Below are 72089 nucleotides of genomic sequence, written 5' to 3'. Positions count from 1 at the left end.
GCGGACTAGCTTTTTCTATATATAAGTAGACAGTATGATAGTTGCTGAGAACGAGGCTACAGTATTGCCTTGATACTGTCAGTTGGACAAGCTGTTATAGTTGCATGCTTGGAAAGAAAGCTCGACAAGGTATGAAACAAAGGCAACGGATAAAAGAGAAAGCCAAAGAATAAAAGGGAAAAGGCGGGAAAAAGTGCTCCGTGCTGGCTTTTATTGTCTTTTTTCAACGTCTTGTCGCGCTTTTTCCCAAGTACAGCGAGCACGTCACACCACCGAAACAGCCACCATCTCCTTTAACGAGCGGCTGAGAGTACGTCTTTCGGAACACAAACACTCGGGAGCCTGCAGCCGTGAAAAATGACGCAACCGCCAGAGCCAGTGCAGCAGGCGGAAGTGTAGCCCTCAGGCAGCAACGGATACGCGAAGATCTCGCGACAAGAGTTTCAGCGCGGAGGTGGGAACACGACGAGGAGTGACAAATAATGCTGGGAGAACATGTCACACGGTTTAGCGAGGCTTGGGGCGCAATTCTCCTCTCTCTCCTTTCTTGCGAGGATGATTCCTAGTTGTCTGCAGGTTAGTGCAGCTGTGGCGGAAGAGAAACGGCCAGCAACGAGGAAAACACCCCATAGCCATTCTGTCGGCGTTAGTCAACCACGCGGAGTCATGCAGTTGCCGACTATTACTTCTCAACATGGTTAGTGGTGACAAGAAGATGGGCAGCTCTGCTAATTCCTTCCGTTTCTTGTATTTTTACTGTTACATGGTTAAGTGACGGAGACGTAGTTCACTTTGTTGGTTCATTATTCTTTTTTTCCGTTACTCTGAACAGGACCAGCGCCTTGATCGATGTTATTTTGTCGTAGTCAGGGCATCTCGTCATACTGAGCTTCACCATCGTCTTCACAAAATCTGTGTTCATTACCGCCACCACTGGAATATGAACCCGTTTTATAGCATCAATGTGCATTTGGTAGTCGGGGCCTCTTGGAACATCGCTATAGTGCTACAATAGTGCTGGATAAAAGCTGCAAGTGATTGTACTTCACGCAATCTTTGAGAGCAGTGGCGTCTGAGCATGTATTTCAGAGGCCAGAACAAGCAATACCGCTTTGCACGACGATTATAATAATGTGAGTTGCATCAGAAGTAGCGGACGACAATAGGGCATTCTGTTGACATGCAATTATTTGGTGTCATGGTCGTGAAAACAGTGTCGACGTGCCACAAAACACGTGTAGATGACACTAACGATGATGAGCCTCGAACACAGCGCATACCCACAAAATCAACGTCGAAAGCAAGGGCGGCGTCACTGCCAACAACAACCTTTTTACAATAATTTCACGTAGTTTTTATGTAGTAGCACGCAGGATTCGCCGGCGCCATGTGCCGTCAATGCGCCAAGTGCATTGCAAAGCTACTGAAAAAAAAAATACGTTCGCTGATATCTCGTACGAGGCACTGCGTCATTTCAGTAGAGACACCAGTTGTTTAAGAAGCTCTCCCCTCAGATTATTCGTCTAATCACTTTCATTTATGCTTTATAATGAAACATATTTTTTTCATACCCCACACTGCTTTCTAATATTTGCCTGATTCTATGGTATTCCCCCACAGCGAGTAGGTGCCAATAGCTTTAGCATCATTGACCATAATAATCATCAGCCAGGGTCTTCAACAGGGCTCATGAAGCCTGAAAATCAAAAGGACTTTAACAGAGTATCACCGTCATCCCATGCTGCTTAGCATTGAATAACACAAGCAGTGAATTTCAATGCTGGTGTAAGAAAACATAGTTAAAGGCCATCACGAGTACCAGTTTGCCGACACGTCGAGCAGGTAGATGCTTGGACGTTGTCGTACTGATTGAGTGACCCAGGAAAGTATGACTGTCTTGCAGAATTGTTCATATATATTTTCATCTTTTCATGCTGACAGAAGAGGCACACATCACATAGGATAGCGAGTGGAGAAATTGTACCTGGGAAAGGGGATCTATATATATATATATATATATATATATATAGTAAACACTCAGTTGTACGAACGTCGGTTTATCGAATATTTCACTTAAACGAATTTCGGAACAGTCAATATTTCAGTTTAACGAACTCGCTCAGAGGACCAAGGCTTGCACTGTACTGCACTGCAGGCGCAACCGATGCCCGCGCTCATCAAACCGCCGCTCCAGCGGCAATGTAACGTCACTAGCGCTACAGCGCCCCTGGGGCAAAGCGGCGGCGCGGAAAATCAACGGCAACGAGGCATGGCCTCCGATGTCGCCCGCACAAAACGAGCAAGCATGCAATCTCGGAGGCCATGAATAAAGTAACATCGTTGGCGCTTACAACACCGTCAGAGCAAAGCGGCGATCTGTCCCACCACAAACCACGTGGTGCGTGTTTTTTTCCGACTGGCTAGTCGTGGCATGGTCGTCGTCTCTTTCTTTCCAGTCTCGTCGGTTCCGCGTGTGCACACAAACGACACACGTAGTGTGTTTTTCATTGATATGTACAAATTCCATTTCACACATTTCTAACACTATGGACGCCATGTCTTTTGCTGCATGAATTGTACTTCAAACTTTTGACTCTGCATGCCATGCCTTATGTTGGTTTATTGAATATTCAGTTTAGTGAACTTTCAGTTAAGTGAACTATTTCCTTCAGTCCCTTGAAGTTCACTCAAGTGAGAGTTCACTGTATATATATATATATATATATATATATATATATATATATATATGTTTGTATGTGCGTGTGTGAGTGTGTGCGTGTGTAAAGTAGGTCTGCGGATCTGGCGTTTAATAAATTGTAAGGCGTTCAGGCTCACGTGCAAACACAAAAACAAGCATTTAATTTCGACGTTTCGGCCTACGTCCGGCTTGCACAAACAGTGCATTCTCAAGTACCCAGATCTCAATTTATACATGTTCTCTTGAAGAAAAAAAAAGTAAAGAAAGAGCGTAGGTAGGCTACGACTACAAACATGCGTAAATACAGTGCCATCATGAATACAAACACGCGTACATTTACTCAATTAAAGATAGGAAGAAAAAGAAAAGCTGGGGTAGTCTATCAACATAAACACGTGTATAATAAATGGTGTCATGAATACGACGTCATGAATACTAACAGGGGCACATTAACCCAAGTAAACAAAAGCGTAAGTAGCCTGTGAATACAAACAGCGTACATTGAATATGTACAGCGTACTAACAGCGTACGGGGGGGACTTGAGAAATATAAGATGGAAAAACGCAACCAATGGAATGCAGGGGAGAGGGGTCACATGTTAGAATACAGCATGCGAGGAGTGGCAGCTACCAGAAGAGTGTTTCTCCTGTTGTTTGTTTCAAGGTACTGCAACTTGTGCGAGAGCACGAAGACGGTCAATATACCTCCAATTTGTTACATGTACATAAACTACGTAGCTTGTAGCGAGGGCATCCAGCACGTTTCGCAAGGTTGGATTCTGCATAGTTGAATGTGCGTCTAGCTTTCTATAAGACATACCCACGCAAGTTAAAAGCATTTAGTGCATTATTGCCTGCAGCGTCTGCATCTATTTGTGGATAAACCTTCCTTTGTTAGATTCGCTACACAAAGGCAGTAAATATACAACCCTTTAGAGGTGTTCTCCTCTTAAACACAGTGTTGATTGTAAAGCGTGCTTTCCCTGATAATTGCGCTTGATGACGTAAAACATCTGAGTTTTGTAAGTGTATAATGGAATATTATGAAAGGACATAGGCCAGCTTATGTTGGGCTCCGTCCTCCCATTACACAGTATGCTAAGTGGGCTAATGAAGTAAAAATTATTGAGAAGAGTAAGTGTAATTATAGTTTTGTGGTGCTTCAACTCAGCGTTTTTCCTGCTGTGACACCCTGGAAAGCGAGCTCTTTCCGGAAGCCGCAATAAAGGTAAGCGCTGTTTTTCCAAGGAAGGTAGTAGATGAAGCCATAGATTACAAAAAAGAGTTTAGACGCCAGCGTTACATTAGGAATAAGAGACTGCCGAAGAGTGAAATTAAACGCTAATAAAGGGAAACCCCTGTGTTTGCAAGGCAATGGATTCAGAGAGTAAAAGAATTAGCAGATTTCAGCAGTACTTCTGCCTCTCAATATATTTTTGGGGAGAGTAGTTCTAGCCTGCAAGTTCTCAAACACCTCCAACTTGACAATGCCGACTTTGACATTTTTTATCACTACCTCTGTTTAACATGATCTCTGTCTTTTTCTTATCGCTCATAGGATGACTGATAAGTGTTGGAGTTAACTTTGCAGAGGCGCGTATTTTTCCTGCTTTGCTTAATTCTTTCATCGACGCTTGCTTTGTACAACCATTGAAAAGGTATGAAATAATGTGAAACTTCCCTATAACCCGTCGTGCTTAGCTGATCAGTAAATACTATTACGGCATCAAAGAAACGGTTGTTTATTTATGACATGTAAGAAACGGCGTTAATTTATAGGCTTCAAGGCAAGCCTCAGACGGGGTAAAACGTCCTTCTTCTCTTCTTGGTTCCCTCCGCTCACACTTCTTCCACTCAGGCGGCTACATTTACTGTAATATTTCTCCCCTCCTAGACGAAGCCCGCCGGGTGATTCACTAAAGTTTTCGAAGTGAACGGCTTCAGAAGAGCGACATGTACAACTTAAATCTTTTTAGAGCGTCGTCCAGTTGCAGTGATACTCGCCCATTGATAGTTTACTTTACTGAGCTGGTCAACAACATACGGGATAATGTAGTTGGCGAGAAGGCTCTGACACAGGTCAAGTTTGCGCACCGGACACCATGCCAGACTAGATCTCGTGGAGAAAATGTACCATCGCCATGGTGTCTGTCGTACCGTACTTTTGACTGGTCTTGCGAAGCCAGAGTAGACATTTCGGCCAAGCGTCGAGTTTCTTCAGCGAGGCATAGTCTCGGCGATGGAGAGAATGTCGGGTGGGGAAAAGGGGGAGGAATAAAACATGGTGTCGAGTGTGTGATGCGGCGGACAAGCGTAGATGAGCAAAAACGGGCTTCGTTGGTGTTTCGCAGTGTTAAAGGCGTATCTAATAAAGGGCAAAATATCAACCCAGACTTTATGGTCCGATGTGACGTACATGGACAAGATCACCTGTGTGCGGTTGGTACGCTTGGTCAGCCCATTTGTTTGCGGGTGATATGGTGTCGAGTGGCAAAAACTTGAAATGCACAATTGAAGAAGCTCTTCTACGACATCTGCAGTAAACTGGCGGCCGGGGTCGCTGTCGATGACTCGAGGAGGGCCGTGATGGAGAATGATCGAGTGCAGCAGGAATAGGAGAACGTCACTGGCGGTGGCAGATGGTAAAGCAGCCGTCTTGCAGGACCGGGTCAGATTGTCGGCACATACGATGACCCAACCATTCCATTTCGGTGTGTAGGAAAAGAAACCCGTGAAATCAATTCCAACTTGATCGAAAGGAGAGATAGGAGGCGTCTGTGGTCGTAGGAGTCCGGCTGGCGTCGCAGTTAGATGCTTGGAGCCAGACGCTGAGCTCAACTGGCCACATACATTTCAGTCGGCCGACGAATTCGGGGCAGTAAAACCACTCTTGGCACTATTAAATTTGCACGCTTCTCCAAGATTTTCGGAGGTAGGATCATCGTGCATATCCGGCAAAATAGTCGAGCGCAGCTTCTCCGGAACTACAAGAAGGAAGCGGTGATAAGTGGTTGCGAAATTCCTTTTGTATAGGTGGCCACCACGAACACAAGAGCCCCAGAATGCTGTGGAGTCACACGCAACGTTGAAACGCGGCTCTTGGGATAAAGAAGCAACCAGGTGGTCATAGTTACCCGCATGATAGAATGTTGTGTTTAGCGGCATTCGAGAAAGGCAGCCTGCATCAGCGTGTAGGCGACCACTCTTGTATTAAGCTGTGAAGTTGTACTTCTGGAGACGTAGGGCCCAGCACGCGAGACGAACAGAGGGACCACGAAGGCTGACAAGCTATCACAACGAATGATGATTTGTGATGGTTGTGAATGGACACCTATACACATACGAGCGTAAGCGTTGCAAAGCAAAAATGACCGTTGGGCACTCTTGCTCCGCAATGGTGTAATGGCGTTCAGGCTTACTTTACATGCGGATCGCATTGCCCTGACATGCTCCTTCCGGCCGCATCGCTGAACGAGGACTCCACCGACACCCACGCCACTAGCATCGGTGTGGATCTCTGTCAGGGTGGCTGGGTCGAAATGCTGAAGGATGAGGCCTGTCGTCAGGAGGAACTTCACTTGACGAACAGAAGCGTCGCACTTATGGGTCCAACAAAAAGTGGCATCCTTATGCAGAAAACAAGTGAAGGGATAAGCGACATCAGCAAAAGCAGGTATAAGTCGGCGGAAATAAGAGCAGAGGCTTAGGAAGCTTTACAACAGACCGAGGAGGCTTAAACGCTGCAACAGCTGCTGCCTTTTGTGGGTCAGGCCTAATATACCATCCACCTCTACAAGATGACCAGGCACCAGTATCTGTTGCTCACCGAAGTGAAATTTCATAGAACTGAGTACTAGGCCGCCTTGTTCGATGAAGTCTAAAACAATTTCGAAGCTCCAGTTGTGCTCTTCAAACGCGCTTCCAAAGACGACAACGTCATCTAGGTAATACATACAAATATACCATTTGGGGCATTGATGAATGGTATTCATAAATGTTTTGAAAGTCGAATGTGCGCTGCAGAAGCCAAACGGCATGACGTTGAGCTTCAAAACGCCGTCCGGGGTTATAAAGGCAATTTTCTCTTTGTCCGCCGGGTGCATCCAATGCAAATCCGATGCGTCATCTAACCTAGGAAAAGGGTAAACGTCTTTCTTGGTAATAGAATGCATATGGTGGTAGTCCACAAAGAATTTCCAAGTACCTTCTATCCTTTTCACAAGTATAACTGGAGCAGCCCACGGACTGGATGACTCCTATATTACTCCTTTCTGCAGCATTTCGCGAACTTGTTTGTCGATAATCATGCGCTCTCACGGATACACTGGGTAGGATTTCTGTTGAACAGGCTGCGCCACCGCTGTTTAATTCGGAGCTTGGTTAGACACGCAGGAATGGATGGCGCGTTATCCTTCTTGGCAAAGTCGAAGATACCTAAGTGCTTAGTCATAACGTTCACTAATGTACAACACTTGTCGGGTCTCATCGACTTGCCGGTGATAGGAAGGATGTTTGAGTCTTCCGAACAAACGCAAACTCATTGATGTGGAACGTTTGCGGGCGCATAAACTGCATAAATAGCAAAAAGACAGTAATTAGAAATACATTCAGGTAGCTAGAGCATTTATTCAGACCTTACAGTGGAATTTAGAAGGGAAAAAAATTTCAATCGACCGCACATTACCAGGTATTTTGTCAGCGGAAACTTAGCAAAGTGATTTGCTGGAGAGATGAAGCGTTTCGCTTCCCTGTGTAACCGTGAACCCTGAATGATGTATGACGGAACCACCCAAGAGATAAGGAGTAGCCGGCGCCTTAAATTGCGCGCCAACATCTCCTTATATCATATCAATAAAAAAAAAGCGTTTCGCCATATGGGTCGACAGAGTTTAATGCTACCTCCTAAAGGTAGCATTCACACATGCCACCCCCTTCCTTTTCTTTTTTATGCGAAGCATATTACTAGAGCTCAACCCAGCTCCTCAGGCGCGGCGGTGTCGCCTTCAATACCACGTGACACCGTGACGTCACGACAGAGGAGAAACGGGGGCCCAACTCGCGCCGTCAAGGCTGACCACGTGACACCGTGACGTCACGACAGAGGAGAAACGGGGCTCCAACTCGCGCCGTCGCGGCGGTATATAAGCAGCTGCGCTTGTTTCTAGGTGGCTTTGGCTCAACTCTTGCAAGATGGGTTGGGTGGGAATCGAACCAGGGTCTCCGGAGTGTGAGACGGAGACGCTACCACTGAGCCACGAGTTTTTTTTTTTTTTTTTTTTCTTTATTGCCGACTTCGACGTTCTAAATCATGGTTTACAAAGAATAAAACGTGTGAGCCACACTTTGGTCAACATGGTACTAAAATCTTTTCAACATCGCTAATTCATCAAATACAGAGATCCATTGCGGTGGATCAGGCTGCGTTTTGAAACCATCTCTCACACACACGACACTCTCAATGAAATTTTCCCGAGTCGGTCGAGCAGCAATGTCTCCGTTTTGGAATTGCAGTCTAAGGAAGGAAGGAAAAAGTGGAGAAGGAAAGGCAGGGAGGTTAACCAGTTTAGCGTAACCGGCTTGCTACCCTACACATGGGAGAGGGATGGGGCGATGAAAGATGGGGAAGCGAGAGAGAGAGAGAGAGAGCACATAGCACAGCACACACACATCGTCCGTTAGAGTCCATCAATCTGGCATTGTACGTTATATCACTGTCACAGCCGCTTGTCCAATCCCGTCTCTTTCAAAAACCGAAGTAGTCCCTTCGTCGCCTTCACCTGCGATGTCTTCTGTCGGCGGCATGTGAAAATCGTGTCGAGGGACAATGGTCTAGTGTCAAGGTGCGCGAGAACGGATGCCAGGGACTGTCGCTGAACATTATATTCAGGACAGTCGCACAGAATGTGTTTCAGCGTCTCCTCGCAAAGACAGGCATTGCAGAGAGCGTTGTCGGCCATTCCAATGCGGAATGAGTAAGATTTCGTGAAAGCCACCCCTAACCATAAGCGATAAAGCAGAGTCGCCTCGCTTCGGCGGAGTCCAGTTGGCATATAGAGATGCATCAAAGAGGGCAGGTGGTATTGACGGTTGCTCTGGTTGGTCTGGCTGTTTGGTGTGCACCATAAAGAGAGCGTGATCTCCTGTGCAAGCACTCGAAGTCTGCTAGCTGCGTCGGATCGTGAAAGCGGTATGGCCTCTTCTTGTGCGTCTTCAAGAGCTGCCCGAGTGGCGGAATTGCAGTCTAGTTTTCCACATTGCGTGGAGGCTCAGGACCATAATAAGGTCATACGGGACATCCTCGGTGTTATCAAACGGTAAGAAGCGTATTCCATATGGGTCTAGGGGTAAGTGTTTTTTCAATGTTCTCTGCAGAACATCCCAGTGAAAGATGGCGTCCCAGCAGTCTAGGAATGCATGTTCTATTGTTTCCGGTTTTTTGCATAATAAGCAGTCAGTTGTCCAGGGGATGAATATACCCTTTTCATGAAGCCAGGTCTTAACGGGAAGTGTGTTTGTGTGTAAGTTGAAGAAGAAAGTTTTAGCTGACGGCCGTATTGGCATTTTTTTCACTCTCTTTAGGACATCTTGTCCTGGGCCTCCACGGTGTGGAAGACGGTACAAAGGTGCAGGGAACATCGTGTCCACGAGATCTCTGTATAGTTTTTTTCTTTGTAACGGTTGACAAGTATTGCTGTGAAAAACGTACATTCAACATCCTATATGACCATACCACTTCACGCAGGTAACCAGTCACAGCTCCTGGCATGTTGTGAGCGGTCGAAACAATGAATCCTGGAATTTGTCTACACAGCCGTACCTGTATCACCGTTCGGAGAAACGGATCGTTTTGATCCCGTAAAAACACAAAACGTGACACGACTTGTCTCAGAAACAAATGAGTTAGACCAAGCCCACCTTTCTTGACAGGGAGGAACAAGTTCGTTCGACTCATCCTCTCCCAGGTAGACGCCCAAATAAATGTAGCGAAAACTCGGTGAATTTTTTGTACGCTTACCCTCGCAGCACACAACACATTCATAACGTACCATATCTTAGATACTAAAAAGAGGTTGCAGACAGTGGCTCTAGAAAACATTGACAATTGCTTTCCTCTCCACCCGTCAGCCTTTTCCTTTGCTTTCGAAGCTTGGTCGAGCCAGTACGATTCAGGTTCACGGTAACTTCCGAGAGGCACACCCAAATACTGCGTTGGTAACGACGACCACTTCAATCGATAAAGGGTCTCCGGCATGTCTTTCCAACTACCATGCCAGAAGCCGTAACTCTTATCCCAGTTTATCTGGGCTCCAGTTGAATCGCAGAACTTTTCAACGACAGTCGTGGCCTCCTTAATGCTCGCTTTGTTTGTGCAGAAAATCGCGATATCGTCGGCATATGCCAAGATTTTTACGTGTGCTGCCTGCAGCCGATAGCCTGCTATGCGCTCGTTATTTCTGATCGCCAAACAGAGTGGTTCGAGATAAGCAGCAAATAGAAGGGGCGACAGCGGGCATCCTTGCCGCACAGACGAGCGCACGCGAAAGCTATCGGTGAGCTCCCCATTAACAATAATGCGCGTTGAGCATTCTCTGTACGCCATCATGACGCCTTCCGTTATGACGTTGCCAACATTCGCTTGTTCCAGTATGCAGACCAAAGCCTTGTGCGAGACAAGGTCGAAAGCCTTTGCCAAATCGATCTACGACACTTCAAACCGGTACAAAAGCGCCTCTAGTGAATGCGGTGTTGCCTTAGAAACGAGCTTCGTTGCCGCGCCGAACGCTGCGTTGCTCGACGCTCACCGCGTCCAATGCGGGGCGCGTAGTCGCTGCGCCGTAGCCCATTGCCTTACACCTCTTGGCGGGTCGACGGGAACGCTGTCGCGTTCCACTCTTGAAGGCGAAGCAGAGTAACGCATGAGTTGTTTCTTCGTATAGCCGAACCAAATATAGCCAAGCAACAGCAGTTCACCAGGCTAAACAGTGGTTCAACAACTAAAATAAAGGCTAGTATGCTTCGCATCCTGGGCTTAACCTTAGCTAAGCCACAGCCATTTTCTTTTGTCAGGTTACCTGCATGGTGTCTATATCCATGCAAAGTTCACAATCTTTTAGTCAGCCTTTCCTCACAAACGGTTCGCCAGCAACGTCACCGCAAGCCATGTTTTAGGGCGCAGCTCTTTAGGCATTCGTTCCAGGGTGAAACGTAGGCTTCCCACGGCGTAACCACGGGAACGCGCTCGCGCCGCTGCTCGCGCGTTCGCCGTCGTCTTCTACCACAGCTGCCTCTAATGCCGCTCATCGTGCCAGCGTTCCCATACTGCCCCTCCTTCAGCAAAGGCGCTGACGGCACTAGCGCACTGCCAGTCGGTGCAGTGATTTCTCTCTCCAGTTCTTTGCCTCAATATACCATGAATTGAAAACACGTATCGAGCTGCGCTCAAATTTCTCATTAGGGGGTACCGTAATCGTCAGACATTCTTTTTTTTCCTGAGCAGCGTCAGGTCACTTGTGAAGCACCGCTCAGTCGGAGACCCAGTAACACAGATATAGCGTATATGAGCATTTCTCAGAACCCTCAAGTGGAAATCAGACTTGCATTCTCCAGTGGGTTCCATTTCTGCCCTTCAATCTACCTGGCCGACATTGCGTCAAAAGTGCATCTTAAATGCAGCGCCACATGGTATCGATCAAGGGTTTCGTCTTTTTTTTTCTTTTTTTTTGGATGACGGGTGCGTAAGTGAGGTACCAGTAGTTTCACGCGTAGCGACATTGGAGATTTCTCACAAAGCGTTTCCCTTGAGAGTGATATAAAGGTTACCAAAAGGTGCATCAAAAAGGCTGGCGATTCCATACGACAACGATTCGATACGAAGTTTCGACAGGAGGACCTATCTTCGTCAAAGGTGGCCTCGTCATCCTCGGCAGCTTAGCTTTAACGGATCAGTGGAGTGACATCATGTGTGGTCATTGACGGTGGCGGATGGCTGTAAAGTAAAAGACTGAAAAGAAGATGAGCGCTATCGTTTCACGTCTCTGGGCGTGGTTTCTAAGAAGAGGGGACTAGAGCGGGGGAGTCGGAAGGCGGCAGAAAAAAAACAGGAAAGATAAGGATATAGGATGGTGCGGTGTTGGAGGAGCGAGAGGTTAGGGAGGTGGCGTGCGTATATGGTTTTAGAAGCGCCGGTCATCTTGTCAGTATGCGGGTAACAGAAAGACAAGAGTTCAAAGAATGACTTAAGTAGCGTAGCGCAGCAATGTGTCGTGTTATCTTGAAAGTGTTAACATGGCGACAAGGAGTCTGGGGACACTGTCCCCTCCACCCGGTACCTTGTGCGCGACGCAAAACGGTACGCTTGCTCTCCGTTTTTCTCCCTTGCGCTCGTGAGATCGAGCCGCCATCGTCAGCTCACCCTCGCACGCTTTCAGTCGCACACACGGCATACCGAGCACGGTGACAATGTTATCGCCGTCAGACGTTTTACAGAACGTCACGGCGACGCCGATGGCAACGGCAGAAATGCGCCTGGAGTGTCTATGTAGGCGCTATCACAATAAAGAAGGGGGGAGCGCGGGGAGCGACATGTCCAACTGCCTTTGGTTTTTGTGAATGTGTCCTTGCCGTGCGTGTTCCCTTCCCCAACATCTACGTAAACACTTGTTTGTTTCTTGAGCGTACTTGCCTGTGCCTGCCTTAAGCCTACGCGAGTGCTTGGGTGTTTCTCTGCGTAGCCAAGTGTCCGTGCATGGGTGCCTGCGGTGTGAAAAAGCGATAACAGGTGCAGTAAGTAAAAAAAAAGTCTACGATTTAACGATTTGCACACTTCGAGGTTACCGATATGTAGCAACGCCCGAGGATCCTGTAAAAAGCAGAATAAAATTAGAACTTAAGAAATTAACAAAACAAAACCAAGATACCTAGCACTCAGCCAACCATAAAAAAAAAGAAACCGCTTGCTTGATTTTAGCGAAATCCACCTCACGAGATTTTGTGTGACTCTTAACGCCTCAATTCCTGTCTTAATATTCGTGCCTGCAGCCTTCCACTGAATCTCGACAGTTGCAAAATAAAGAGAAATGGACAGTATCTTAGTCTATTTTTCACGAAAACAGCAACGTTTTCGGCGCGCCGAACAGTTTTCTGGCTGGGACATAGGCCTTCTGTTCCCTTCCTTTTTAAAGTTGCTCCACTTTGTTGTTTCATTTAGCTGTTCCCCTCATTCCACGGCAACGCCCCGAGCCAGCTGCAATCGATGAACCCACATTTATTCGACTGCTGGACAGTCGCTCCTTCCTTCTATTTTCCGTCCTGTCTTATTGCGAATGTTTCTGTCACGTACGCACTTTCTCTACTTCGTGGTTTTTTTTTTTTTTTTTTTTTTTTTGTCGTATTCGCCGCTTCGTTGTCACCGATTCGTTCCGCTGTCCGCGTCCTCCATTGGTTCCCGTCAATATCGCCTCCAGGTTTCGAGTCGGCGTTCCGCTGCATTGCTCTTTCCCCCTCGTTTCCTCGCAATTGAAAGAGCGCTTCTTTTGCTTTTCGCCTCCCCTTTATCTAGCGGTCAGCGTCTCCTTACTTCACTTTCGATTTTCCCCTCACCTAACGGACCTGGCGTGTCCGGAAATTGTCGTGCCACGAGCGCCTAGGCCACACCTTAGCGTAAAGTTATAGGAGGGCCATGCAGCTGCCACTGTTCTATCCACTCTTCACAGTTCACCGTTCGTTTCCCTTTATTTGGTGCTTGGTCTCCCAACGCTGATTGCTGGCGCCGGCTTTTGCTTTGCTTTAGTTGCACTTTGCTACACTCGTCTCTCACATGGCCGAGCGTTCCAGTGGACGAAGTCCTCGGCTGCTTTACTTGATTCGCGAATGTGGTTTGCTTGAGGGCACGACGACGGCACGTGATCCGATTTGTTGCCTGGCTGATGTTCTGTCGTTGACTTCGCAGCGTTGCACGTAACATCAAATTGAGCGCTGCTTTGGTGATATAGGCGTACAAGGACTTCTTGTGAGTGATCAGTAATAGCGAGCCACGCTCGGTTGCGTACGTGCTTACACGACATCGATTTATTTCCTGTTTGGCTGCAGACGTTTCAACTTGCACTTACACTTGCTTGCCTGTGCGAAAATTATCCGCGCTTGAAACTGTACATCCGTTCAAAATTCACTCAGGTTATACCATCGGCGCGCTTCGAATTTTCCATAGAAAATTTCAATGAGCCGGTTCACGTGCTCCAGACGCTTCAACAATATCAATATCTAGCCAAATAAGCTTCCCATATAGTTATCTATTTTGTTTGCGTCCAAGGTGCAGAATTATTTTTACTCTACCGACATACATCAGCAGCACATACACTGTGTAAATACCCATTGACCCAAAATTACGTGAAAGAGGTTAATTTAGGTTCAACACATACCCAGTTTCACATTGTTTCCATTGAACAGTGGAACATGCGCTGTGCCACCTATCCAGTGACCCATGTAGTTTCGACGGTTGGTTTCGAACCCTTTACCTCATCACAACAGCCCGACACGCTATCTATTAGACCAGTGACCCAAGTTATCGAGAAAATGGTTAGAAACATAGGTACACAGACAGACTGATAGACTAGGAGTAAGACACTGGAAAGGGCATCAAGTGCCCGAGGAATGGCAATCGCGTTAGAAAAAAGGTGGTTTGGAATGTACTACAATTCATGAATTGCTGACGGACTCGAGCAATGTCATCTGACGCAACGAACCCTGACCACGTTTGCTGCTATCATTGTGAGGTAATGTTGCTTTGCTTACTTGACACAAGTTCACTCAACCAAGCTGTTTCTGGTTTTGCTCCCTGTCATTCCTTTGCGACATTTGGAGCACCTGCTGTTTATGCCATGTATATTTTGTGCGTGCCTCAGGACGTGACAGGCACGGTTCCTGTATATTTCACTGCCAGTATAAAGCACACGCCTCCTATATTTTGTTTTGGCTATAGATAAATAATCGAGTGCGTGAAAACGTTTTGTGTGTTTCACATATATAACACCGTATCGCAAACGTTGCACAATCATTTTTTTCGCCCCTAGAATATATTGATCACACAATTTCACCGCGAGCTAAAGGAAAATACTACGAAATATTATTTAAAAGAGAAGCAGACGAGTTCTTCCAGCATACCTCACACTCAATAAAACATTAAAAGACGTTGCAAAAGCATTGCCGGCACTGCTGTGATAATTCGGCATACATTATTTACCCTTGCTCCGACGTAGCGCCTTCAGTGCTATCTATCGGTGGCCCCAAATATAAGCTGCTTGTTTTCCTGGAGGAGGACGTTTCGTCAGCAATGTAGGATAAAGCGCCGATGACCCCTTGCCTGAGCCGCGAAGTCCGTGAGCTTATAATAATAAACAATTGCGCGAAACAAAAAAGTATCCAACGGATATCGAAGTTCCAAGAAGCGGAGGCCCTAAATTTCCCGCGATTGGTCTTACTTGCCCTTCGGTTTCTGGAGATCCTGCGTGGCAATGTCGAGGGCAAGGTCAGTATAGGAAAGAAAGTGAAGCTTCAGTGAAAAAAAAAGTAATTGCGACATTTATTGGCGGAGAGACGCCGGAGTCTATTCTTACTCATTCAGCCTCTGTAGTGGCACGGAAGGTATATGGGCACTCATTTGGAGCAAAACAAATTACGGCGAGTATGAGCGCCTTTTGTTCCACGTTGAGAAGAAATCCGCTAGATGCATCTTCCAAGGGAGTGGCTAAACGTGATACTGCAGCGAACTAAAACCGAGTGCGGGACGAGTGCACTTGCGCGGCGCCACCTTTGTACACAGAAGGCGCGTTTGCACGCAGGAGTACTGTGCGGGGTAGGCTTAGAAGAGGCTGTCTCTGTCTACCGCCAATATTCTGTGTCCAGTTGTCTGCGCTCTGAATTGCCGGTCTCATCGTTGTCGAAGACAGCGGCCGTCTCTCACAAGCTAAACGACGGGACCTCAGAAATAGAATGTACGTGGTCAGCTCAGCCCAAGTGCTTTCCTTCGCCTATACAATCAGACCGCTGGAGGAGACGACCGGCAGGAAGCTAGGCCGGCAATCGCGAGCGGAATTCTGTGCGCGTGATTAGGGGAGGTCTCCTGGAAATGACCGGCTCTTGTCGCCATTAAGAGGACTGAGGATGACGTCGGTCGGAGGAGGAGGAAGGCTTACATGCGGAGAGCGAGGAAGCGAGTTCGTGCGCCCGGCCAGAAAACGGCACTGGGGCAGAAATCGACGTAATGAGGAGAGGAATGAAAGGGGACACAGCAACAGAGACGTGCGCTTCGAGAGCACTGGTGGGAAAGAAACAGAAGACGACGAGGAAGTACGGAAAATTGAGATCGCGCGAGCGTACGGACACTACTTTCGAAGTGAAATTGGAAATGCCGTAGCCTATCTGACGGTCCTGAAACCCCGTTACTTTTGATAGGGTAGACGTCTTAACGCCGGTGCCGTGTAAGCGAGAAAGATTTTATGGCCTCGCAATTGAAAGCAGCCTTACTTGAAGAGGATAAATAAAAGGAACGACGGGGCCCTTGCAACAACGTCGAAAGAGCTTCTATTGAGAAAGGCCATAGCGAGGAGAAACTACTGGAAACAAAGTGAATGAAGTTCGGTGTCTGAGTTCATTAAAAAAAGGATTAGATAGATTTGGCCTGACGTTTATACTGACCGTTCCGCTCAGACCAGCGTATGCACGACGACGGGGCTTACAGACAGCGTCCCAGAAGGAGCGAATAATTTCTGTGCGCACAGCGTTCACGCCAGCAGGGGAAGCTGCCCTGGCTGGGGCAGAGCCGATTGAGCGCAGCGGATGGTCCATCTATTTGGCCTTCGCCGCCTTCGCAGCCAAACGCACTGTGTGTCTCTGGAAACCTAATCGTCAACGCGGGCACCGCGCATGCGCATCCATACCGTGACAGCACGACAACGCCAACGGTGCAAACGAGCCTCGAGCGTCCATATAATTGCTATCGCAATAGTACTTCCGCCAGTGTTTCGGCGAGGAAGATGGCTCTGCACGAGAAGGAGAGAAAGAGAATAAACCTGATGCAAAAAATCAGACGAGCGTTGGATGCTCCTCCGCTCTGCTGACGGTGGTCCCCTCAGTCTAGGAGTACAGCGTCCTTAAATTATAAAGTTTTACATGCCAAAACCACGACTCGATTTCGAAGCATGCCGTAGTGGGGGGCTTCGGAATAATTTAGGGTACCTTGAATTTCTTAACGTGCACCTAAAGCTGAGTGCACGGGTGTTTTCGCGTTTCGCCCCCATCGAAACGCGGCAGCCGTGTTCGGGATTCGATTCCGCGACCTCGGGCTTAGATTCCAGCGGCCTTAGCTGTCCTCCTCTTTCGGTTGAACAGGTTGAGCTGGTCCGTCGAATAAGAGGTAGACAGCGCTGCCTTTCATTGCCGTGTGGTGGGGTGCGTTGTGGGTGTGAGGTGTGGTGTGCTCGTGCAAGCCCATACCAAGTTATAAAGCGCTGCGCATTGATCGCAGTGTGGGCATTTATAGGAATACAGCGCTGGGTGTATGACGTGGTAGAGACTCAAGCGTGGATATGTGTTTGCTTAGAGTTTCCGCCATATTACTGCTTTCTCTCGCGTCATAGCATCATAAGGTGGTGGTAGTGTTATTCGTGAAAGTCTAAAGCCCGTAGGGAGGTAGGGCAAGATGATTACAGCTACTACTATGAAGCTGCATTTGCGATTATAACAAGCAAGTCACTGCTTCACAGGATGTTTGTTTCTCAGCAGTGTTATGCCCAATTCTGTATCCAAGGAGGAGGCAACGTAGAGAGTTTTACTTTTCTTTTTTAAGGGACCACCTGTAAAAGTGATAACCACATCACGTTTGCCGCGTACAATGTTCAGCTTCTCGCTGCGTTCTAACATTCCTCCACTGGTATCTAAGTTTTCATTGCGATAACGATTAAATGGACACTCCAGGCAAATTTTCGCCGTCACTGTAATCTTCCGTATATATTTACATATGTGTATGTGACATGTGTTGGCTTCTTATGTCTATCTGTGGCCTATTTGAAGGATATTTGCGATACTAATAAACCGCCAAAGTTGCTCAAACCATGTCTTACGTTCTAGAATGAATTATTCCTCAGAGTTTTTTAGACTGGCAGCGCCCCCGTAAACATCAATTATAATCATTTCATTCACAGCGCATGCTTCTTATCTTAAGTCTTCTGAGACTATGAAAATCTTAAAAGCAATATTATAGGCCCGGCACGGCGTCTTAAAGCTGTTCAAGGGCTAGAAATTTTGGCGCATCCAAGTGCGTCACATCTGCATACGATCGCAACCCTGTATAGTTTGGACACCGTCCAAGGAGTTCAAGCGCAACGCTAGACCTCACTACTGCTGCCAGTGCTTTGCCCTTCGGGCGAAACTGTTAATACTTTTCTTGTTGAAGACCTCGCTTGAACAATGGAACAGCGGTTGCTTTACGTCTTCGAGATCAAGTCCATTCTGCATGTAACATAAGCTTCGTCTACGTGAAATCGACGCGCGCTGGTCGAGGGAGAAGTTGAGCTGACTCATCCCGACCAGACTACGTTTGCATGCATCCTTGTCACGCGAAGTGGGCAAGTCAAACTAGCCCTTTACGACGAGTTGACAGAACTCATCGTGATGCTCGGTCGGATCGAACCTGCTAGCGCTTATGTGAAACCAACGACTCGTTCTCGACCGACAAGTCGACTCCATCCCACTTTTTCGGGTGCACGTAAAGGTAGCTATGGACGATTCGAAAGTCCGCAGTACGGGAGATCTAACTTCCAGGTGCTTCAGTAACAGTTGTTTTTTCTGTCATTTGTTTTTAGTTCGCTTTTCTTGCGGTTTAACTAATGCACAGTAGCCTCGCTCTCGACGTGCTGCATATGCTGCGAGTTTTGAACTCTTTAACAAGGGCATGTTCTAGTACGTCAAACGTAGGCCCCTGCCTGCGAAGTATGTGAAGCTTGGTGACGACAAAAAATTTAAATCATTATTAAAACAAACTAACAAACCAGAAGAAGCCCCGAAGGAAGGAACGCTAAAACATATTGCCGGCGCACTTTGCGCGAGCCCTTTGCAAAATAAATCTTACAGAGGGTGCGTTACAGCCCCCATATTTGAAGTGCAGCCTTCAAACAGTACCGGCGGTCAATGACCGCACTTTCACCTTATTCTCAATAATGAAGCGAAGACTGCCTACTCGCTGCGCGCACATTTTTGACAGAACACTCAGATAACCTGTGGGCACTTGTGGCATTTACGCCCTATGTGCGTCGGCACCCCAGATGCATAAAATGTCTCTGTGACTGGTCTTTCGTTCAGCGCCATAATTCCCGATCATTCAACACAGCAGCTCATTTGCCCTTCACGTTCACGTCATCAGCCAGGCTGTCACAACCTGAAAGCATGACTTCTGTCAAGAGGGTCATTCGGTGCGATGGTGACCGGCAAGCTCATAAACCATCCCCTGCACAAGTGAGATGTCTCACACGCATTCCAGTGGTTTCGGGTGTTTTCCTTACTTCCATTACGGAACTGGCATATACCATCAGTGTAGAGTACTTGCGGATTCCATGGAAATTGCGAGCAAAGAATTTTAAATTACTGGTATGTATACGAAAACTGCTTCGATAACGTTGCTAAACTACACTATACGCACAGATTAAGCGTGACGCGTGAGACAAGATGGTTACATTTCAATAATTAATGCTTTCAATGAGAAATGCGCATATCCGCACCAATATATCAGCGAAAGGCGACTGCAGTCGTTCTTATTAGGCACTCGGTGCCCTTCGTTTTTTTTTTAATGCTGTCGATGAATGAGCTCTGCGGAGCAGTTTGATCGTACTCATGAAGGTGACTTGAGGCTGGAGGGAAATACGACAGCACCTCGACAAAAGAGACAACGGGTTATGCGGCTTCACTGGCAACGTTAAAAACACAGCTAAAAAGTCTGTCGGGTTAGCAAGTGAACGGGCAACCAAATATGAAACTTCAAAATACTTATATCTGCTGTATAATAATTTTCTTGTTTGTAACATTCAAGTTGAGTTCAAACGTGTTTCATGCAATCTCTTTTATCGATAATGTCAATATACATAAACCAACGGTAATAATAAAGGTTCAGTACTTAAGGTAAATTTCTACAATTCACTTCTAAATTTAGGCATAGGTTATTTTTACCAGGAGCGGGGGACACCACGAAACATCTAGTGCATCTAGTACTTGAAGTCTGAAGTGTTCATTTCGTTTTAAACGTTAATTGAGACCAAACACAAAAAAAAGACAGATCAATTGTTCCTCGGGCGCATTGAAAATGGATCAAGTTTTAGCAATTATCTATGAATAGTACATTTCCTAAAGATAAGAAACATAAGTCAAACGTTTGAAAAAGATAATTAGATTTGCTATTGTTTATCTGCAAGACGCCAAAGATCTGCAAATACTGAAGCCTTATCACTGTATCACTTAATTTGGGAAATAAATCACGAGACGTAATGATAAATCAGTAGCTGCAGCAACACTGCAGTAGACGTATTGAATACGCAACTACTATCATGAGTACTATTTTGACCACTAACACATGGTATTCAAAAGAAATCCGAGTACTTCCGTACGGCGTTCCTTATGCATAACCCACTGTGTAGTTTTGTGACGTTACATCGCGCTCAGTGATTAAGAATTATCTCTATGGAAAGGGCTAAGTTTCGGTTGTTCTCTTTAACCTTCAGATCGATTCCCAAAGAAATGGGAAGTTCCGTGTGCAAGAGCAATGAGTCCATATATTCCATTTTCTTTTGAAGGGGCTAAGCTGTCCTTTCTTTCTGTTTATTGAACAATTAAATCATTGGACTACGCCCTAAGCTAGCAAAAAAAAAAGAAAGGACGGCCACATAAGATGATGCCCGATCAACGTTCAGCGATCAACGATCAACGATCAGCTTGTGACCTGTTGCTCTTTCCCGCTGGTGTATGATACCGAGTATTCGGCTATCGTTTTAGCCAACTACATCCAGTTTAGGCGTCTCTGCACAAAATTACTGGTTGCAGTAATTGTGATGGTAAACATATTATGCCTAATTACAGGCAGGTCAATATTGGAAAGTGGCGTTACGCGCCCAACCAACACCTAGTACTTAGCAAGGAATGAAGTTCCCAAGAAGTCGTTTCGAAAACACGAGGAGCATGAAAAGTTCGATAAGGAGCCTTTGATGATTTGTCATTCAAAAGTCCATTCTTTGAATAACCTGGAGACCAAATTCGTAACGCGTGTTCTCCATCTATTATTGAAACTAAGCCGCAAAATCCAGCCTACATTTAATTAACATGAAAGGAGAGAGCGGTCCTTCATTAACAACTGCAACGGAACAACTACAGTACGTAACAGCGTTACGATGCTATAGAAGGCTACCTACCTGGCTTTTCCCGCGCCGAGGAATCAATGGCTTACAGTCTTTTACTACGTAACTTCATTGAGCAAAATACCGCATAATTGCTCTCTGCTCAAAACACGGACGTGAATGCACTTTCCAAGACTGCGAATTGTGCGTTTCAATATAATGCTTGCGCATGGACGTTCCCCTTCTGCAGGCTTTTGGACTTCTCACTTTCATCTAACGTGTTAATTGGAAAGGCACAAAAAGCAAGGTAATAATACCGCTGGCGTATCGTTACCTTGCTTGGTGCGTCATAGCCCATAGAAAATTATGTTACGGACTGTAATCTGCGATCATATCGGTATTCATATATACACGATGTGCGCGTAACTTGCGCCAAAATTTAAAAGTATTGAAGTACCACGTAGATGGACAGAACTAAAGTAAAGCTGTTTGCTGTCGCTTGGAACAAGTTAGACAATGTTTTTTTTTTTGGTTCATTGCATAATAAGGTATTATTATTAATTAAGTTCTCAAATATAATAACAATAAAAGAAGAATTGTCAAGCAGGAAATTGTAGGCCATCACGCAAAATTCCCCATCCATCTTTCTACTACTCTATACGTGCTACATAAATGTTTTTTCAATGCCCGAAATAAATCCGCAAAAGGACGTGAAAAGTGCCGCACGAATAGGCGCGTGGATATTTTTCGTGTTTTGTAGGCTTTCATGTTTTATAGCGCTCTGACAGCGAGTGTCCGCGGTCATCGTGTGTGACGTGTTCACGTTTGCTCTGTGCTCGCGTTGTCACCACGCTTGTTAATGTAGTTAGCAAGCGAATGTTTGAAGGAGTTCATACAACCGATAAAACTACGAGCATTACTTGGTACAGTTGTCTAATAACCTGCTATCGCCATCAATGCTTCACCTTTCGGGCGAAACTGTGGCTATCTTTGAAGTGCGCCAGCCTCAGTGACCAATAACGGTACTCCTATGCACTCGCGTGCGCACGCAGTGTCTGCACTCTTGCTCATTTCCCTTTTCTACTCACTCTTTTTTTCTTCGGAAAGGGGGAAGTGTGGGGAGCGCTGATATCCCACCAATTTATCGCCTCAACCCGATGAGCAAACATCGCTAACATGATGCTTAAGCAGTGACGGGGGTAAACTGGTCTGATGGCGCCGTGCGTGCGGATTAATAGGTCGACGTTAACTTACGATCACGTGAGAGTCTGTCGCGGGCCAGTGCAGCAAGAGCGTGTGCAGCGCCGAGGTGTTGAATTGCCGTCCGTGTCTTTGAGCGGTTGCCCTAACGATGTTCTCGGTTCGTATTTATTCGTTAAATACTGCTTCGCTGTTACTACAGGCATATTATTCCGGGTGTTTGAGGCTGACGACGTACTGCTCCGGGACTCCGAAAAGAAGTGAGGGCGCTTCAAGGGTAACAAACCGGAGTCTCGTCTGGTTAATTTCCATAACATTCCTTGTTTTCTCTTTCTTTTCCTGAGACAATTTCACTTGTTGTAATGAGCGATGTGTCAAGAGCAAAAGTTTTCAATAGAATCGAACACAAATATCCTAAGTAAAAGACAACTGAATATCGAATACGATGTCGCATCTGTTTTGATTTCTGAAGCAAGTTGAAATATAAGATATGTAAAGTGTACGTATGATGAAAAAGAAATCTAGGCTTATGCACAATCGAGTGGAAAAGTCAAGAGACCCCGGCATATGCAAAAAAAAAAAAAAATCTTGCGCAGCCGTGCAACAAGAAATTGTAATAATGCGGGGTTCTGGTCAAACAGGCGCACCCCTTGATTTGAGCCTCTACGCCTCGGCTGAGAAAAAACATTTCGTGGCAACTCCTGTCCTTAAGCGTTCGCACTTGACTGTACATTGACGCAAGCATATCGTACCGCACAGAATTACACGCCTGGATAACTGAAGAGATTTTAAATCATAAACAACTACTTTCAATTATCGGGGGCACCATAGAAATGATAGCGATGACACTTGGGAACAGCACATCACCGTGTGGTAGTGCAGCGTTGTTGTTGTACGAGAAGATACTGCAGCACCTGACATTGTTTTAAAGCGATGCAAGCATGTTCGGACAAGCCAAATAATAAACAGGAAGAAACTTGTATATAGGTTGCCGAAAACATGGGCCACACCTAATGAATGACTGTATATGATTGAGCAGGAGGTACTTGCCCAGAGCGTTCACTGCGGAAAATGATTGAAACATTCCTCACATTCAGTATTCTGACTATCTGGAGCGCCAATAAGTGCTTTGTCTATTATGTATTCGAAAAAAAAAACGAGTATTCCGCAACTTCAAGTAGTGAATGCTGGAATCGAATACGAACCAAATAGCACGGACTATTCGAAGCTCATTCGAAAATTTCAACATTCGCACATCCTTGCGAGTAATATATTTCCCCTGAAGCTTGCGGGAAAATGCAATGACTTTTCAAATAATATCTTAAAGAAAACGTGCCCCTAAAATATGTAGCTTAATATTTAGCGGAAGACCAGCACGTTTTGTTAGAAAGCTTCAGCAGTACTTTTTTTTAATTTGGTGTTAGTGTGAAGATGTTTACTAGTTGGACGTTCCTCAAAAAAAAAAGAACCATTTTCAATTCTGTAAATAAAGCATATACTTTAAAGTACTTAAATGCCAATTGGCAGCTGGGGACGGAGAAGAGAAGCCATACGATTTTAGTCGCATGCGTGGTTGGGAGGAGAAGTAATGTCGGCCGCACTCATGTGCCAGTCAAGCATGCAGGCAGTGCCAGATGTGCAACATGTTGCTGTTGCTGTAGAACGGAGGCTTGTCGTACATCAGTGCACACATGCGTGCATTGGTGTTCTGGCCAAATGCTTCTTCCTACGATTCCACGTGCTCCATAAATATTGAACGGAATATTCTTCTCCATTTCAGCAGCTAACAGTTGTCTAAGCACTCTTCCTGCTTTTCAGAGTGCAACTGTGCTTTGTCCGAACCAAATTCTGAATTAACGCATCAGGGTACCCATTGAACATATTACCCTTCGAGCCAGGTTGTTTTCAATAGCCGGTAATATCTCCTAACTCAGACATCCATGCTTATATCACTCAAAACATTTATAAATCCTTTTTATTTGGGACCCAATCACAATGAGCGAAAAATTGCGATCACTGTAACCACCAAACATAGAGATGCGTCCTAGAGCGCAATTTATCTGCAGCTAATTGCGCAATGCGTAGCGATTCCGTTTCAGTTTACCTTGAACAGGCTGCTTTATAGCGGATGTCTCGGTAAAACACACGCTGACAGGAAGAGAAAAGTGTGGTAATTATTTATAGCAAACACAAAATCCGTTATTATTATCACGCCTATACTCTATCAAGGCGGTTGCAAGAGCTAGGGATTGCAATATCAAACCAAAGTAGAAAGACAGGAAACGTGCTTAACGCTACCAGCTATATGAATTTCGTGAGATGTACAGTAGCACATTCGTGCACATTGTGTTAATTGTACACAACGTCTTCGTAAAAGAAAGATAAAGAAAAGCTTCTTTCTGCTCCATCCACTATCCAATTGCTCCTCTGTTTTTACAATCGCGTTCACCGTCGTAGCAGCTAACGTAATCGAACTGCAACACGCCGCCGAATGTGATATCTCTTCTTGACCCATCTCGAAGCACTCGTTCTGTTCATCAGGGTCACGCAGTCACACACAGTACAAACTCCGTACAACAATACAATCACTCTTTTTCTTTCTAATTTGGTCGCGCAGCAAGAAGCGGCCTTCATTGCCACTCGTTCTATCATGTTGTACGGAATGGCAATGAAACACCCGGCAAAAAGTTTTCAACGGAAAAATATAGACAGTGACAAGAACACGAGGCAGTGCTTCCTCTTCAACCCACTCCATGCTTTCTTTCGCCCTTTCCGCGCACGAAACTTCCTGTTCTTTTTTACATCCGGTCTACATCTTGCTTTCGGTCAGTCGTTTTCAATAACCTTTTCGCTACATTTACATTGTCGATGTTTTCACTCGGAACAAAACTCGGTGAAAAGCCTCATCGATTTGGCGCCCCATCCCCTCCTGCTACCTCCACCCAACTGCGGAGTTGGGATGGAAGCGGAAGACTACGGACAAGAGTTGTGACATGAAGCAAAGTGAGCCCTCAAAAGAAGAAAAAAATTGCGGCATTCTTTTTATGAGGTATTAATTTTTCTTCTTAGGCCAAGGCATTTTGACGTCGGCAACTACGCCTTTGAGACGAAAACAAACGTATATAGATGCTGCACTGTGAGTTCGTTTTTTTTTTATTTGAGCCTATGAGCAGAACCTGCTGGCAGGCTTGTCTCCGGTCAAACATTTCCGTTTTCTTTTACACACACACACTCTCTCTCTCTCTCTCTGTCATGCGAAGTTCTAGTGTAGAGGCCTCAATGATTCTTTTTATTCGCCAAACAAGACAAGAAACGTAGTGCTCGAGGGGTGAACTCCTTCTGCGATAACTGATTGGCTCACAGGAAGGTTTTCTATGGCAGGGTTCCACTCTGGCCTTTCTGTATTCTGCTGAAAGCCCAAGGCGTATTGCCATATGTCATACGGTGAAGCCCCGTGGACGGTTCTGATAAAATTTACGACGCCTGTAAGCTCTATTTGTTTTGCCCCAACATAAGGTTATACTCGACGCGCAGCTGTTTCTTAGTTCAGAGGATCAGACGAGAACCATACTTCCCTTGCCAAGAACTGGTCACAGTGTTTTCTTTGGAAATGGGGGATCGCTCCGAGAGGACTGAAAATGAAGAGGGGAACGATGATTATTATTATTGACAGTAACGATTGTTAATATTTTTAGCTCGAGAGCACTTAGGTGCTCAAGACTGAGTTTCGCCTTGTCCTCCTATCCCGTCCGTCAGTCTATTCTGTTAAGCTGACAAAGACCGTTGCTGGCATCGGCTACACAGAACCATAATTATTCCGTCACTTTACTTCCCCATCCCCTCTCTCCTCAGCGTATACGGTAGCAAACGGTATCTTCCCATTTGGTTAGCCTCCCTGCCTTTCCCCTTTCTTCTGTCTCTCTCTCTCATCGTCAGGACATTTCGTCATCCCCAGCTTCGCCATCGTCACAGCGTGAAGAAGAATAAAAGTTCTCCACAACCACCTTCACCGATGTCAATGAAGCAGTGTGCATTTCGAAGTCGAACGCTCTAGCCACTCAACTATCACGGAATGTTTCTTTCTTTTCTGTTCTTTTTTTTTTGCTCCAGACAAACTGAGCGCAGCGGCATCTGTGCATATATTTCGGAAAGCATAAAAAGCAATATTGTAGTGGACGAGCAATACATTTTTGAAGTGCATAAAAATTGTTCTTATAAAATGGCATAACGTTCGCGTGCAGTTGGTCATCGTCACGCCCGTGAAAACAGCGCCGTCACCACATGACAACAATTTGGCACACATTCATAACAAAGGATGCGCCGAGAATAACGTTGTTAGAGGAATACAACGTTCAAAGCATGGACAACGTCAACGCCAAAAGCGACGTTCAAGTGATGACGCCACGAAGTTAATACAGCAACTCACATTATTCAAAGGTGCCAAGTGCCCTATATGGTATGACTGCGAATGTATAGAGAAATTGTGATCTATCACATTTCGTAGGTGGCAATGCGTCATTTCGCTTGTGACGTCGGTCTTCATGCCGCCTTCGTCGTTCCATCAATGTCATTCTTTCTTCGGCTTTTCATTGTAATAACGCTGTCGTCATTCAGTTGCGATAATGCCGCTGCTATCATTGCTATCGTCGTCATTTCGTCGACGTCATACAGTCGTCACCATCCATTTGTTGTCTTACCATTGTCGAAACGCCATCATGGTCATTCCTTCGCCTTCATTGCACTTTGTCATCGTTGTAGTATCGTCATAACTTCATAATCGCCCTCTGAATGTAAGCATGCTATCATTGTCATACCTCCTTCGCTGTTCTATCGACCTCATTTCATTGTTATCACTGCGTCATCGTCATACAGCGTCGTCACACCGCCATGGTCATGGCCGACCTCGGCGAGCCAGTGCCATAGCAATGTGTGCCTATCTCGGAGACAGTGTATTGTACATCGCATAGCCGAAGCAATAGAAGTCTCAGAATAAAAACTACATATTCGAGTGCGATGAAATCTATGCTACGCTGAAAAAAGTTGTTGATAGCAACCGTGTTGACTGCCAAAAGCTCAAAGCGAAGCACGAGAGTTACGCTTCCTTCCGGATCACAGTGAACGAGACCGTCTTCGAAAAAAGATGAAGCCTTGCCTTTACAGGCCTTTCCACGGCAGGCAGGCATGCTGCATCCAGGGATGCTAGCAACAAAATATGGCAATTTTTTTTCTAACTTCATTAATGAAGTCCTCCGTTTTTTACCCCAAGCCTTCGCGGTCTACGCACGAAATCCTCCCATCTTACGAGAAAGTGCTAGCCTCTTCATACCATGTGATATGCTTAACTGAAACTTGTCTTTGGAACGACTTACATTTCTTGAATTACTTTCCACCGAAATACACAACTCATTGATATGACTGCGTGTATGATGCGCGTGTTAAATACGACGGTGGCGTTCTAATTGCCGTCCGGAACAATCTAAGCTTTATAAGGCTTGCGGATCTTGAGATTGTACTAGTGACTATGTGGGAAACACGAAAGTCACGCGACACTTCTTTCTCACTTCTCAATGACATCTTGTTCTGAACATAATATTTGGGATTCTTAATGTTTAATAATAACTACTTATGTAATTAGGCGAAATACAAAAAATAGTCTGACTTGCTCCTAGTGACCGCAAACATTGCCTCGGTTCTGCGCAGCTACGTGGTACATGAGAATTTTTAAAGTTTGCCAGAAGTAACTTGGACAGCAACATGGGACACATGTCACTGTTACTGTTAATTCTATACTACACACGCGTGTGTAGTATAGAATGCATATTCAATTCAATATTCACCCAATATCTCAACAGTGTTATAAATTGCATTATTGTAAATTTGCAACAGCAATATTATATTGCTCAGCTGAAGTTAGGTTCGGGAGGGAGGGGGGAGGGGGGGTGCTTTTGAAACACTGTTGCGAAGATATTGTGTAAACGATTCCTCAACCACATGTCAACGGTAAATCAATAGGGGTGTTCTGTAAGGCCTGCGGATCGACATTCATCGTGAGATGGGTTGTGCCGAACTTTTGTGTGTGTTTGTGTTCAAAACAACCACATTGCTTTGTTTCTGTCATTCAATAGAATAGCTTCCAAGCACCTACCTGCCCGACGTGACCGTGGCCGTCATGTCGAAAATCAACGTAGCACATAGAATACCAGAATGTCAAGTATTCACGTCCATCTTGTTTTTCCGTAACCAGCAGATTTTTACGGGATAACAAATGAAGGCACCAGCTGTTCCATCGATGTGTGGTTAACAGCAGTTATTTTTTAACAACTTTGGTGAGACTGCACCGACTAAACCCATCACTTCAACTCAGACCTCCAGCCGGTGTGCACCGGCGTGAAGCGTCTCTTCTGTGTCGGTTATGGCTTGGAGTGGCCTTCACGAATGCCTACTCAGCACTAATTGGAATGGCTGATAGTCCTGCATGTGATGTTTGCGCATGCGAGGAGAACATTGACCACATATTGTGCCATTGTCCCCAATTTCAAGCACAAAGACAGTATTTGTCCGACACATTGAGGAAACTAGACGATCGTCCTCTGAGTGAACAGACAATATTAGAGCACCGTCCCAACCGATCATCGGCTCAGAAGGCAGTGAAGGCACTTTTGTGTTTTCTCAGAACTTCTGGTTTGCTCGAGCGACTTTAACTGAAGTGCTGTCCGTACACGTACCTACACCTTCTCTCTCCCTTCTTTCTCTTCCCCTTCTCCCTTCCCCCAGTGTAGGGTAGCCAACCAGACTATTGACTGGTTAACATCCCTGCCTTCCTGTATTCTTCTCTCTCTCTTTTTGGTGAGACAGTCACTTATATTATGCCGTCTTCAACCATACAAGCAACCTGAAATTAACCTTACTGAGATTTTCATAATTATAATTGCACCGTGAGCTATTTAGCTTTGACAACCGAAACCGTGTAACGCAAGCAAACTTCAATCGAAACCAAGAAGTGCGCGCAGTGTGATTTCTGGCTGTTTGTACGCCAGTGCCCTGTCATTAGGCTAGCTGTGGTGACTTACCGTGTGCATTACATCCTGCCAAACGGGTCAGTAAAAAAAAGAAAAAGGGATTTCTTTTTATGAAACCTTTCTTGTGGCTTACTTTTCAAACGAGGGTGTCTGGCACGGGTGCCTCAGCGTTACCAAATCCAACCTTCTTTTAAGATACCTTTATCCATGTATTAGCACGAGTGAAATAGAAATGATAAATGCTGCTGGTGAAAGCAAGTCTGAAACTCAAAGGGATGAAGCATGCGAAACGTACCTTTATGACGAGAGCTATGTAAGCATGCTGCTGACTCCGCATTCGTGTAGGGCTCCGAACGTTAGCGCATGAATGAGGGAACATCTGAAATTCCTTTCACAGCCAGGAGAGTTCGTAACGTTAGCGCCGTTTTCACTGAAATATAAAAGCATTGATTGTGCGTTTGCTGAGTGTTTCGAATACGCGGTCGCCTTTAGTACATGCTAATGACTATGTACAAAACGTTGAGAGTGTTCGTAACGCAGCTTGCAGTTTTCCTAAGTCAACACGCTGGATTTGCTTTGGTGCTTCTATGACGAGAGGAACCCTCTAGCACCAATACAGCACAACTTGCTGTTTGTCTGCTGAGGAACGTTGTCGCACTTGTTCGTGGTTGAAAAATGATGACATCGCAAGAACTTATGGAAGGCCGTAAGATCGTAACACCATTAGCGCTACCGTGTCCAGAGGCCAAATCTTCAGACATTACAGGATGTCACGGCGTCAGAAATGTCCACCTCAGGTCTCGAAATGGGAAAAGAGATGCCGGTATAAATAGTCACAGCAGCGATTACTAGTTTCAAGCAGAAATATTCAGAAACTACATATATCGCCACAAATAAATAAAACTCGACTACTGATTCTGCGACACCAAAAAGACAGGGAAGTTTAAGGATATTGAATATAAAAATTACGCATGGTGCTAAAAGATTGGCGAAGTTTTCAGTCTTATAGTGCTTAAGCAACATTTTGTTGTCTATCGGAAAGATCACTAAGAAACGTTAAAACGGACAGTGATAGGAGAAATGCCTTAACAGCAGCAATTGAAGCAGCCAAAGGAACCCCATGGTGAATTTCTCACGAACGCCTTATATTTGATATGATTTGCTTCATAATAGGTACTACAACGGCCTGAATTAAATGCTTCATTGCGCGGGAAACGCACTCTTAAAAATATTTAAAATATTTGGTTAGCTAGTTTCACCCTACCTGAAGATCAATAGTGTAGACATGTGGCGCCATAACCATTAGTAATAAGCACGACTTCTCGTGTTGTCTACAGGACAACGTGGGATGAGCAAGATATCATAAAACGCAACTTTTCACATAAACTGGCTCAAAAGAAGCTGGCGACGAAACTTAATGAACTTAGAGTGTGGAGCATATAAAATTAAAATACATAGTACCTTCTCAACGCTCAGTCATTCCGAATACGCTATACATATACTGCGTGATCATTTACGGTGATAATTTCGGGTCGAGCAATCTTTCCGAATTTTTAAAGATCGCCTGTCGCAGATATCATTCTAGTCTTTGAGCTGGGTTGTTCAAAGAGGCGATCATTACTTACTCGAAAAATTTTAACATATATTCAACTATTCAAAAACACTCTAACTTCCAATTAATTACGTTAGAGCACATACAGCAATTAAAAAATTGTAGCAGGTGACTTTGCAAGGCGTATCCATTTGAAGCCAATTACCTGAATGACATAAATTTGGAGTCAGCCACCATGAACTTCGCCGCGGTAATTCACTGTTGTTCCAATTACATTTTTTTTAAATAACGCTCTTTTATGCTTTTAAGCACAAAAGTAACTGGACCACCCATATATTTTGGCCTGCAGTTTGGGAAATATTATCCCGACACTGGTGCCACCATGGAGATTCCTTCAAACGGATACGTCTTGCACACTCGACGGCTACAATTCGTAACTTCCAATGCGTGCCGCGAAGGAATTATTGAAGAAGCTAATTATTTATTTTTGGTAATTAAATGAATACACATTTCGATTTCTCGCGCTAGTAATGTCCGTCTCTTCTAATAATCCAGCTCAAGAACAAGAATTATTCTATCTGCCGCAGGTGACGTTTATAAAATGGTGAAAAACTTAAAAGTGATCACACCTATAGACAGAAGGACCGACAGAGTGGTTAACCATGGTCCCGCTTCATTGGCGACGTCACACGTGGGAAAGTAGATGAAAGATAATGAGGAAGAAGAGTCATTTGGCACACACCCGCAGATGAATGCCCAGTCGTGTATAAAGCCACAAGCACTCGTGACGAATTTATCATCGCATATTTCACGTAATACCGGTTCGGCAGTTGCAGAGCTTCGAAACCGCCTATTTACAGGAATTCCACCTTCTTAAGCATGTTATCGTCCAGCCGAGGGAGAAGCTCACAATTTCTAATTCATGCACGCGAAAATATGATTACGAATCAGCGGTTTTGATTCCGATAATTGGCCTTGATTCTGACGAACAGATTGGATTCGCATTTTGGTTCGCCAGGCGTGACGCAGGTAAGTGATGGTCCACCTTGATATTTATTAAAATATCTAGCATACGGAAATTTCCAAAAACTGAAAGACTTAATTTTGAGTGAGAAGTTCCCCTTAATTATTAGCACAAGCAGGGTCACTATATTAGGGGATGCAGTCTAGGGCTGTCTTTCTTTTCACATAAGGCCGTATTTCTTTAGTAGGTTATTAGCGGAAAAAGTTTGGCACCAAGAATAGCCTAAACCAACCTCTCTCCTCACGCGTCTATACGAAAAAAAAAGAAAATGAAGGCAGCTTGGTACTGAAACAAAGCCAATAGTGTTAAGGAGCCCTGTCAAGCAGCTTCGTGGGTACAGTTAGTGCTTCCTGACACCAACGAGTACAGCGTCGCAGAGCGTACGCATGAGAAAATAAAAACACGGCACTATCGTCCGACTAAGCTTCAATGCCGTTAATGGAATGCATCATGTAACCGCACTGAAAAACAAGGGACAAGGAAGGAACACACAAGACAGGCGCGGAACTTCAACTTGAATTGAGTTGAAGTTCCGCGCCTGTCTTGTGTGTTCCTTCCTTGTCCCTTGTTTTTCAGTGCGGTTACATGATACATTCCATTAACGACCACCAACTAGCCCGCTTATCCCTGTTAAATATGCTTCAATGCCGACAAGAACAGAATGTTTAAGTACGACGAACTCGAACAACAAAAACAAAAATCGCCGACACATAACAATGGTTCACGGCAATACAATGCATTATCACATACGAGGCGTGTTGACGTATGTACTTCACGAGTGAGAACCATGAGAAAGTTGGAAGGCAAGTGATCCTTGAGTTAGAAGTCGATCATATACAATGTATTCCAGAGCGAGTGGGAGGTGTGGATTCAGCACAGTCACAGCTCACGGTGCAATACCGCGTCGGCCCTCGTGTGAAATGGAATAAGAGGAGAATGGAACTACTTCAATGTTTTGACTGCGCTATCTTCAAGATCAGCCAACATATTAAGGCTGCAGCTACCCCCGGGAACTGCCCGCATTTTTAGACTTCACTACATTTGAGACCGCTCTACATTTGTAAACTGCAGTATCTTCGGGATCGGCCCACGAAAAAGGAAAGAAGTCCTGATAACGGATACGATGAAGGGCGGGGGGAGATAACCCTCTTGGAAAGACATCGTTCTTAAACGCTCAGTGTTGCTCAGAACCTGCAATTTCTGTGATTGTATGTTATCTAACTTATAGCTGCGCGCCTGTTTATGTGATCGAATTTATATGCACACCTGTTTATGAACAGCTAGAGAATGACCATGCTCTCAAAACTGGCGCCAGAAGGAATAACACTCAGGGTCGCTGTGATTTACTGACGAGTGGAATGGCTGCCTGCACTGTAATCAAAACCTCCATTTGAGATCTAGCGTGCACAAGCAGTTTTTATTACTGGCGAATATGCCGGCAATGAATACCGAAAATGGCAGCTGTGTCAGACGCCACAAGAGCTAGATAAAGTACGCTAAACATCAATCGTCATAAAGCGGGCGTTATTCGTATTAGGATGCTGTAGCAATTGCTTAAATTAAGAAGGGCCCAATAGGGCGTTAGGGGTTACGCACTGACTCCATGAAGACCACCATATTCTTGTACAGCCTCCATGGTGAAAGTCTATGCTTTATATCGATTTGCTCACCTCCAGCAGCACATTGAAAGCTGTAAGAAAGTCAATGTGGTGTACCAGACGTAACATGAACGCGCCTCATACAAAGACCCATTGTCTGCATGAGCCAGATGCACTGTGAATACGAAATGTGCAAACCTAATGCGCCGGTGTGCTTGTGTATCAAGAACGTCGGACGTGTTAAACAACTACAAGGTCAGTTTGAAATTTAACTGTACACCGCCGAATGTTGTTCGCTGCTCATGAACTATTTACGTCAGTTTCAGAGGGCTGGTAATCTGCTCACAGCGTCAGAGATTTCCTACTGTAATGTTACGCCCCAGTCGACTACGGCTACCGAGCTTTCCTGAATCTTGAACTGCCTTCATGGCCAATGGCTGCAATCTTCGGGGAACGAGCTCCGTGACTGATTAGTACCGCAGCTGTCGCCAGCACTGTGTCCGGAAACCGAAAGCCGCCGAGCATTACCAGTCGATACGACTCATTTATTCTTTGCTACGAACTCTCCAATATCTCAATAGCCATGTTAAAGGGAAGTCTGCTGTACCAAGTGGAGGAATCAAAGAGCCAAGAAAGGAAAGGAAAAGTGCCAGAAAAAAATACAAGCAGGAAATGAGTAAAAAACGTGGAGCGTTTGAAAAGCCGGTTGGGATAAATTCGTACTGTTTCAGGGGGAAAGAAATATGGGATCGTTGGGAGTTGTTCGTCGCTAATGGGTTCTTGCCGCGTCAGACAATTCGAGACCGAATAAGGGATCCGTGTACTCACCTACCAGGGAACCTCTTTTATTTTTCTATTTAGAAGTCTCCCTTGCACCTCGCAGTAACAATTACCTCGTGTTCTGAACGCTAACCATGCTCCATAGTTGTCACTTTGTTGTATGAGTCCCGTCAAGACCATGAAAAACACAATTGACGGGGTTCTGTACGCAACAGTCATGCCATAAGGACTTGACACAGTTTCTACCCATTCGCTATGCATGCCCGTCTCAGCCTCCCACCTCTCTTCCAAACGCTAGTACCCTGTGTACGCGAGACATGGTGTTCGTACCTCATGCTGTCTTGATGTCTTATCCAGAGCATTATTCTTAGTTTTCGTTCGTTTTTAGGGTGGAGGATTTTTGAAAGCTTTCATCCACCACGCGTCTCTTATCTTCCTGCTCTACCAAAGGGAGATAAATTAGTTTCTGTTTAATGATCACCGCTGGCCCGTGACCAGATCACGAGACGCCCCAGACACTTTCCCCAGTCGTGCTCAGAGTGGTGACATCAACATGGGGCGAAATTCCGCAGAAATTAGCAGCAGAGGATGAACTCTCTTTTAACTGCCGTTTCTCTTCTGTTTCCCCGATTGCATTTTGTCCGCCTTAGTTCTTTCAGCGCTGACTGCTGTAACGTTGCTCCCTCATAAACGCCCACCACACGACGCCATTCCCGATTATTCGGATGGAACGCCGCCAGTATTGTGCAAACGTTGTGCGCTAGAGTTCCGGTGTAGGTCTTGTCGTTATTTCTTCTGCAGCACGTCTCGTCGTGCTTTGGTGGCGATTCCACGGGATGATTAGGCGTGAGAAGGCATACATATGTTGCGCGGTTTGGTCACTTGCTTTGTTAACGTCATTTCGCTGTTTAAAGGGCTGAGAATAAATTTAAATGAACGATGAGCAGACGTGTCTCAGACATAGGAAGTATGATTGAAGCGCAGATGTTTAGTATCTTTCTTTTTGGTGATTACTACGCTTTTAAAGATATATAATTAAAGGGCGGTCATGATCATCGTGAGCCTATTAATAACAATGGCAACGTGAATGGCGGCTCAAGAGATCTAAAATTAATCATGTAGTGCGTGAGCTAGCTCCAGCCTACGGCTTAAAATATCTTAATCTCATCTCAACACCTAATTTTCTGGAATCCCCAATAGCATTCTTGATTCTTGACATCCATTCATGCAGCTGCTCTAAAAGACCACCTGGAACCTTCTCTGCGCGTTACATGACGTCACCAACTCCACTTCTCCCTCCATATTACACCTAGAATGTCAGCCTACACTCGGCTGTCTGATCAATTCTGCCCTATAAACGCCTTTGAATGTAGCAACAATTATTTATCGTTCCATCACTCGCTGCGAGGTCATCAGCGTATTATTAAGTTTCTTTGCAATTATCGAACTTTTAGTGTCGTGAATTAGTTCGAAAAAATGCAGTGATTGCAAACTTTAACAAAAAGATTACGGTAAGCTGCTGTTTGTGACTTAGGAATGTCTGTTGTACTAGCTTATTTCTTTTTTTGCAAGTGTACTTAGATTAAGATGCACGTTAAAGAATCCCCGGTGGTTCAAATTTCTGGAATCCTTCACTACGGCGTGCCTCATAAACAGATCGTGATTTTGGCACGTAAAACCAAAATAGTTCATTAGAATTTTTTTCTTTATTTTTGCTTGCATATATTTTTTAATATATGATGCTTAGGTTCGTTTCTTCAGTTGGTGCCGGCTATTCCGCTTCGCATAGAAATGCTCAAAACATGTAACGTACATACAGCTAAATATAGGTGGAGCCGCTCAACCGATGGTGACGATGACGGCGAAAGTTCTACTGGAGTGTCCATTTAATTGCTATCGTAATAAGACACAAGCAGCTATACAGTGGAAAGGCATTGCGTTGAGCAGTAAAAATTCTGAGTACCATGCAATCAGAGACCTTAATCCGGGTCGCGTTAAACCTTGTCGGAGTTACAATAAAGTTGTATCCATCCGTCAATCCATAGTGACCTTTTAAAATAAAATCGGCGTAGTGTGTCCTTGTGTTACGTTTAAAAATTTCAGTTTTTACAGCGAAGCTGTATATGGCTAGGGTTGCGTGTGTTTTTCAGGTACGTCAAGAAAACTATCATCATCAATGACTCATACCTCCGTAAGCACTAATTTCCCCGTAAGCAAACGAAAAATGCAATGGCTCATGACCCCATAAGGCAGAGGCTACAAGTACTGAACAAAGTGAAGCGAGCAGTGCCAAAATTCTTTCTAATCACACATACAACATAGAATACAGCATGTCGAAAACTGTGATCATTAATGGCTCATACCCCTGAAGGCAAGGAAAAAATGCAATGGCTTATAGCCCAGTAATGTTCATGGCTACTGAGTTTGTGTGGGTTAGTGGCGATGAAACTACCCCAGTGGTCGTTGTCGGTGATTTCAATGTGGATGTGTCAGGACCGAAAATGGTGTCTTTTACGCGTTTCGGGTTGCAGGCGTATCAATCAATCGATCGATCGATCGATCGATCGATCGATCAATCAATTAATCAATCAATCAATCAATCAATCAATCAATCAATCAATCAATCAATCAATCAGTGGGTCAGTCAGTCAGTCAGTCAGTCAATCAAAGGATTTTGTTTCCAACCTAATAGTTGGGGTCACCCCAGGCGAAAAGCGGCAAAATGCAGCTTGAAGGTGCCTGGGGAAACGTACGCAAGGCGGCATACACAAAAATTGCTCGCGATGCCACACTGATCCGGCCTAACCGACCACACATCGGCGTACGTGGATCATTTTGACATTTTCAATGAATGTATTCGCAGTTGCGGGTATGCCGATATCAAGAAGATCATGAACACGCACTTCGCATGGTTTAACCGTGATGACACTACCGCTGTGATCATCGTTGGAGACTTCAATGTGAACATTTCTAAACCAGACAAGAAATGGTTCACTCAATTTGTGCAAGAAAAGTTTGGGTTGAAGTGCCACATCAATCCAAGACACCCAACTGCTAAACAATGGTCGAGTATAGATCTTACTTTGACTAAGATTCTGTCTAAGGTTGTAACCAAATCAATCAGTGTATATTTATTTATTTATTTATTTATTTATTTATTTATTTACTTATTTATTTTCAATACTGCCAGTCTCTTTATCAAGACCATAGCAGCTGGGCACATTGTTACAATGTAAGCGTTGATACAACACTATTCATAGAACATGTGAATACAAAGTACAATAAACTAGATACGCTACATGTAGCTACACAGTACAGTCTGGAAAAATACAAAATGCAAAAAAAATAAAGACATCATTTCATGCATATAATTAGTGAAGTCAGCTATAACAATAAAACAGATGTTATAAATACAATAAATTGTCATTCAATGCAATCTCGTGAAATATAAATGCAACACAACCATTTACAACCTAACAGTGCATAACTTAGTACAATCTAACATAACATAACATAAGAGATAGACCTAAACAATGTAAAAAACAAATTTGCATAAGACTAAAATATTTCTAGCAGTCATTCCTTATTCTTTCCTATCATGTTACTAAAAATTGAAGGCGAGTCTATATCAGCTATTGCTGAGTCGAGGTGGCTCCACTCCCTAACAGCAGTAGGGAAAAAAGAGTATCTAAATGTGTCCGTTTTACAAGGGTACTCAACTAACATTTTATTATGCTTATGGCGGGAAATACGGGACGTAGAGAAAGTTATGTATTTTGACGAATTTATGTTAAAGCGGTTGTGCAACAGGTTGTGTATGAATTTTAGCCGAGCTTGCTGTGCTCTGTTTACCAGTATGTCCATTCCGGATGAAGCCAGGAGTTCTGTGGGCGAGTCAGTGGTTTTGTACTTGTGAATAAAGCGTATTGCTTTTCTTTGAACTTTTTCCACTTCGGCTATGTTCGTCTTTGTGTGAGAAAACCAAACCGTGTTGGCGTATTCTAGTACTGGACGCAGAAAGGTTTTAAAGCACAGCAGTTTGATATGACCGGGAGCAGATTTCAGGGACCTTTTAAGGAAGAAAAGCTTACGGGTGGCTGCTGAAGTGATGTTGGCAATGTGCTTATTCCACTTCAAGTCTGATGCTAGAGTCAGTCCTAGATACTTGTGTTGCTGAACATTAGTTAGGGGTGTACCATTGAGAAGGTAGGTGAATCCTGACTTAATCTTCTTTGTTGTTACTACCATTGTCACTGATTTCTTGATGTTGATAGACATTTTCCATTGTTCCCACCAGGCATTCATCTCGTTAAGGCATCTGTTCAAAGCAAGGTGATCTTCATAACTTCTTATTTCTTTATATATAATGCAATCATCTTGCAAAAAGCTTTATGCTGCATGCTATGTTATTGACGATATCATTGATGTAAATTAAATATAGTAAGGCACCCAAGACCGAGCCCTGGGGAACGCCAGATGTGACAGGAACTGTATCAGATGATGCTTCATCATGGAAAACGAACTGTGAACGTTGTGATAAAAAATCCCTATTCCAGGCTGTAATGCTTCCATTTCCAATAATTGACTCCAATTTTGCAATTAGCTTGTTGTGACACACACAGTCGAATGCTTTGCTAAAATCTAGAAATATTATATCTGTTTGACCGCGGTTGTCAATAGTCTGTGCTAGGTCATGTATAACTTCAGTCAATTGCTTTACTGTTGACATCCCGTGCTGAAATCCATGCTGGTTGGCTGTTAGTATGCCATTCTCTTCAAAATATGTTGTTAAGTGTTTTAAAATTATATGCTCTAGTATCTTGCACGATGTACTAGTTAGTGATATCGGTCTGTAGTTGGAAGGAGAGTTTGTGTCACCTGATTTATGGATTGGCATTATCTTTGCTTTTTTCCAGCTATCTGGCACACGTCCGGTTGAAAGTGATATGCGATAGATAATGCCAAGATACCTGCTGCACAATTCTGCGTATCGCTTTAAGAATTCGTTCGGGACGTCGTCAGGGCCACTAGATTTTTTCGTGTCTAATCCGAGTAGGAGGTTAAAGATTCCTGAGTCAGTTATGTTTAGTGAGTCGATAGTGAAACCTGTAGGAATTATTGGGGAGACAAAGCCGTTATCTGCAGTAAATACCGATTGCAAGTACTTGTTGTATGCATTAGCTTGAGAAACTTTTTCATCGTGGCGTCGTTCTGGCATAATTACTTTGCGTGCACGGAAGTGATTCCAAAATCTGCGGGGATTACTTTTTACGAAGTTAGGCAGGGTAGTAATAAAATATTCTTTTCTGGAGTGGCTTAGTTTGACTTTAAGTTCTGCCTTGGCGGTAATCAATTTTGATGTCTCAAGTGATTAATAAAGGGAAAATCAGACATCCACCCGTTCGTAGCAATTGCTACAAAGGAAACCCATACGGGTTCCTCGAAAGAAAAGCCTCAAGTTGAAGAAAAATTCGTCCTGGTCCGGGACTCGAACCCGGGACCACCGCCTTTCCGGGGCAGCCGCTCTACCATCTGAGCTAACCAGGCGGCTAGCAGATGGCAGGGCGAAGTCGAATTTGTCGACAACACACGAGGCAAAGGCAAGGTTTGACGTAGATCTGCGGAAACCCGCAAGGTGGAGAGAAGTAATGAATAAAGGGAAAATCAGACATCCACCCGTTCGTAGCAATTGCTACAAAGGAAACCCATACGGGTTCCTCGAAAGAAAAGCCTCAAGTTGAAGAAAAATTCGTCCTGGTCCGGGACTCGAACCCGGGACCACCGCCTTTCCGGGGCAGCCGCTCTACCATCTGAGCTAACCAGGCGGCTAGCAGATGGCAGGGCGAAGTCGAATTTGTCGACAACACACGAGGCAAAGGCAAGGTTTGACGTAGATCTGCGGAAACCCGCAAGGTGGAGAGAAGTAATGAATAAAGGGAAAATCAGACATCCACCCGTTCGTAGCAATTGCTACAAAGGAAACCCAAACGGGTTCCTCGAAAGAAAAGCCTCAAGTTGAAGAAAAATTCGTCCTGGTCCGGGACTCGAACCCGGGACCACCGCCTTTCCGGGGCAGCCGCTCTACCATCTGAGCTAACCAGGCGGCTAGCAGATGGCAGGGCGAAGTCGAATTTGTCGACAACACACGAGGCAAAGGCAAGGTTTGACGTAGATCTGCGGAAACCCGCAAGGTGGAGAGAAGTAATGAATAAAGGGAAAATCAGACATCCACCCGTTCGTAGCAATTGCTACAAAGGAAACCCATACGGGTTCCTTTGGACTCGAACCCGGTGGTCCCGGGTTCGAGTCCCGGACCAGGACGAATTTTTCTTCAACTTGAGGCTTTTCTTTCGAGGAACCCGTATGGGTTTCCGTTGTAGCAATTGCTACGAACGGGTGGATGTCTGATTTTCCCTTTATTCATTACTTCTCTCCACCTTGCGGGTTTCCGCAGATCTACGTCAAATCTCAAGTGATTGATTTTTAGTCTTCTTCAAAGACCGACGTAACCTTTTCCCTTTTCGTTTGGCATGAATTACCTCACGCGTTACCCATGGGTTGTATCTGCGCGATTTTCTTGTTTTTAATGGTATAAATTGTTCAATGCAGTCATGTATTACTGTCTTAAACTTAATCCAGAGGGAATTTGCGTCTGCCGAAGGTTTGCAAGCCATTTCCGCAAAATCCGTGAATTCATGTGCCATGTACGTCAAAATATTGGCGTCGTCCGACTTCGCAAAGCCGGTAACGGTGCTTTCTAAAGACCTTTTTTGCATGCTAAACGACAGAGGTAGGTGACATATTGGAATATCGTGGTCGGATATACCTTCAACAATACTAGTGTGTATTTTGTTTACAAAGAAGTGATCAGAGAGTAGTATTAGATCAAGTATATTACTTGCAGTACCATGTGAGCGTGTTGGTTGATCAACTAGTTGTTGTAGGTTGAAGTTGAGCATTAAATGAATTAGTGCTTCTGAAGTACGTGATGAGTATTGCATTTTCTTCCAGGTTATTTCTGGAAGGTTAAAGTCCCCCATGATGATAATTCTTAGGCTGTGAGCGTGGCACTGCAGAAACTCATGTGTGTTCTTTATGAAGCTTTCGTCCGAGTCAGGACTTCGGTAAACGCAGCCTACAATTATGGCAGTGTTGTTGCAGGTAATTCTGCAGAACACGGCCTCAGCATCCCTCACATTTGGCAACGGTTCGTATGGGAGGGATTTCTTTATTAGCAGTGCCACGCCACCACCACGTGTCTGTCTGTCTTTTCGAATGGTGGAGTAATCGGGAGGCACAAATTCGTGATTTAAGACAGCCGAGGGAAGCCACGTTTCAGTTATCGCTACTATGTCTGGATTATGTTCGAAGAGTAGATTTTCAAGCACGTCAGTCTTATTACCAAATCATGAAAATAAATATATGTACCATTGTCTAACCATCTGGGATATGCTACAACTACACTGGCCATCCACCTTTGCTCTTCAATTTTTTCTAGAGTCAATGCTGATATTTCATTTAATGTTAAGAACTGGTTTGAGGTTGCTTGGTGGTGCTATCGGCGATATGTCCGAAATTTGACAACTTTTGGTTATCTTTTAAAGGTTTCATCTTTTTTGTCCTGTCCAACCTTATGTTATTTACTTGTAAACTCATATTGGTGGTACTTTAGTGGCTTCTGTCCCGTTACAGCAAAGAAAGAGTGCCAAACCTGCTTGGTATCTTTTTCTTTACCAGCTGTCCCCCCCCCCCCCCTTGTTGACTGATAGTCTATATTACTCTTTATAAAAGACGTTTAGACATTAAACAATAGAAACAAACAATAAAGCTCGACAGGTGATAAGGAACCCGATAAAATCAAAAGTGTAGGCGTACTAAAAGTTCGTGTCATAGTCAAAATGCATGCATTACCTATTTCCTTGTTCTTCGCACACCGTAAATTCTTCTATGGATACCAGAAAAGTCATTTAGGGCACTCAGTAATCAGGGCACAGTAAGAACAGCCAACCGCTGCTGTTTTTTTTTAGGAAATAGCTTCAAAATTGTGTGTTGGTCATTTGATCGCATTATGTTGCAACACAATAATGTTTGAGTTGTACAGAAATCTGAATCACACTCCTCTACTTGTTACCCAGTTTGCATTCTACTGCTTTTGGTCTGTAACGTTTCTTTCTTACGACTCAAGCATGACTGAGTGTTAACCACTTTCAGCACACATGAGAGAACTTTCCGCGACTCATCTCAGAGCGGCTTAGAGGTCCAACCAAGGCTCAAACGGGGAACCGAAAATTGACCAGTGACTAGGGCGTATAGCCTTTGCGCCGATCACAACCCCCTCGATCCTCTGTCGTGGTCAAAAAACAAAACAATAAAAGAAAATATATACGAGTGAAGCCTTAGCGACCGTAATTAAAAAAGATAGCTAAACAAAGTTACCTCCTGCGGTGTCTATTACTGCATTTACGTTGAGTCAGTAACAAAACTCAAGCATAAAAAAGTCCAAGAAGTATACAACAACGAAACAATAAGTTAGCAGTAACTACCAGACCGGAAATAGTCGTACGGAGAAAAGAGATATCGGGGCGTGAGCAGAAAGAAAACCTAACTACGAATCAATAACCCCCCCCTCCATACTTTGGAGCAAGAACGAATCACATGGAATGTGCGTTTCCAGCAATTACCTTATTGTAGTAAAATTCTAAAAAAGATAGCTATAAAGAAAAAGTCAATAAAATAAAATTGTACGTCATTTGCTTCAAGAATTCATTTAATCTTGCCGTACTAAAGTACATCTAATCTTTTCCATCCCTTTTATTTCACTCTTCGGAGTGTCTTACGTTTATGTTTGGCATTTCGCTTTTCATGATCACTAAATTTTAAGAAAACTGTGGGCGGCTCAATTTTTTTGCAATTTCCTCCATTTCCACTTTCGTTTTTGCTGTTGAAATTTATGTGACGCAACCGGTTAGCATATACTACATGCATACTGTGTGTTTTTTTTTTTTTTTAGTGATGCGCGGGCGCCCCGATGAAGAAGACGATCAGCTCCTTGGGCTTGAGCTGTCTGCTGAACTGGCCAGCGCCGGAATGTTTTATAAATATATCTTTTAAAGAGTCTTCAGTGTGATGAAACCCTCGCTCGTAAAACATTGTCGGTGGAGAAGAATGGCGCTCTCTGTGCTCTCCATGCAGCACTGCAGCGGCCACAACACCTAGTTTTCCGCCGTGGCTCCCAGTGACGACACCTCGTCTTCCTCTGTACCTGCGACTCCAACTCCAACGCACGTGATGGTGACCAGTCCCCGCTATACTGACATATTCTACAGCCAAGATAATCTTGACGCATAGGACTCACTCCGCATCTATGAGTGTGTTTGCCAGAACTGCCGCGACCCTACCATAATGCTAGCAAATGCATATCTTACTGGGGCGGAACACCACGCGTACTCTCGACACATGAAGACGAGCTCTCTAGCTGGGACACCTTCATGGATCATCTCCGCGACTTCTTTGGAAACCCGTCCGGTCGCCAACATGCTGCAAGAAAGAGCTCGCTTCGCGAGAGCACTCTTCCTCTCAGTCGTATGTCTCGTACATACAAGACCTGCTCCCTCGTTGCCGGAAAGTCGACGAGCAAATGGCTGAGGTTTACAAAGTAGGCCACATCCACAAAGAGATAGCGGACGACGCATTCAACTTGTTCACCTACAAGATTGTTTCCACCATAGACGTCATTCTAAAAAAATTCCGCCGATTCAAGGTGGCCAAGAGCCGCCTCGTCATTCCCCAGCTCTCCCGTCTCTCTAACACGGCTGCGACGTCATCCTGCGTCCACCTTACCACTGCACTGCCCTTCCATGAGAACATGACGTATATCGTTCGCCGCGAGCTTGAGGCTGCGAGTCCATCCCCGTTCAATCCACGAACACTTGATCACACCACTGACCAATCAGCCCCCGCCATCTCCATCATTCTGGCAGTCGTGCGGAAAGCATATACCAACCTTAATTTCTGAATCCCCTGACCGCTGAAGACCGCTGTACTTTGCAACGACCTGCATTCTCCTCACAGATTTCGCAGCCTTATTGAGTTAAGAACTCCTGATGACAAGTCAATCTGCTTCCTTTGCTACCGAAGTGGCCAAGTAGCCCGCCACTGCCGCACCTCCTGGACCATCCCCATATTGAAGCTTCTCTTCCCCCTCTCCTCCTTCATATGATGATGCTCGCCGCTACTCACCCCACCATATGTCTCCTACCTCTGAGGTCCTTGTAGCACATCCTTGAATAAATTGGCAACCCTTCGAGCATAATCCAATAAAAACGTGCCAGCGTTCTTAATTCAAATACACAATTTCAAACTGTTTCCTCTCCTTATTTTCTGCAAACAAGTAATTTGGACAGTGGACCTACGCGAAGCAAGTTACATGCACCCTTCTGACAAGAAAGTTATGCTTGGAATAAAACTATTCGATGTGTTATCATTGAAAAAAAAGTGATCCTTGGGGGAAAAAATGTCCTTTCGACAAGCCGTTATGTAGGTCATAATGTAATAAATTCAATTTTTCGGGCGTGCTTTCTCATCGTGTATCTTTTTTTTACCAATAACGGTGACAGGCTCATTTAGCCGTATATGATATTTCAATGTTACCTAGTTCCAAAGCATATCGTTACACAAACAATACAGAACGCGCATATATATTAACGGTTACTTCATAATTGATTCACTGGACGTGAACTGCTCTCATACCGTAAGTTATCCAGAATGTGTTATTGAAACTAGGTTCGGAGAAACAAAACAAAACAAAAATTTGCCCAGCATCTGCGCAACATTTTAGCTAAGTGCGAATCTTACCGCATACACCGTACGTGAATTTCATGCGTTGTTTCATGGCCTTCCTCGTGAACCAGTAATTTTCAGAATCCTAGCAACAACGTGGATGTGCGGCGTGAACTCCTTTATAATCGCCAGTCTGGCGAGCAGCAACGCTGTGACATTTAGCAAACACGACGAGACATATAAACTAAGCATAGACATAGCTTCCGAACTATACTGGTTAGAGCAAAGCTAATCTACTTCTGTGCCCCAAGCTGTAAAGCGACGAAGATAACATAAAAAATGCGCCCGCCTAAAAATAATCAAGCTCAGAAAAAAAGAACAGTATCATGGCACAGCAGAGTACTGTCACTGTGCGTACCGCCAGCTATACTGCGAAACAGAATGCAGTAATACAGTCTGTGCTGTTTTAATAAAGCGTCACTTTGCTTGAGGGAGCTGAAACGAAGTGGCGATTAGAATTTCTACTACAATCATTCACATCAGCGCGTGTGCGTGCGTGTGCGTGCGTGTGTGCGCGTGTGTGCGTATGTGTGTGTGTGCGTGTGTGTGCGCGTGTGCGTGTGCGTGTACGTGCGTGTGCTTGTGTGTGCTTGTGTGTGTCCGTGTGCGTGTGCGTGTACGCGTGTGCGTGCATGTGCATGTGTACGTGTGCGTGTGTGTGCGTGTGCGTGTGCGTGTGCGTGTGCGTGTGCGTGTGCGTGTGCGTGTGTGTGTGTGTGTGTGTGTGTGTGTGTGTGTGTGTGTGTGTGTGTGTGAAAGGTGAAGAAGGGTGCTTAGGAGTCGCCCGTTGAGTACGAGCGGGCACTCCTTCAAGGAAGGCGACAGGTGTCATCCATCTTCATTTAGGGCCGGACTTCATTGTCTGCGCGTCGCTTATCGTTTGGCGATTGTGGCCGGCCATGTTGGTGAGGCACATGTTTGAGCGACGCACTGGATGCTGCATCCAATGCTAGGCCAAAATATTTCCATCACTGTCAGTTTACCTTGCTCCTCTTCATTACTAGTTGACCATGTCCCAAAATTTTTCTTTTACGCTTTTGACACCGCGCACGATAACTCAATCTATGTCATCCGAGATTGCGTGTTCGGAGGATTGCACATAATTAATAGTAATTATGTGCCCGCCTAAAGATAATCAAGCTAAGAATTAGGTAATAGTACTGATGAATACAAGACTTGATGTTGATTTTTGTTTCTTTAGAAAATTGAATTTTCGCTTCACTGAATGCAAGACAGTAACATTAAAGGGACAGGCAACCGTTCAGAACATAAATCGAGATAACCCACCGGTGTAAGGCATGCGTATCGTATTGGTTAAAGCGATCTATATTTTTCTCATTAAACATAGATTTATAGTTTTAATTCTTCACCCAAAGTAGCTAAATATGACCTTTAGCGCCCCACGCAGCAGCAACATGAAGATGCATAAGCGGCCTTTCACGTGACCTTCTATTAGTGTCCGTGGTTCCTGGCCTTTGTATTATTATTGAAATTCCGTACACATTTATCCCTTATTAGTTTTCTGGCTTGCGAAGTGCAGATAAGCCTGCATTTTTAGTGAATAGAGAAGTGGCACTGCCTTCGCCTTCGATTTGGAGGAGTTGGCTTTGCTTGTCTATCGGCAGAATAACGACGACGGGGGGCCAGCCAGCCATGGCGTAGGCGTGTCCTCCGGGAAAAAACACGGTACAGTCATAAGGAAAGACGGTACGATAACGCAAACTTATTCTACCATCTTCTTATTTCCGAAAGTGATTTAAAATGTCAAGATGTAGGTGGTTAGCCACAGTTGCACTCACTCCTGTGAGAGCAGAACGCTGGGCGGCTTTCACAATTTGCGAGGCCGGCTTAACGACATCGCTTGTACTTTTCAGCAGTGCTAGAGGAGGGATTCTTTCTTCTTTAGAAGCTGCTCAGATCGAAAAATTCTGCTTACAAAATACCTACGCGCTTTTTTGAAGCGACCGTTACAGGCGTAAGCACCACCTAGGGTAAGCCTTTCCGTTACGCCTTAAAAAAAACTACATCCTTAAAAGTCGGTTGTCAACAACCTCTTTAACAAGGACAGGCACAAACTCGCAGCTGCGTCACTTTTTCATCCAACAGGTGTGTATCTTATGTACGACACTACCTCCAGCTCAGGAAAATTTTCAAATAATATTTATTTAGCTACATTACTTTGCTTTCGCGTTTTAAGTGCTTTTAATGAACGGGGACTATTTTAGTGACTGGATAATGCCGAATTCCGACGTTGTTCGGAGCATAACACGTTCACGAACTCATGCTGCTAAGTTTAAATCAATAAAACTATGGTGCAGCGTAAAACTTATTGCTATATCGTGGTGTTGTTTTCTGTTGCATAAAAACGTTTATGTCAGCACGTTATGAACGCCCTTTCACTCTTACGCAAGTAAAAGCGGTTGCTGGGGGCGGTACTTCGCTGGCCAGGAGTGTCGGTAGGTTACCTGCTAAGTAATTTAGATAACAGGCGCCGTTGGCCCCCTCTTTCTAGTAAAACAAAATCTGGTAAGAAAGAAACACAGGTGTTTCGCCAGGAAAATAAGTAATGAGCTCATTTACAACAGTACAGCAGTGATAGCAGCAGCCGTCAAGCATACTATCGTTTGCTTGCTTCTGCAGATTCCGCCATTTTCCTGCCATTAGCGTTAAACCCCACACAAAGCATTTGGCACCTTCCGAGTATTCTCGCATGGTGAAAATAAACCACTCATTGGAGGACGATGTATTTCCGACAGTGTGTTCTCACCACATGATGTGTAAATTTAGCATAGGGGTTCTTGCTACGTACTATACAGTTCTGCAGAAAATGACTCTCAAATTGTTGAGTTATCAAAAATGCATGTTAACACCGCAGAAGTAAAACAAACTTTCGGCACCCTCCTGAAGAACAATGAGCATCGAAGAAAGTTACTGACAACGAAGGCAGCATCAATATAACACGTGTCTCACCAGACCATCTCAGTCTTGCCTTTTCTTATTCGATTCGGCTCACATAGTTTCGTTACCATTGACGTAGAACAATCATTACTCATCTATGTTTAATGAAACCTTCTCTCTGCAGCTTTCTTGTACAAATAAAAACCGACCACTGTGCAAATAAAAACCAATCTATCAAGATACCGCGGAACTCCTTTAAGGGAATTATTATTCGATTGCGATAGAGCCCGTGTCGGACATTGACAGAGGCGCAGGTTTCCACATGCTCTAGTCTTTCCTAGTGGGCTCAAGGCTTGTCGGACCCCGTTTACCAAAATCCGACCGATGCCTTCTACAGTGATGATGACAGAATGATTTATATATGGCTGAGACAGAAGGAAAAGCAAGGACAGTAGTGTACGAAACACACATACACGCATTCGCGGGCACAAAGACACACGCACGCACGCACGCATTGACACACGCAGAGACACACACGCGCGCACACACGAACGCACGCACGCACACATGGGTACGTTCATGGCGTCGGTCTCCTTCTGTTACCGCCCGCGTACAATCCTTCTCGCGACAAAAATATATCCGCTTGTCTTCGCCGAGATGAAGTCCGTAGGCTTCAACTTAAACGAAGAGATAGTGTCTATTTTTTGTTTATCCTGACATTCAAGTCTGGCTTCTGTCTGAAAGAACGATGGAAATAAAATTTAAAGCATGCGCTTGCCGGATGTTTCGTGACTCGAGCATAAGAGGTCTTGCGTGCCGGGCAGCTTCACGCAAAATGGTCCTGAAATGTACACATTGCCCGCTCCCAACCAAGTGACGTGTTGCCGCTCGAAACACAGTGCGAGCGCCACGAGCTACAAGAGAGACAGCACGCAGCCGCTATGTAAATAAACCGCCGATGGAGCACGGCGTCGACGGCCGAGGCGAGTTCTTTCCCTCAGGCTGGGCAAAGACACTTTCAAGTTGCTTCATCCTACAAATAAAAGGTCCTGCATGATTGTGCTAGTGTGGTAACATTGTTGAAAAATGAGAAAACGAGCCCGTTTGCCGTCCCACCTCCTTCTTAAATATCTTACACTTCGAATGACCGCAAAAATCCTTTTTAACCGGCGCTTCATGATACTCTTGCTACTTGGCACCGCGCGTCGCTAGCCCTTGCCGCTAGATTCGTCTTCCGGTTGGAAGGAAGTACGGATGTACACCGTGCAACTACAAACTAGTTCTTCATGACACTACTGCGTGCAGTAAAATAGTCTGTTCGTTCTGGGTAATTTCTGTCAACTAACTGTATTCCTGTGCGTCAGCCACAGATAAGACAGATCGCATGCTTCAATTTCGTGTAAACCCGTTCTCATGGCTACACGTTTCCTGTTTCTAAAGTATCTAAACATCGTATACGTGCCTTGAAGATATTTGCGTTTACGCCCAATAGTATATTTTGAAACAACAAAATTAAACACACTATACGCGGGTATCTATATTTGTGTGTCTTACAGAGCGTATGGCTAAATAAGGAAAGTTATTCTAAATTGTAGCACATGCTTGCATTAAACAATACAGCCATTACTTCTCGCTTCCTATGTTTTACACTGTAAGCATAGCGGCCTGCGAATCACGGCTGAACAAAGACAAGCCGATCCCCTAAAAAATCAGCGGCTGCAGTTTGTCTTAAAATTACGACCCTTAGTGGCTTGGGGCTATGTGTCTTCAAGAAGCTACTACCTCGTGAACGGAGCACAGCTGCTGGGAAAAATAAAGAAAGTGACAGAACGAGAAAGTTAGCGTGCTGTTTGCTCAAGTTTGGCACAAAAGAAATTGCTTTATAACGGAAAATAAAATAAGCAGCGCTGGCGCAATCGCAGCGAATACATATCGACTGCCGTCCTTTCAAAGACTCTTTTCCTTTTTCGGTTTTGATCCAAATGTACACATAAACCGTGTGAGCGCTGACGTACTCGTTACGTTACTCTACATCTTTATACAAAGAGTAGAGGCAAGGAAGTCGAAGATGGCTGCCTTTAATAGCGGGCATCTCACAAAAGAAAGCAATGCTACCAAAAGAAGGAAGAGCTTACGAGCGTTGCAGAAATCAAGTGAAAGAGATGTAAGTACGCTAAGTCTCAAACAGTAGCGCAGCCAATTCGCTGCACAGCAAAGCAAACAGTCGCAATAAAGTACGAGAGATATGAAGTGAAGTCGGGGTCATGCTTTCTTTGAGAAAAAAAGGTACATACGCTGACAAAGACCTTATTTTCTGGTCTTTGGTCTTCGCAACCGTTGCGTAAAAGTGTGACAGCTCAGCGCTTGCACTTTTGTCGCTGTGTTCGCTTCGGAATTTCCCAGTGGTCGAGTGCCACATTTCTTTCTCCGCTGGCTTTCAACTTTCCACCTAGCGTAAAATAGAGATGTTCTTGCGGAGTGTATATAGATGGTGCGAAGAAAAAAGGGCTTTTTTTCACACAACTGCGACGGCAATGAAGTTCGCTTTAATGATAAGAATCTCGCCTCGGGAGCACATGAAGCTATAGGTCAGGCGAGATGCAATAAAAGCGTCGCGAATAAAGATGCAGCCTTGCCGTTACGGCACATGATGCGTCTGCGTGATGCGAGTTGGCACGTGAGTAGAGCTAAATATTTAGTCTACAAGCTCCCGCTACTGTCAATGGACACATCCTAGTTTTTTTTTTTTTTTTTTTTTTTTTTTAGTTGCAGAGTTTAACGCCCCAAAGCTGCATAGTGAGTTATTAGAGACGCCGTAGTCGAGGACTCTGGATTGATTTTGACAACCTGGGTTATTGTAACACGCGCCGAAATCTAAGCACACGAGCGTGTTTGCATTTGTATCCCATCCAATTGCGGCGGCAGCTGCGCAGACTCAAATCCGTGAGCTCGCGTTCATTACCAAAGCGATATAGCCACTGAGCCATGGCGAAATTTAGGCAACTTCTCTAATGATTTATAGAAAAGTAGGGTCCAGTCCTCATGTCGGTCGCTATTGTGACTAGTTTTCAAGAAAGAAAACCATTCCGCACCGCGCAGTTTCTGCAAAACGGATCTGGAGTGTACACATGCCGTTCAATATAATGCACAAGCGCCACGACCAACGGCAAAGAGCACGTAAGCTCAATGTTTGGCATTAGCGTAAGCGCAATAATTAGGCGCATCAGCAAAGGTCGCTCTATATCGGTCGTAAAATTAGGAACAAAAAGCGGTCCCAAAACCTATTGCCAGAGACTTCAGAGACTGGATCACGATTGAAGCGTGACTAGAGTCCTAATTCTGAAGCCTTCCTTTACCTTAGTAATAAAGCCTAAACTACGGTTAGGCCACCCTAGATCAGCACTGAAAGCTTCATTAATGAGGCACACGTAGTTAAGTCGTCCCGGTGAAAATGCGGCCACCGCGGTCTGGATTTCTTCCCGCGACCTCGTGGTGGCAGTATTCTTGATGATTCGAACGCATCCAATGGCTCATTGAGCGATAAAGCCGGCGTCTGTAGCAGCAAGCCGGCAGGCACCTAAATTCCCATTTGCTGTCACACCACGCCACGAGCGTGCCTCGATGGAGCATAGCGGGCGAATCGGAACACCTGCTGCCGCAACAGTGGGCCAGGCATTGCGTCAAGGAAGCGGGCCTCGCCGCGACGCCACGTCATCAGCGCGCCTCGACGGAGCAGATTGAAGATGAATGCTTTCGCATTCACAACTCTGAAGTGCTTAGGTGTCCTCGCAATTTTTTTTTTTACTGGTCGATCTAGTTTGGGTAACCTCGTGCCGGATTTTGTTAATCTCGAGTGGCCCACTGCTCTAAGCCGATCAGTGTAATTCACTATTAAATTGTTCCTATAGGAATGCTACAAACCAGTGTTTCTGTCGTAAGAAAAAATCTGCGGATCCCACGCACCTTGGGAACCGATGTACACGAAACTTTGTATGCTTTTTGCTTTGATTGACGATAATTAGCGGTGATGTTGGTGATGAATGTGTAGTTTATTCAGTGTTTAGTACAATACGAGAGCGGTGAGTTGATGCTAAACCTTACCTTGCGGGCACCACTGTTGCTTGTCTGCGTACACTCTAAAAAACGTATACATCCTTTGGGTTGCATTTTGTCCCCACAGAATAATCGTCATCTGTCTTGCCCGCATTTCCTTTCTTTAACGCTGCGAGCCCGGTACTTCCTGGTCACGAACGGCTTGCGCGTTATCAACTTGTCACAGCATTCTCGACAGGAAAGTAGCGAGCGCCGAGTTTTCAAGACAGGTAACGCAAGCAAGGAAGTTCACGATTATTGCTGTGGGACAAGATAAGCCCGAAAGGGTGTAAACTTTTTTTAGAGTGTAGTCCACAGAACACACAGGGAGACATGTTTGCTTGAGGCGTTGTCGAGCGTCAGTGTTCATAATAACTGAGAGGGTTGAGAATAATCGTTGCATCGCATGGCACATAGCATCGTGGCAGCAGCGGTTTGCACCACGTTTCGCTGCGTAGCGAAGCAGCTTCTGTTCCGCCCGACACTTCTTTCGGGCCTGGGTGTCCTCGACGCTGAGTGCACGCTTAGGAGCCATTTTGCTGGCGCGTGTTTGCGTGCTCCTTCCGCATACGTGGCCAGCACGCTGTTGAGAGGCCACCCTCAAGCCCTCGGTTCAGGCTATGGGCGACTGTAATGTTTGCACTATCACAGCCAAGCATGCGAACTTCACATCTCAGCACCTGGATTCTTGTAGCGTGCGAAACCAAGCGTAGCACGTACCGTACGCACAAGCTGTGAAACACTGCCGCGGCGACGCCTGCCGGGAGGCGCGGAGGCAAGCGCCATCTGGCGGTGTTGCAAGAAACCCAGTGGCACGCGCGGTAAGACCACCACAGTAGCGCCCCGAATGTCGGGAGAAGAGGCAAAGAAAGCTTCACTTTTTTAGGGGACCTGTGCAAGACTATTCATACCGATAGCTTTTATACTGTGCAGAATGGAGTTGCTGTCATGAGTGTGGCAGTTTGGTCCCCCCGTGGTTCAGTTATTTCTTTAGGTGTTTGTTCAAGCCGGTGCTTGCGCATTCATTTGATTCAGCTTAAATTTCGCCCGAGCCAGCGCGCTATCTTTCTGTTCAAACGAAGTCGTGACTGCTGACTTTTCGTTTTCGTTTATCTGGATGCTGCATCCGGCGTGCTATGTCCCGGCATGATAATTAAAGCGAAGTGCTACGCGGAGAAACACCGTGCGATCAATGTTCACTCTCCCTATAGCACAAGTCAGAACACTACCTGTAGCAAAACTGTTAGAGTAAAATGCTTTATAAAGATTTGGTGCACCCCTGTCTTGTCTAATAGCTAATAATAATAATAATATTAATAATAATAATAATAATAATTGTAAGTGCTTCAATGATTCTGTAAATAATTGTAGAGAAAATGTTCATTTGTGACTGAGTGTTGACGATAGCACTTTTCACCCATTGAAACAAAATAATTTTGTACCATCATGTATACCGGGCGTATATATTTAGGCGAATAAATGTAAACTGTTTTTTGAAACTTCTCCGGCACTGACATTCACCTCCCTTTCATTAGCTCAAATTGTCAAAGTAAGTACAAAAGCATTTTTAAAAACACACTAGTGCGTAACCTGAGGCGAGTAGAAAGCTCAAAAATAAAAGAAAGCTACGCATAGGGACCGAAATGCCAGACCTTAAACAAATTCAAACGTTTGCACCAAGATGACGATGTAACTTCCACTTCTGGGGATGACGTCATGGTTTTCATTTATTGATTGCTATGGATAGCTTGAAATATTCTCCTCGACACACAGATCGCGCCGGTTGCAACAGGCTTCCATCGTCTGGACATGTGGACGTCTATGGGAGCTTCTCTAGTAGTTTAGAGGTACCACGCAACAGCTGAGTCGAGTTGAAACACCTGCTTGCTCAGCTGCAGCACGGCTTCTGCCTAAACCGGTGGCTGGAGGACAACCCGTTCATTCTCCCCTAGTGTGCGGAAATTTCCAGGGTAGTGCAGCGCTCCCTACACACTAAAACAAAATTACACCCTTTGGGTTGTATCTCGCCACACAAAAATAAACGTCATATGTCGTGTCCGCATTTCCTTTGTTTAACGCTGCGAGCCCGGTACTTCTCAGTAACGAACGGCATGCGCGTTATCAGCATGATATAGCAGTCCCGACAAAAAAGTAGCGGGCGTGGCGTTTTCAAGAAAAACAAACGCAATCAAGGCAAATGACGATATTGTTGTGTGGCAGATACACACCCCAAGGGGTGTACCTTTGTCTGAGAGTGCACTATGCCATTTTTAGGATGTTGAGGGAGCACATGACAATGTTTCGCACGTTCCGCTCTAGAAAGAAGCTGTCCGGCTAGTCGCATTGCCTAACGGCAGTAGGACGGCCAGGACCGCGTCTTATTGCCGTGTATAGTGCCTACAGAGAGAAAAAAAGTCATTGACCGATTTGGCACAGCGAAATCAGAGCCTGTGAGGTTTCAGTTTCAGTTTATTATTCTTTAAATACAATGAATTGGTAAGCGACAATATACAGACGACTGCGACAATATGAGGACTACGGCAGAGGTTCCCGCTGTCCCCACTACTGTACTACCTGTGCGTGTCAAGCTTTGAGCGAAAACTCCTGTTCGTGTTGCGGTACAGTGTAAACGGTGTGGGCAATAGTTTAATTAGTTAAATAGTTCAAATAATCGCGGGACATCTACAAGACCATTAGGTTCTAACTGGTGTTTGCTACCCTTACATCGTGCACCCCGGACTTCGCTTCAGCTACAGGAAAGCAAAAAATCCACCTGGCGGGTTCCTGTGCAGACGACGTCATCCTACGTTTGGAACACGAAAACGTCACCGTGTTCACAGAGTATGAGTATCTCTGGGTGCAGCTGTCGAGTGAGCTGAAGCTCAAACACTAACAGGAGACCATCCTCCGTCAGAAAACGCTTCGTGCTTAGTCTGTCCTTCGTCTGCAGATATTGTGGGGTGCCACTTATACGTCACGGTGCCTGACTTGTGGGAATCGGTGTATGTGCCGGCGTTGACACAAGTGCCTTGTTAGGGGTGGGTACTTCATTCTTGCCAAGGCACTTATCAATGTCTACGCGGTACATACACAGATTTCCATAAGCCATGCACCGTGATGTATCAGTGGCACCCCACAAAATGAGGACACGAAGGGCAGACTGAGCATGAAGTGTTTTCTCACCGAGGATGGTCTACATTTAAAATCACCGCGCCCGAGCGATGGGAGGCCGCGCTGCTCACCGCATGCCAAGAGGACCGATTCCAGGCGGTCCGGCTGGCCGACGACTTCGCCGAGACTCAAGGACTGGCCGCCACATAAGGAAGGGAGCTCCGATGGGGCTCGTCTTCCGGCCCCCAACCTCCTTTAAACCCAGCAAGGACATTAATATAGTTTTGCGTCTCTCTCCCACATTTCTTATGGTTGCCTCTCAGCACCCAAGTGGGAAAGATTTGAATGGTGGCAGCGTAAAGATGGCCTGACATCACTCGGGTGTAATGGCGTGGTCACCAACGAGGCAATACAAGGTGACCTAGGGTGGTGGAATTGGGGAGCACGTGAACTAACTTGCAAGACTGCTTGCCACTGCCGCCTACTGTGTATGCCTCGTGAGCGATGGGCGGGGCGTATGTTCGACTACCTGGCTTGCGTGGGACACATGTGCGGTCAATTCGCCAGAGCAAATACGACTAATTCCACTGTCGATTCAACGCAAACTCGGCAATGGCATAGTTTGCACACACGTGTGTGTGTGTGTGTGTGTGTGTGTGCGTGTGCGTGTGCGTGTGTGTGTGTGTGTGTGTGTGTGTGTGTGTGTGTGTGTGTGTGTGTGTGTGTGTGTAGACGATACTATAATTTCGTAGACAACAGAACCGCCAACTATAGTACATATATGTAGGGCTAGCACAGATCAGGCAACATAGAAACCGGTTTGTTGTCAGTTTTGTCCTGTGTGTGAGCTATTGGGTGGCAGTCTAGGCAGCAGCAGTAGCACCATGGTGGCACTGCGCTGCTGCAGTCGCAGCTGCTTTTCTTATCACAAGGACGTGGACAATGACAACCCCGACATCGGCATGACAGCTCACACGTCAAGGTCTTGGCATTAAAGTGTGAGTGAAGGGGACCTCTGCTGCCGCGTAAAGATTAACATGACACCTGTTGGAACCTTTAAAAATATCTTTACAGGCAGCATAACTGAATGGATTAGCTTTTCATTGAGCCTACCGACATAACTGAAGGTTATAAATGCTTAGAGTATACAGGCTGGCGAAATTAATGCGTGTCGCTGGGCTGAATTAAGCGTAGGCCACTGGTACTGTGAACGGGTGCAGCATATCCGGTCCGCTTATTCCGGCGCTTCGAACAAATCATGTGCCCATTGCGTACTTTGCCAACGTCACGTCATTCCGATTTGCAATCATCCAGGAAGACGCCTGTTTGAGATATGGCTTGCGAGAAACCTCGGCCGGCACAAAAGCCACAGGCTTGCGCGGCACACGCAGCACGGTCATAGCGTAGGCTGGAGGAGCGTCTCCATAGGAGACCGTTGTAATCTAACTGAGCACGGTAACTTCAAGGAGTAAGTATATTCAAAGTAGTGCTTTGATTTGCATACATTTCTTGAAACTCACTCAGGTGCGCTTTATGGTAGGAAAAGTAGGTCGAGAAGAACATGCAGCGGGGCAGTAAGGTTACTTTGATGTTTCTAAATAGAAAGTCAAAAGAAGAACCGGTGCGCGACGAGCTGCATTGTGTATTTGACACAATTCCATGCCAAGGTCTCCTTGCGCGCAGTGTACGAAACAGGCGTTATCGGGATCCTCCGTGTTTACGTTGAGATCACCCGTAAAAATTTGGGGCACATCGTGTTGAGGAACGAAGGTATGTGTCAAAAAGCCTGCCATCTTCCCATGTTGAGCACCTGGCGCCACATACACAGAGGCAACCACAATATCTTCGGATTTACGCACTGCGCACATGTTGGCAAAGTCCACGCCCGGTGCTCCTACGAGTTTGAATGGAACACTCTTATTTCATCGTTCGTATATTGACACACCCGAGGACCGTTGCGCAGTTCTGTTTGCTGACACGACACACCTGTAGGCGGTGATGTCATGTGGACTACCCCAGGTCTCGGGGAAACAGACTAGAGACACTCGCATTAAGATGTCGTGCATGGCGTCAATACCGTGCGTAGCCACAGAACGTACGTTGAGAGAGCAGATGGCAAATCGGTGGGGCTGATTGAGCACTTCAAAGCAACGTCGCATGATTGTATCAAGCTGATGTTGTTTGAGTCTATGGTTTTTGACGGCATGGTAAAACGTGAAGTCGTCATCAGCGTTCGTTATGTAAAGCGGCTCGACTCAGCGCCCCCGAACTGCCCGGACACAGAGACGCTCCTATCACGCACAACGACATCACTAAATTCTTTTACTTAGAGAGAAGGGTTTTCCCGCCGCCTCACTCCAAGCTAAGCAGGCCGCAGGCGCTCACACTCAGACTACTGCAAACGAACTCCTACCCAAATCCGGCGTCCCTTAATAGCATATATCCCGAGATTTATCCGAATTCTTCTTGCGTGGCCTGTGGTGAGGTTGCTACTTTGCCTCATATGCTCTGGGAGTGCGGGTCACTGGGCCCGAAGTTCACCAAGGAAGAGTGGGACGCGCTCCTGCGAAGTCCCGTCTTTGAGGACCAAATCCTGGCCGTCCAGCGGGCCCGCGATCGGGCCGGCAGACTAGATCTGTCAGTCCCGTCGTGAGATTAGCCGGGTGCGCGTTTTATCGCGTTTTGCTGGACCAAATAAAAAGTTTATTCCCTCACTGACTCGACTCAGCACCCCGTACACAAGTTTCTGGGGCTGACGTTTGTTGTCTTCGTAAACGATGCCAGTATATGTGCCACCCTGAAACTTATTAATAGTTATTGCACAAGCCTGCACTAAGGGAAACTGTGTGCAGCGACATGTGATGTCAACCTTACAGTCCAACGTTGTGGTCACCATGCGTTGTTCAATTGGCACCCACTCGGGTCAGACTGGGCTCCCGAGTGCACTACGCAGCGTTGACGCTTTTGGCCGTGCTAGTGTCCGAATAGCATCCCAGCCGAACCTGAGCCACAGTATTTTTGCGACTCCCAACTCGTCTACGTCCGTATGGGCAAGGTTCCCAACCGCGTCATTCACCAGCCCGTCGATTACGTCTATGTTGACGATAATCAAATACGGCGAAGATCGCGGACCTCATTTCAGTTTGCTTGCACGGGAGAATGCGCGGCGAAGCTCCCGGGTCTCATATGGGGCTGCTCGCACGTGAGGCTCTGTGCGGCGAAATTCCCGGGCCTCATTTGCCGCTGCACGCACACGAGGATATTCGCGCAGAATCTGTCGAGCGGCATGCTTGGCTCAGCGCACGTGAGGTTGCTCGTGCAGCAGCTGTCGTGCCCGATTTTCGGCAGCAAGCACTTGAGGGACTCGGCAGCGAACCTGTCTGGCCGCATATTCAGCAGCACGCACTAGAGGGTCTTCTTGGCGAATTCTCTTTCCGTCGTTTTCTCGAGAACGAACTCAACTGTCCGCCTGCGTCAATGGCGGCCTACAGCTTGCGCTGCCATCTGCACAGTGGTCTGCAGAGCCTGACGTTGCCTGGTTGCAGCCGCGCGTGTAGCTCTACGCGTCGCTTCGTCTGCAGTGCTTCGTACCTTGCGAGGAGACGCCATAAGGCGTTGCGAAGAGGTAACACAAGTAGCGAGACTACGCGACACACATGTCACATCCCTTGATACGTGCCACGATACGATGCAAGTAGAAATTAGTAGGTCCAAAGCATGCAGTCCGCAGGAACAGTAACAAGAACGGGTTGTTGTTGTTGTTGTTGTTGTTGTTGTTGTTGTCGTCGTCGTCGTCGTCGTCGTCGTCGTCCTGAGTAGCCGTGGCACATACCCACAGTGGGGGATTGGCCAAGAATCGGGTGGTTCAATTAGGTGCATAAAAGTAATAATAATAACAAGGGAGTTAACAATTTGAGCGTTGGAGTTTAAAAGTTAACGTTTTGTGTTTGGAGAAAAAAGGAAATAATCAGACGAAAACCGGGTATAAAATAATAATATTAATAATAATAATAATAATAATTATTATTATTATTATTATTATTATTATTATTATTATTATTATTATTATTATTATTATTATTATTATTATTATGTACGAAATAAAAGAAAGCTATGGTTGGGAGGTAGAGCGATCAGTCTAACATGGAAATCGACTGCGTCAATGAGGTAATTTTGGATTGCCAAGCAAACATTCCTGTGGCTGAACCCAATAATGGAGGCTCCAAAAAATAGGATCACGGGCATTGTTAAAATTAGACCAATAGAGCGAAGTGGGATTTTGAGTAGTTGTTTCCTTTTAATAGAAAAACGTCTGCAAGACAACAAGAAATGGTCTATTGTCTCCGCTTCACCATAGAATGAGCATAATGGTGCGGGGAGCAGACCAGACCTGTGGAGGTAGAAGTTCAATGCGGGTATACGGCAGCGCAGCCTCGTGATGGACACTTCAATTTTCCGTGTTCGGCAAAAACGGGGTGTTGTTGTCGTCGTCGTTAGGTTAAGTGGGCCGATGAGATTAAGAAGTTTGCAGGGACGACATGGCCACAATTAGTACATGGCCAGGGTAGTTAGAGAAGTATGGGAGATGGCCTTTGCCCTGCAGTGGGCGTAACAATGATGATGATGATGATGATGATGATGATGATGATGATGATGATGATGATGATGACGACGACGACGACGACGACGACGAAACAATGCAGGCAACGATACCAGCTTCCCTACGTCGTGCGTGTTCCCCGACAGGAGAGAGCCAGGGCGGAGCTAACGGCGGAACAGGAGGCAGCCGAGATGGTGCAGCTGGTGAGCGCCCGCCAACGCTCTAAGGGGCGCTCGTGCTCTAGGAGCCGCTCCAGGTTCAGGCAGCGGCCATCGTCTGGGACTCCAACGACCAGGAGCCGTTCCGTTTCTAGGGAGGTGCTGGCGCGTTTTCCTGCAGCTGGTGGAGGCGGCGGCGCAGCTGGAGGCCAGACCACCTGGGCTCACAAGGTCAAGGGCGGCATCAGCGCCGGCCGAGCGCGTGAGCAGTGCCAGAAGCATGTGGATGGTAATAGGGATAGGGATAGGATTGCGCAATTGGATAGAGAGAATCATAGCTCAAAAGCAGCCATTAACGGGCTTATCAAAGCGATAGCTGAACTTAGGAACGGCTTGCCTTCCGGTAACAGCGATAGCTTAGGACAGGCTAGTAAACATGATGACTCGGTTGAGGTGCCGAGGTCAGTGGAGGTCGCAGAAGAGAACATGGCGGATGAGGAGACGCCTGCTCCGACAAAGAGGGCCATATCCTCGACGGTACGAATTCAGGGCAAAGTCGGTTCCGAGCTTAAAGCAATGATGGCGATATTGCAAGGAAGTGTAAATTAGATCATTAGTTGACTGGAGCCGATAGAAGAGCGGGAAAATATCACGAATCAGAGATTAAGCAAAACTAAAATATATCTAAACAAGACGGTGGTCCCTGTTATGGAGCGGGAGTGCACTCTGCCGCTAGCCCAGAAGGGTAAGTCGCCGAGTGGACTTGAGCTCAAAACTAGTTCACCAAATTTCCGTGGTCAAGGTGGCTCTATTAAATAGTTCATTTAGTATTTGGCAATGGAATTGTAGGGGGTTCAATCATAAGAAGGTGTCTCTGCAGCAGTTTGTTAGAACGCATGGTGTGAAACCTCAAGTTATCATGTTACAGAAAACATTGACGTCTAACGTGACCTTAACGGATTTCAAAGAGGAAGTTAAGGATAATGAAAAGGGCAGAGGACTCGCAACTCAGGGGGTTGGCGCATATTAGACATGATCTTCACATGGCGGATTGGAAGATTGAATATATTATGGTGGAGGTAATTTTAGGTCGGCAAAGGTCATGTCAGAGGAGCGTTTACCTGCTTAACTTGTACAGTAGCCCCCGGCACACGAAGCAGAGTTTCAAATCTCTCTTGACCAAGGTAACCAATCTGGCTAAGGAGGCGCCATTGCTTACTGGAGGAGACTTCAATGCACCCTATCATGTGTGGAAGTATGTTTATAGCACTATTAAGGGGGAGAGACTATGGCAGCAGGCAGTAGACTTGAATTTAACTCTGATTACAGATCCTTCGTATCCCACCAGATGTGACACATCGACATGTAGAGGTTCGACACCTGATATCACTGTTGTTCGGGGGGTGGTCGATTCGTCCTGGTCCAATTCTAATATAGGTTTTTGTAGCGATCATTACATACTTATAATTACTTTGGTAGTGGCTAAGAAAAAGGAACGCACATTCAGGATGGTTGACTGGGATGCCTTTAGGAAACGAAGAATGCGGAGAATCGAAGATCAGGGAAATGAATTGACCTTGGAACAGTGGACTAGTCGGCTTAAAAGTGACGTTGAGGCGTCCACTAAAGAGGTTCAGACCGATATTGACACGGAACACATGGATAGTCGCCTGGCGCATTTGTTGGAAGCGAAGCAGTCGATGTTAGCTAGATGGAAGGGTCAGAGATTGAATAAAAGGCTTAGAAAGCGTAAATCAGTCGTTAATCAGGAAATTGAAGACCATTGTCGGATACTGTGCAAGCAGGAATGGGATGAAGTATGCAATTCTATTGATTTTCGCATTAAGAAGGGAGGCGCCTGGTGTTTGCTCAGACATTTACTAGATGAGACAAACTCTAAATCTAATCAGAGGACTGTGATATGTAAGCTGGTCCATCAGGCGTGTCGGGACTCCACGGAGCAGGAGTTGCTGAACGATTTGGCCGAGAGATATCTTCCGTTGGAGACCTGGCATGATACACCTGACGTGATCTTGGAATATAGTGGGGACAAAAATACAGCTATGGATGAGGAATTTAGTGAAAGTAATATAAGGATGGCGCTGCAGAATCTTAATGGCCGATCGGCATCAGGGCCGGATGGCATTACAAATAAAATGTTATCGAATTTAGACGACGGGTAAATTGAGTTCCTTACGCGGGAGATCAATAGCCGATCGAAGGAAGGCTCTTGCCCGGAAGGGTGGAAACTTGCAACCACTGTTCTGATACCCAAACCCTGGAAGGCCATAGGGCTTGAAAATCTCAGACCCATTTCCCTGACATCGTGTTTGGGTAAAGTCGCTGAGCATGTCATTTTAAATAGACTAACACGTTATGTTCAGGGCAATGGGGTCTTTGTACACTCGATGATAGGACTTCGGCCCGGCCTTTTGACTCAGGATTCTATGATCAGGATAAAGCATCAGCTCCTTGACCGGCGGACAAGGGATACTAAGGCACTAATTAGACTTGATGTGGAAAAAGCTTTGGATAAAATCCGACATTCTTTCATTCTACGGGTGCTATCAGACTTGAATATGGGGCAGCGGCTTTGCCATTGTGTCGAGGATTTCCTTGTGGATAGAAGGACATGTCTCAGATTTGGGGAGATAAAGTCGGAAGTCTTTAAATTGGGTTGCTGTGGTACTCCGCAAGGATCCGTACTCGCCTCTGTTATTCAGTCTGGCAATGTTGAAGTTGGCTAATACACTGGACACTGTCCAGGATATTGGCTATTCTATCTACGCGGATGATGTTACTACACGGAGTGTTGGTGGTAGTGATGGAGAACTTGAGGCTAGGCTGCAGAAGGTGGTAACGCTAACGGAGGACTATTTGGGCCTCACTGGGCTCAAGTGCTCCACTAAAAAGTCGGAGTTGTTGATCTTCAAATCTAAGAAGCTAGGTCGTAGGCTGAGGGATTGGGCACCGGAAATTGAGCCTTGCATTAAATCCATTCTAGGAAAGGGTCGTTGATACCCAAAGTCGAAGCAATCAGGGCCCTGGGTTTTGCACTTGAAGCGAATGGATGGAACATAAGAACCATTCAGCGTATTACCAAGAAAACGGAGGAGGCTATAAGACTTATAAGAAGGTTCTCTAATAGGCATAGGGATTTCGGAGAAGAATGTGGGGTGCGCTTAGTTAACGCATTTATTATGTGTCATTTCTCGTACGTGGCAGCTATGCTAAATTGAAATAGGGGAAAAAAAATAAATTGGAAGCATTAATCAGAAAAGCCGTCAAGGCTGCGCTGGGTCTGCCTGTCACTGCGTCAAACGATATGTTGCTACGACTGAATTTGCATAATACTTTAGATGAAATTGCCGAGGCTCATCGTACGGCACAGAGGGAGCGCTTGCTAGGTACACCAGCGGGTAGGTATATTTTAGAGTCAATTGAAGAATCGATGGCTGTGTCGCACGATAGCGCGCCCCTACACGAGTTGAACGGGAGCCTTAGAGCAAATATCATGGTTCGTCCGCTTCCGCGGAATGTGCACTGCGTGCACAATGTAGGGAGGCGGGTCGCGAGAGCTAGGGCTTTGTTGCGAGAGGCAAAGGATCAGGAGGAGGAGTCTGCGTTTGTTGACGCCGCATGTATTAATGGGAAAAATGCTTATTCGGTGGTGGTGTTAGATGGCAAAGGGAGCGTTATAAATGCCGCTTCAATTTATACCAAAGATCCGTGGGTCGCCGAACAGGTGCCTATTGCTCTAGCACTAATTGATTAAAGAAGAGTTTTGGTCTTTAGTGACTCGCTATCTGCGTTTAAAGCCTTTTCGAGAGGACTTGTTGCGGAACCGGCTAACAGACTCCTTCAGGGTAAGGATATCGCTTCGCATACAGTTACTTGGTTCCCGGCGCAAATGGGGACAGTGGAGAGAGCCCCGCGTAACCTCAACGAGGTGGCGCACAGGGAGGCACGAGGACTAGTGTTCCGTGTACTCCCTGAAGGGGCTGGATCTCCCGCTCCTGAGTACAGGGAGCAACAGTTAGCCTACAACGAGATCACCAAGCACTATTAGTTAGGGCGCAGGGCATTCTCCCTGCCACATTCTAAAGTAAATAGGCCACAGGCGGTTACACTAAGTCTTCTGCAGACACGAACGTACCCTAACCCGGTCATCATGAATAAAATTAATCCGGAATGCGGGGTTTCAGTGTATTGTAGAAAGTGGGGGGGTTTGCTCGATTTAGAACACAGGCTTTGGCGCTGCTTGGCATTCACCAGTGATGGTTCTCAAGGTGAACAGTGGTGGCAGCGGATGCTGTACAGTGAAGTGCTGGCGGACAAACTCAGGGCTGTCCAGAGGGCCCGTGTCATGGCAGAGGGGCTCGGCCTCTCGGTCCCGACGTGGGAGCGGCCCGCATCTTTCCAAGACAAATAAAGTTCTTCATACCATGCCATACTGAGAAACGGAGAGTGCTACTGTCGAAATTGTGCAAAACATGGCTTGAATTGCCAGAAAGCACGTTTAAAACATCGAGTAATAGGCTTTTGGCGGTGGGAGAGCCTCGACAGGCTGAACGACGAAACTGTGCAACGCTACCCTACCTTCTGTCTTAGGAAATAGGTGGATGCGTGCATCTAAAGTTTAACATTTTAGCGAAACCTAGCCGCGGCGTGGAAGTGGCTCAATTTTTTACATTGAATATATTGAATTCGAAATGAAAAAAAAGGTAATTCTGGGATTTAACGTGCCAAAATCACGGCCTCGTTATGAGGCACGCAAGAAAGGAAAGCTCCGTCACGCAACCTTTGTGTACTTGACATGCGCGGTTCCCGAAAATACATAAAATGTGCTTACAAGCAAGGTTTGAATGAAACAATTATAATTCCTGTCCACAATTAAGCGCGTAGCTGAAAAAGCAACATAATGCTCCTGCTATTTTTCCAGAAACACCTCCCGACTTTCTGCGAAGGTGCTTTTTTCGAGCACTCCCAATAAAATTTCACTTACCTGTAATATAAACGCCATAATTTAATGATTTGCCCCCATAATACTCGCACATTAGAAACTTTGCCCGCATATATAGTTTTCAGCACTTGCTAATGAGTTCGTTACAAAGGCAGTGATTCATCCACACAGACTTTACTTCCCAAGAACATCGGTCAACGTTTTATTTCTTTCTATTTTAGCTAAAATTGACCCCGATGGCTTGCATAGTTATCGCAGGGCTATATTCTTTGTTCGTAAAATACATCTCTTTGCTTGAGAAGGCGTCCATAAGTAATTTACTGTCGTTGCATTTACTACCGACGAACTTACACTTCTCCTGCACAGCACCCGTAGCATGCCCCTAATTTAAAACAAATATAAACCAGAATCTTTGCTTAGTTCACGGAAAACACTGGGGAAACTTATTGCGCCCACTACGGTGGCTTAGCGGCTATAGTATTAAGGTGCTACGCACGAGGTCCTTACCTCGTGCGTAGTTACCTTTTTAGCAAAACTTCGTTTGATACATTGTGGCACAAAATACTTGAACGCCAATGCATTTCTCTGCAACGCCCAGGAATTAATATCTCGAAACTTGTGTCATCCTGCGAATTTATTCCCAGTGAATCCCCCCTGAGAACAAAATGTATGGAATTTTTATATAGCATTGTGGGCCATAATGCATTTAGTTAAAAGCCTAATTACTGATTTTTGTTGCTTGATCGATTATGCATTTCAATTGTTTGACCAAGCAATGTCCGCGCCTCTTCGAGTACACCAACTCATTCACAATAATAGTGCTATTCGGCACTACCTCGCTCTTATTGGGCTTGCTGAACACTTGCCAACTACCACCAAAATTTCAGTATACGCAGACGACATCTGTCTCTGGACTTCGGCAGTCACACGTCCTCAGATACGTGCACGGCTTCAGAGAGCGGCTACTTTGACAGCGAGCTACTTGTGTGAACAAGGTCTCAGCATATCGCCAGAAAAATGCGCCCTAGTGGCGTTTACTCGCAAACCAATGACGCCTTATGTCATCTCAATCAACGGGCGGACCATTTCCTATGTCAGAACCTACAGATTTCTAGGCGTAATTATCGACCGAGACCTCTGTTGGAGCCCGCACGTGGCTTACATGAAACGACGCCTAACAGCAACCTCCCAGTTGTTTAAATACCTGACAGGAAAGACGTGGGGGATGTCAGTAGACGCAATGCTGAGACTCTACAGAGCTCTATTTCTCGGTTTTTTAAGATACAGTCTACCTGTACTGAACAACACCTGCAAGACAAATATTCGTGTTCTGCAAGCAGCGCAAGCTCAAGCACTCAGAGTTTGTCTTGGTTTGCCGAGATGCACGTCAACTGAGGCAACTATTGCGATTGCTCGGGACCATCCAATGCAGACTCACATCACGGTGGAAACCCTGAGAACGCATATCAGACATTTGGCACGGGCCCCCTATCACCACCTTGCAACACTACCTTCAGACAGGCACCAAGCATCATTCTCAAAAACTATTGTCAAGTACAACGACAAACTTCCCTCGGGCTTCACCGCTGCATCTAAACCATCGATGCCCCCTTGGTGCCTTGTCAGCCCCACAGTCCATCTCAACGTGCCAGGAATCGGGAAAAAGTCTGAGCTGTCGTCGCCTGTGCTGAAACAACTGTCTCTGCTTCTTCTGCACGAGAGGTACGCAGACAGTGCACATATTTATACTGACGGTTCCACAAACATCCAGTGTTCGTCCGGTGCTGCAGTCGTCCCAGAAAGAGGTATTACCATCAGCTTTAGGACTGACCACCCAACGACATCTACATCTGCGGAACTAGCTGCTCTTCGAGCTGCACTTTGTTTTGTCAATCGGGAACCACCTCGACAATGGTCAATTTTCAGCGACTCAAAGGCAGCCCTACAATCTGTACTATCAGCTCTGCGTCGCGGGCCATCTGAACAGCTCGTATTCGATATTAGATGCCTACTTCATACATCACATGAGAAAGGACATCACGTGACGTTTCAGTGGCTGCCAAGTCACTGCGGCGTCATCGGAAATGAAGACGCCGATAAAGCCGCTCGGACAGCTCTTGAAGACACACAGGAAGAGGCCATACCACTTTCACGTTCCGACGCAGCCAGCAGACTTCAAGTGCTTGCACAGGAGATCACGCTCTCTCTATGGTGCACACCAAGCAGCCAGACCAACCGCAGCGATCATCAACACGACCTGCCCTCCTTGATGCATCTCTGTATGCCAACCGGACTCCGCCGAAGTGAGGCCACCCTGCTTTATCGCTTATGGCTAGGGGTGGCTTTCACGAAATCTTACTCGTTTCGCATTGGAATGGCCGACAACGCTCTCTGCAATGCCTGTCTTTGCGAGGAGACGCTGGAACACATTCTGTGCGACTGTCCTGAATATAATGTTCAGAGACAGTCCATGGCGTCCGTTCTAGCGCACCTTGACAGTAGACCATTGTCAGTTGCAACCATTTTCACATATCGCCGACTGAAGACATCGCAGCTGAAGGCGACGAAGGGACTACTTCGGTTTATGAAGGATACGGGCTTGGACAAGCGACTGTGACAGTGATGTCACGTACCACACAAGAGTGACAGACTGTAACCAACGATGTGTGTGCCGTGTTATGTGCCCTCTATCTCTTCTCCCCATCTTTCATCCCCCCATCCCCCTCCCATGTGTAGGGTAGCAAACCGGTTAGGCAAAACTGGTTAACCTCCCTGCCTTCCTTCTCCACTTTTTCCTTCCTTCCTTCCTTCGGCACAGGCAACCTTTAAAAATGTTTGACAATGTCCGCTGAAACACCATATATATATATATATATATATATATATATATATATATATATATATATATATATATATATATACACTATGACTATATATGACTAACTGGGTAGAAATGCGATCTTTTCAATTGCAGGCAAGAAGGCCTGACTTGTCCCCCCCCCGCCCCCCCTCCACATCAGGATGCCATTTCTGTCAAAGCAATCTCTAGCTTCTCTCGCGGCACGTAGCTGGGCGCACAAGCGCACAGCGGGCTCGTGCGGCCAGGGAGCACGGAGAGCAAAGTGCTGCCGTCGACTATTGCGTAAGCCTTCAGTTCGCCAATGCCGTTGTCTCTCGAACAGCGCCATCGCAGTCAACGCAAACAGAGCCACTCGTGAAAAAAAAAAAAAACAAGCTCGGGGAAGGAACTCATTGCGCGTGGACTGTTGATTCAACGGTAGTGAATTAGAATGAGCTCCACGGAGCGTTCCTCTCGGTGTCGTTGTCGTATCCTTCGAATCTAATTTTAGCTCCCGCGCCTATTTGCAGACACAGTGCGAAAAGGGGCCCTCGCGATTGGAGAGCACTTCAGCGAGCAGATACACTACTAAGCGCACAGCCATTTCCACCGGTCTCGCACGGGCAATCGAACAACAGCGTCGACCCTGACAGGCCCTTTTCGTGGTCCTTGTCGGTTGAGTTGGATGAAAAGGCTCGGAGATGTGCCTTTGTAAGAACTATCGGTGCTTAAAATCTTTACTGTTCTCCGGCTATTGCGACGACGATAACTTTCCTTTCATGCCTGCGGCCTACTTGCTTGTGCCTTTCGGTGACGAGCAATGCCTGCAGACAATAACTGATAAAGGCATCATGCGTTTCCTGGAAAATAAAAAAAAAACGATGGGGTTTTATGGAGAGAAGTGCAGCGAGAGACGTCGCTGCAATGTCGCAAGTGCATGGTTGTGTAGAAAGTGAAGCTACGCTCGGGAACGGGTGCGTTGTAAAAAGGAACGTTTATTGAGGTTCACCTCAAAATACGAAGAATACAGTCCTTGTATTTCAACAAAACAAATGGAGAACCGTAGCAGAAGGTAGTGCTTATGATTTAGGGTTCAAAATGATGCGCGACTGTGCATGACTCCTATGCGCACCTTTTTGTTTACAGGAAGGGTCGAGAGAGGAAGATAGAATATCTACTTATTTATTGCTCCGAAAGAGAGAGAGAGAGCAAATGATAAATGAAAGATAGGGAGGTTAACCAGGACTGAGTCTGGTTGGCTACCCTACACTGGGAAAAGAGAAAGGGGAAGGAAAGATTAAAAGAAGAGAAAGTCCACAGGGGATATCATTCGGTCACAAAAGAGAGTGCTTTAACGTGAAGCGTTTAAAACAGCATGCATCTACTGGAATGCTGAGGAAGTAGCCCTTTGCCAGAACGTTATTTACTCGCACTATCATTTTGTGGAAAATAGAGGCATATTTGGGGGGCGCGGGGGAGGGGGGGGGTTGATCGTTACGCAGGGAAAATTTTCCGATGGAGAACTTTCTAGGTGCTAAGTAGACAAAAAATAATGAGACTATAAATTGAGGTTCAAACGCCGGCCACTCCAAAAACATTACTCCAAAAACTGAAATACCACTCCAAAATAGCATTACATTTGTAGTATGAGCACAGATTTTATGCAACCAGGAACTGCAATATCCCTTTTTCTACAGGTGCCAGCTGAACCTAGAGTCACTAGACGAATAAAGTGATCCTGGCCCAATCTATGCAGACTCAGTGTCGATAGTGACTTTGAAACAAGCAGACGGCTGTCGTTACAGCGATTCTCGAGTGTGCGCTGGTGACGTGAGGGAAAAAGAATTCAAAATTTTTGTATTCACGGGGACAGGGCGTTATAATTATCGTTTGGCTTTTTCTTTATTTATTGGCAAAAATACAGAAAATTACGTGTGCGTAGTATACATAAGGAGGTCTCATAGTCAAAGACTGTATCGGGACCTCCTGTTAAAGACACTTATGATGGTATGCCAGCATAATGCAAATAAATACGGTGTGCTTTGTCATTGCAGTTAATGCTGATCGTATACGTCTGTTGAAAGGTGTCCTTGACGAACCAGGTTTGAAATCGCTGCACTTGACGCATGGCAGATGTGATTAATCAGCTCGGCTTTTAAAGGAGTGTGAGTCATGTGAAGGAAACAACACTTCACGGAAGGTTGAAACGTGTATATCTGCAGTTAATGTCTGTAGTATGTACCGATAACGTAGGCGAATGATTTGTTTTTTGTTTTTTTTTCAAAGTGAACTTTTCTATAATATGTTCAGCAGATGTAAGACAGTCATGTTTTCGGTGAGGTATCGTGGTTTTGTAAAATTTCTAGTTCTTTATTAACCTTTAGTATGGCATGCTTCTTATATGTGGAGGCTTTTCGGAATATAGGGACTCTATCTCTGCCACATCAAACATCAGCACGATGTTCGTCAGTTACTCGTGTGGCTTATGCAAACATCACTTTCGAAATTAGGTAGAACAGATGCAAGAACTGTCGCATAGCACCGCACTCCAGTGGCCCGTGAGAGGGAAGGACAATAAGCGCAGATAGACGACGTGATGCGTCTGGTCTTCAATGGGCTAGCTTTTATGTCGCCTGAAAGCTTCGACGCCACAAACGAAGTTCATTGTTATTTGCTTCTTCATAGAATGTTACACAGATTGGACGAAAAGTGTATACATTAAAGTATGCACCTGTTTTAAAAATTATGCGACTTTCATCTGTTTTGTGGCTGCTACACAATTGTCTTTGACTTGGATTCCTCATCGAATTTGGCGAAATTGATCATGTTTTTCGTCTGTCGATCGCAATCATATAGGTATTCCTAAAATAAGATAACCAGTTTCACTAGATTTAAGGTAAACAAAAAAAATTCGGCCTGGATACCTGAAAGGACTAGTGAAATAGGAAAGTACTCTCAGCTCTGTGCGGATGCCTTGGCGAGCGCGCTATAATCTGACGCGAAACGAATGGGAAACGAAGTGACTGGGAGTCGTCTTGCCGAAGCTTTGGCTCAGGGCCAAGAGGAATTCGGCTTTGTTCACTTTATTCTTCTGGTTCCATGGATATTATTCTCTATCTATCAACTTCAGCGATCTCGAGCACGGTGCACGTTAGAACGTTAGGCAGGTGCGAAAGAGCATCTGCCGACAAAAATTCTGTGCAGGCACTCACTTTGCCCCAGCATTACTTTTCCGTCAACACCTTGTCGAGCGCTATAATATTATCCCAAAAAGAAAGAAGTAAAAGAAAACGTCAGCATAGGTCCGGTAAATGCAACAAAGGACGTAGTAACTACGGCATTTACTATAGCAGAGACAGCAGAAACGTCACGGCGTCGGCAGATGCCCGTGCTACGGAAAGGGACATGAGAATTTATTTCAAAGTGAACGTTATTTTACATCTTGAAGGGGCAGCGCAAGACAACGAAGACAGAAGGCAGGAACACAGAGGACAGCGCTTTTACAGTTATTTTGCAAACGCTCCCTCTCTTCGCTCACGTGGCTGCTGGCTGCTGATGTCTTACCGAATAGCTCACCCTTCAAAAAAATAATTTGTTACTTGCACGATGGTTGGTTCGAACGTCAGTTATCCAACACAACATCCCGATGATCTAACAACAATCATGCCACAATCACACGGACAGTTATATCGTGCCTACGACAACACTTTGAGATAATCGCGCCGCTAGTGTCCCAGTGCGTAGCATTAGTGGCCGAGAGCCCATTCCTGCACGCAAGTTTCCCTTTACGTCCAAAACACATAAATTATAAGGGCAAATTTATAACATTTGAATAACCGCTTCACGAAAGCTTTGCCTCAATTCAATTTCAATACGTACATTAAAAGCTGAATGGTTGTTTTCTGTAGGCATTTGCGTCAAGAATTCAAGCATCATCAAAGAGATTATCGCACTAGCTTGAGAAGGGACTTGCCAAATGTGACATAAGGCCCTGTAGGCGACAACTGCACAAAGCCAACAGATAATGAAACCAAGTGAAGCACAGGGGAAATTAACTGTGTTGTTTATTTGAAATGTACCTCCTACTCGGCGTTGGGGGAAGGAGAAAGGGTGCAGAAAGAAAGAACAGAGAATATGTTTATTACGAGGATTAAGATGGTGGTGAAAATCTTGCACGCTCCAAGGCTCTTCAAATTCGCTTGTCCAGTTACCATGATGGCTATCCTCCCATCGACTGTCTGCGGTACTTGTTAAGATACGTTAGATATCTCCCTAAAAGTGTTAGCTTACGACACCAATGAACACGGGGGCGGATGTGACACATCCTCTTAACCACAAACCCCTGTG

At 45.5% G+C, this 72089-nt stretch overlaps 3 non-coding genes across 3 annotated transcripts; all 3 read right to left on the bottom strand.

Annotated features, from left to right (window-relative positions):
* Positions 1-39714: 39714 nt before the first annotated feature.
* TRNAS-GGA (transfer RNA serine (anticodon GGA)) lies at positions 39715-39789 on the bottom strand. Its single transcript has one exon. It is a non-coding gene; the product is annotated as a tRNA-Ser (tRNA).
* A 203-nt stretch (positions 39790-39992) lies between these two features.
* On the bottom strand, positions 39993-40067 carry TRNAS-GGA (transfer RNA serine (anticodon GGA)). The gene has a single exon. It is a non-coding gene; the product is annotated as a tRNA-Ser (tRNA).
* Positions 40068-40270: 203 nt separating this feature from the next.
* Positions 40271-40345, bottom strand: TRNAS-GGA (transfer RNA serine (anticodon GGA)). Its single transcript has one exon. It is a non-coding gene; the product is annotated as a tRNA-Ser (tRNA).
* Between the last annotated feature and the right edge of the window lie 31744 nt (positions 40346-72089).

The sequence above is a fragment of the Dermacentor andersoni genome, chromosome 5 (assembly GCF_023375885.2).
Source record: "Dermacentor andersoni chromosome 5, qqDerAnde1_hic_scaffold, whole genome shotgun sequence".
NCBI classification, from domain to species: Eukaryota; Metazoa; Arthropoda; class Arachnida; order Ixodida; family Ixodidae; genus Dermacentor; species Dermacentor andersoni.
Note: the sequence above shows the minus strand (reverse complement) of the source record. Positions and strands in the feature narration are given on the sequence as shown.